This window comes from Bos mutus, chromosome 15 (genome assembly GCF_027580195.1).
Source record: "Bos mutus isolate GX-2022 chromosome 15, NWIPB_WYAK_1.1, whole genome shotgun sequence".
In the NCBI taxonomy this organism is placed as follows: domain Eukaryota; kingdom Metazoa; phylum Chordata; class Mammalia; order Artiodactyla; family Bovidae; genus Bos; species Bos mutus.
In genome coordinates, this window is record NC_091631.1 from 63,837,184 (window position 1) to 63,909,272 (window position 72,089).

Below are 72,089 nucleotides of genomic sequence, written 5' to 3' on the forward strand. Positions count from 1 at the left end.
AATTAGATTATTTAACCAGCTAGACACTCACATTAGTAAAGAATAAAGACACTTCTACACCTGGACATTTTATTTCCCATACACCACTTCTGAAAAAAATCTCCTGGAGGTAGGCTCCACCAAGTAAGCAAGTAAACTAGGAAAGTGAGGAAGAGGGCTCTACAAATCAGGGATTCAATGCAAGAGAGAGGTATGATGGTGAAGGGAAATCCTTACACAGCAGCTGTGCACCCACAGGTCTGGAGAGCGACCAGTGCAGACTGGAGCAGATCACAGGTCTCTCTGGAAGGGATCTTTTTTTCAAAAAGATGAAATTGATACAATTCTTCATGTGTTTAAACATACTAAGAGCTTTACACAAAGAGAATTTGGGAATTAATCAGTGATAAGCACATGAAAAATCTAACAAATTAGCAAGTCACCTAGAGATTATCATATTAAGTTAAGCAAGTCAGAAGAAACATAAATATCATATATCACTTATATGTGGAATCTAAAATAAATGATACAAGTGAACTTGCTTATGAAACAGAAATAGACTCACGAAAAAAAAAAAAAGAAAGAAATAGACTCACGGACATAGAAAACAAACATGGTTAACAAAGGGGATGGAGGGGAGCTAAATTAAGAGTTTGGGATTACAGAGGCATACTGACTGTATATAAAATAGGTAAACAACAAGGACCTACTGTGTAGCATAGGGAACTGTACCGTATATCTTGCAATAATCTATAATGGAAAGAATCTGGAAAACAATATATATGTATATATATTATAATATATGTAGTGTTATACACTACATATACACATATACATAAACCAAGTCACTTTGCTGTACCCTTGAAACTATCAAAACACTGTAAATTAACTATCAGTTCAGTTCAGTCGCTCCGTCGTGTCTGACTCTTTGTGACCCCATGATTCACAGCACGCCAGGCCTCCCTGTCCATCACCAACTCCCGGAGTTCACTCAAACTCACGTCCATCAAGTCGGCAATGCCATCCAACCATCTCATCCTCTGTCATCCCCTTCTCCTCCTGCCCCCAATCCCTCCCAGCATCAGAGTCTTTTCCAATGAGTCAACTCTTCACATGAGGTGGCCAGAATACTGGAGTTTCAGCTTTAGCATCATTCCTTCCAGTGAACACCCAGGACTGATCTCCTTTAGAATGGACTGGTTGGATCTCTTTGCAGTCCAAGGGACTCTCAAGAGTCTTCTCCAACACCACAGTTCAAAAGCATCAATTCTTCGGCGCTCAGCTTTCTTCACAGTCCAACTCTCACATCCATACATGACTACTGGAAAAACCATAGCCTTGACTAGACAGACCTTTGTTGGCCAAGTAGAAGGAAGTGAAAAAAAGAACAAGGCAACTATTAACTCCAAGTAATTCAAAGGTTATGCAAATGAAAAAAGTGACCCTAGGGTATTAGGTGATGGATAAACTTGTCTGCAATTAGAGTTTACATAGCCATAGTAATGAAAAAACTCTAGGAAAAATTTCAGTTTATCTACATTCAGAGTCTTGAGGTGTAGTAAGTACATGTGAGGTGGGAAGCATGGAAGAGAGCTAAATTCTCATCTCCTATACTAGGAAATCAAGATATGATACCTAAAACTGAAAAATATAAAAAGCGGCAAAGTAAGCATTTGGTTATGTGTTGTAGATACTAAATTATCAGCCCAAAGATGTGAAAAGTGGAGTAAAATGGAGGTAAGATGGAGGCAGTTGCATTGGACTACATTCCTTGTAGAACTTTTTAATTCTGCACATTTAGCTTTCATAAAAGTAAAACCACAACATTGTTTTAAATAACTGCAAAAACAAAAGCAACCTCATACTCCAAAAACCCTAGAGTTTCCCATTTGCTATTCAAATTGAACTTTGAGTTTGACTTCATCTGTAAAATCCCTTATTATATGGATTGAAATAGATTGTGAATACAAAAGTGCTTGGACACTACAAGAGTTGTTTAACAACAAGAATTTACAATCCAAAAGTTAGGAATCCTTAATATTGATTTATTCCATCATGTTGTGTGTGTAGCAAGGAGCCGGGACACAACAAACATTATCACTGCGTGAAACCAGTGACCTTGCCTGAACTCACGTGTCCAGTCCCTGCTCCCGCTCTTACCTGTTCCAGGTGGCTATCTACTCTTTGGCCTCTGGGACCAAACTTTTCTGAATTCGGATTCCAGCTTGTGCCACTTCTGGTTGCCTAACTTCAGACAATGTTCTTAGCTTTTTGAATCTCAGCTTCCCTACGAGGCAATAGTAAAGCCTCTCTTGCGAAACTGCTGTGACAAACACACGAGAAATTAACAGAAAGTCCTTTGCTTTGGTGGGTAAGTAATCACAGCTCCCCAACTCCAGCGCCTGTCTTCCTGGGCGCGCGGAACACAGGAGACACCGGCATAATAGAGCTGCTAGGCGGTGGCTGGGGAGAGGGGAGGATCCTGTCACCATGGCAACCAGAGACGCCTTGCGTTCCCTGGCTGCCCGCGGCAGAGCAGAGAAGGCCAGCCGGCTGCCGGCCACGAAGACCCCGGCGCCATGAGGGAGGAGGAGGCCGCGGCAGTCGTGACGGTGCCTCAGGCTGGCCGCGATGGCGAGCAGCCCGGGCCTCCCGCAGGCCTGGGGTGCGCGGCGGTGCGCGGAGAACCGGGCGGCGGTGGTCCCCAGGAGTCCCGCAAGCAGTGTGAGTTCCCTTCCAGCCGTCGACACGGTGGGAGGGACGTGGGCGAGGGGAAGCCGTGAAAGGCGAACGGGGAAACTGCGGTGGGACTAGCTGAAGCCGCAAAGGTTTTGGAGGGAGGGGTTGGAGTTGCTGTTTTGGCAAAGGTAAGGGCCAAAGGCATCTGGTCCATTTCCCCAAGCCCTCCTTCATAAAAGGTTATCTGAGCCCAGGTAGCCTCCAACTTAATGGGCAGTGGCATTGGCCTGGAAGGTATTGAAAAAAATTGTGTACGTATGAATACACATACATATAGTATTCAAAATATTAAATTACAAAATATATTTTAATTAAAATTGTGTAAAATATAAAAATTTGTTTTACATATAAAATATGAAATTAATTTTTAAATACATAAATTATATACACACGCATGGAAATACACGTATCATTTTTGTCAATTCCTTCATTTTACAAACCGGGAAACTAAAGTCTAAACTAGCGGAAAGGATGTACCTTGCCCAGCATCACTCAGTGCAGGAGAACGCCTTCAAACACTTAAACTCCCATCTCTTGGATTCTCCGTTCATAAATTATGATTACCTGACCCTTTTAGAGTCTCACAATTATGGGTCACATGTTAACACACTGCTGCTGTTTCCTCCTGCCCTGCCAAACATACAAACAACCTTGCAAGAAGTAAAAAGCAATTCTGGTTCACAACCAACATAGTTGAAAGTTGAGTCCGCGCCAGGTCAAAGCGCTTATCCATCTTGTTCCATAAATTTACAGATATTTCCCAGCCCCGTGTGCCCCACATGTCTTCAGTAGGTGCTAAGGAATGATGAAGATGAAAATAATAGTCTGAAGAAGGTGAGCAATTCCAGCCATTCTGCAGAGCCTTGCTGATTACCCCTCTAGAGAGCAAGGGTTGGGCTGAAGCAGCTCGACTTCCGCTCCCCCAGGGACCACACACCCCCTCTTGAGAGCCCCGCACCTCCCTAGGAGCCTCAGAACTGCTGTTGCCTGCCTCTTTCCTCAGCATCAGTCACAATATACTTGATTATGATGCCTCATTCTTGTTCTTGTCAACAGCAGGCAGAGACCTTATTTAGAGCAACTAAGTTCAGGGTATATGTAAGTATTCAGTATATTTAAGGAATTCCTTACTCTGACTTGAAATTCTACCTGGAAATTTTCTCATAAGCGATACTAGAATTTAGAGGTTCTTTATTCCTTTTGGCTGTAGGAGTAAAAGGTGGAATTAGCCATTTGCTTGTCAGTTGAACAAATATTGAGTCCTGATTGCGTGCCTTCCATTGGGCAGTTGCTGGGAAATGAGTAATGAATTAAGGCTGGTGTCCAAACACTCAGGGGCTGACAGAGTCAGGGTAGAAACATATGAAGAGTGCCTGCCTCAACCTTCCTGAGCTCATTGTTTAGGGCCTCAGCTCAAGTAGAGACAGATTATTCATACCTGTTAAATTAAATGGGCACAAGTACCCATTTAATTTTCAAAAAAAAATTTTTTTAAGTCTTCAGTCTCTATTTTCTGGAAAGGTCCTCAGTGTCTGTACAGCTTCTACTCCCTAATCACACATCTGCTCCCAAATATACACAGATAAAATGTGGCCCTTTCCCACTGAAACATCTTTGAATTATATAACGGTGGCCATTTGAGCCCCACCAAATCTTTTATCGCCTCAGTGTTACCTTTATTTATTCATTTTAGTGTTATCTTTAAAATAATTTGTAGTGCTCTCACCATGCTGGCTGAACTATCCCAATATTCTCCGTTTTATTAAATCACTGAATCCGGTATTCTAGGTACCATCAGATTAGGGTAGTGTGGTAGGACCATAACTTTGCTTGATCTGAACATTATACTTCTATTAGGTGAATCTATATAAATTCACAATAGCTGTTTAGGCAGACACATTAGATTCTTAACACACAACAAATGCAATCTATGACATCCTTAGTTTCTCTTTTCCCATCTGTCCAATTGAAAACATTTGACCAAGGCCTTTTCTGTCCTATACTTACGGAGTTCCTCTGTTTAGTTCTAAATGCAGGTCGTTATATTATCCCCATCAATACCATCCTATGGATATGAACACTTCATTCCAAGTATGGAAGGCCCTTTGAGTCCTGAGTTTGCCATTCAGCCCGTAAACCATAAATCAATAAATCAAATGAAAGCAAAGAGGAGAATGCTATGAGAAAAAGTAACCAGGGACATTGTGGAGCCAAGGAAAATTTCCTTAAAGAACTGACATCTCAGCCTAGACCTGACATTCAGGTAGAAGTTACCCAGGCAAAAATAATTATGAGAAGGACAGTTCAGGCAGAGAAAATAGAATGTACAAAAGAGACAATGTATGGGGATGGACAGAAAGGCCACGTGGCCGGAGCTCAGAGAGCAAGAGAGAGAAGGGCTGACAGGAGAGTCTGGAGAGACATATGGGCTCAGATGACTCCCTGGGCTGAGCAGAAGAAATGTAGCTAAAGAGCTTAGAAAAAACAGTCCATCCTCAACTGTAACAGTGAAGTCTTGTGGGGCCAGGTTTGGAGGTCAGGAAGAGGTCATATGTCCATTAGTGACACTCCACTACAATTCAGGTTTATTCTTTTAAAAAGCTGATGAAATACTACTAGACTGTTCTGTATCATGTATCTGGATTGTAGGCTCTATGCATGAAAGTGAAAGTTGCTCAGTCGTGTCCAACTCTTGCGACCCCATGGACTATACAGTCCATGGAATTCTCCAGAATACTGGAGTGGGTAGCCTTTCCCTTCTCCAGGGGATCTTCCCAACCCAGGGATCAAACCCAGGTCTCCCACATTCCAGGCAGATTCTTTACCGTCTGAGCCGCCATATATCTTTATTATTCACTGCTGTGTCCTCTGCCCCAAATGCCTGGCACAGAGTATGTCTTTAATAAGAATTTATTGAATAAATGAAAGTTTTCTTCAAGTTAATGAAGAAAACTTCATATATTACTTCATAATACTTAAAATAAGTTATCTGAAATTTAACCACAAAATATAAAGTTCTCCCCGGCAAAGCTAAAAGTTACACTGGAAGGGATCTTTCCAAAATAGAGTCTGCAGGATGAAATACCTGTTATTTGTATGGAAAGATTTGTCTCTTTAAAAAATAGTTATTTATGTAAATAATGGCTAGAAGGTTGGGCAGAATTTATGATAAGTAACCAATTTTGTTAATACCTTTACAGGGAAGAAGTTTTTATATTGTGAACCACATAAAAGAATTAAGGAAGTACTCGAAGAAGAACTTTATATTAAAAGAGATGAATGCCACATTAAACATCCACCTGCAGGTAATCTCAGCGACAAATTAAGTATATTTGCAAAATGGATATAAAATTACCTGTTTGATGGCAGTGATTATTTTATTTATTGTAAAACCATGAGTATTAAAAGAAAAACAGCCCCCTGAGAGGTTCTTGGATAATTTTATAATTATTTTGCCTTTGCCCAAATAAATTAATGTATTTACATTGCTGTCCCACATTTTTGGTGGATTTATTTCTACTTAATGATAAGTAGAATTTTTTCCAAGTGTCTGGAAAGCACAATAACATCCTCAATTTTTATCAATATGCTGCTCCTGCTGCTAAGTCACTTCAGTCATGTCCGACTCTGTGCGACCCCATAGACGGCAGCCCACCAGGCCCCCTGTCCCTGGGATTCTCCAAGCAAGAACACTGGAATGGATTGCCATTTCCTTCTCCAATGCATGCAAGTGAAAAGTGAAATTGAAGTCGCTCAGTCGTGCCTGACTCTTAGCAACCCCATGGACTGCAGCCTACCAGGCTCCTCTGCCCATTGGATTTTCCAGGCAAGAGTACTAGAGTAGGGTGCCATTGCCTTCTCCATAAGTAGTACCAATAACCGTGATGCTCAAAGTATTGACTGCATCAGAATTATCTAGGAATTACAGGTTAAAAGCAGACAGCTGAGCCCCATCTATAGAGTAACTGGCTTAGAAAGTCTGGGATGGGGCCCAAGAATTTGTATTTCTACCAAGTCCCAAGTTGATGATGGTCCAGAGACCCCACTTTGCAAATCACTGACTCAGAAGAATCTAAGTCATTTAAATAGGTGAATTCATCCCAGGATTTTATCTCACATACACATAGTATATGGGTTACATGGTCTGGGCATTGATAGCTCACACTGATGATTCATTTGAAAAAAGATATGCTCTAAAGAGGGTTTCCCTGAGAGCTCAGAGGTAAAGAATCTGCCTATCCATGCAGGAGATGTGGGTTCGATCCCTGGGTCAGGAAGATTCCCTGGAGGAGGGCATGGCAACCCACTACAGTATTCTTAACCTGGAGAATCCCATGGACAGAGGAGCCTGGCAGGTTAGGGTCGCACAGAGTTGGATATGACTAAAGCAACTGAGCACACACACATGCATGCTCTAAGGAATCCCTTATAGACATTATTTTGAAACTGCTAGAGCCCCTTATTTTTTATAGTTCCTTCTCAGTGATTACTAGGTGCATATTTCATGTTTTTATTGAAACCCTCTTGGATACCAGCAGTTGCTTGAAGATATAAAAGAAATGAGATATGACTCCTGTATGTAGAGAACTTGACGTTTTCTGAGGAGAATTGTTGAAAAATGGGCTGTGCTGTGCTAAGTTGCTTCAGTCGTGTCCAACTCTTTGCAACCCTATGGACTGCAGCCCACCAGGCTCCTCTGTCTGTGGAATTCTCCAGGCAAGAAAACTGGAGTGGGTAGTCATTTCCTCCTCCAGGGGATCTTCCTGACCCAGGGATCGAACATGTCTCAGATTTCCTGCACTGGCAGGCATGTTCTTTACCATAGGTGCCACCTGGGAAGCCCAGGCTAGTGGGACCCAAATTAGAACAGAGGCTGCAGGCCCAGAGGTACAACTTTCAGACTCTGTGACATAGTTTCACACTTTATGGGGTTTTCCTATTTCTTCACTCCCTGTTCTGTCCCATTGATCTATTTCAATGCCACATTGATACTACAGCTTTTAATAATGTCTTCTTTTTCCTTTAAGAATTGTTTTCCCTCCACTTTACATTTTAAAACCAGCATAGAAACGCCTTTTAAGGTCTTCTTGCCTCACCCATTCTTATGGAAAGAGAGGTCAAAGGAATGGCTAATTTTGTTCATACAGTGTCTTGAAGGAAAGTTTAAAGTCTTAGAGTTTGAACTCTACAGATGGATGCAGAATGACCAACTAAATTGTTTCTCTGAAACCCAATCTGCAATTGTATTTGGGTCCCCTTCATTTCAGAGATTACATAAAAGCTCATTTATACACTATTTGGATGGTGTATTGATTCTTAATGGATAAATTTATTTATGTCAGTCTGAATAATTAGGAAAAATCATTTGGTTTATAAAAATTTATTTTTCTAGGCAATCTTAAATATTGAAAGTGAAAGTGGCTCAGTCATGTCCACCTCTTTGCTACCCCATGGACTATACAGTCCATGGAATTCTCCAGGCCAGAATTCTGGAGTGGGTAGTCTTTTCCTTCTCCAGGGGATCTTCCCAACCCAGGTACTGAACCCAGGTCTTCTGCATTGCGGATGGATTCTTTACCAGCTGAGCCACAAGGGAAGCTCAAGAATGCTGGAATGGGTAGCCTATCCCTTCTGCAGAGGATCTTCCAGACCCAGGAATCCAACTGGGGTCTCCTGCCTTGCAGGTGGATTCTTTACAAACTGAGCTATCAGGGAAGACTTCTTAAATATTTTTCATATAAAATGAAGACCGCATGGGGTGCTGCATTTTTTGTAGCATCCACCAGAGGTCGCACAGAGGTGCTATTTTAGCCTAGAAAAAATATTTCAAAGCTGAGAATTGCTTCTGTAATGTTAAGTTTTAAAGGGCTCTAATGGATAAAAAACGGAAGCCTACTAAATTTTTTCTTTTTCGTTTCTTCTCCTTTTCACGGCTGGAAGCCCCATGTGGACCAGAACAGGAAACTAGCACATAGGGAGAGTTCCACACTCTTCCAGCCTAGCCCCGAGAGCTAAGGCTGGCAGTGTTCATCAGCTACTGTAAACTGCAAGGTTTACAGTGACAAACTCTTTTAAATATCAGAAGAAAGATACGGCCTCTCTTGCTGGAGGACACACCTTGCCACACACACCCAGAATTCTGCATAAAACTCTTAGGGATTTTTAGGACCTTGAATGTAGTCTTCTAAGGTAGTGCAGTAGTAAAGAATCTGCCTGTGAATGAGGGAGATGCAGGAGAAAGGGGTTTGATCCCTGGGTTGAGAAGATCCCTTAGAGAAAGGCATGACAACCCACTAGAGGAAGGCATGGCAACCCACTCCAGTGTTCTTGCCTGGGAAATCTCATGGAAAGAGGAGCCTGGTGGGCTACAGTCCATGGGGTTGCAAAAGAGTCAGATACAACAGCAACTGAGCACGCACGCACATGACTTATAAGCAGCCATCCCTAGATGTTAGAAGTTAGACCCATTATTTCTACGTTTTCACTTATTGGCTCTGTCACCCATCCCAATTAGGCCTTTGCTTCCACGCATACAAGGAAATTGTTCCTTTCCAGATTGCAAATGACCTTTGTTGTTAAGGTCAAAGGTAGTGATCTTCAAGGTCAAATCCAATCCACAAACTCAACTTCTCCACAGCATATGACATAACCATTTACTCCTTCCCCGGAAACACTTTCTCAGCTCAGCCTCCAGGTCACCATGCTCCAGTCTCCTGGTTTGAGTTGTACCATCCGTTCTCTATCCTCCTTTCTGACTCTGCTTCTTCTATGCTCTAAAATGTGTAAAATTCAGTCATAGACCTTTTTCTGTATCCATACTCCCTCCCTGCAGATCACACTTGGCCCTCTTGTGCTGACAACTCCAAAATTTATATCTCTGCCCTCTGATTTTCAAATTCCCAGAAGCCTACTTGGCTTGGATATCTAAAGGCCTCTCAAACTTAGCATGACCAGAACAGAACTGAATAAAAATCTTTGAAAAATTTTAATATGGACCATTTTAAGTCTTTATTAAATCTTTTATAATATTGTTTTTGTTCTATGTTTGGGGTTTTTGGCCACGAGGCATGCAGGATCTTCGTTCCCTGGTGGTAGTGTTTTAGTTTCTAAGTCGTGTCCGACTTTTGCGACCCTGTGAACTGTAGCCTGCCAGGCTCCTCTGTCCATGGGATTCTCCAGGCAAGAATACTGGAGTTGGGGTGCCATTCCCTTCTCCAGGGGATCTTCCAACCCAGGGATTGAACCCAGGTCTCCTGTATTGCAGGCAGATTCTTTACCCATTTAGCTACGAGGGAAGCCCAAATTCCCTGACCAGGGATCAAACCTGCACCCTCTGCATTGGAAGGTGAAATCTTAACCACTGGACCACCAAGGACATCCCTAAATCCCAGCTTTTAAATCCCACTCTTCAGTGGGTCTTCCCCATCTCAAGAAATGGTACCACCATTCACTCAGTTGATTAGGCCTAGAAGGCAAATCCTCTCTCCATGGTCAGTCCATCAGTGAATCCTGTGAAATCTACATTTGAAAGATATTTGAAATCTCCCCACCTTGCCCAAAACATCTACTTCTGCTTCATTGACTATGCTAAAGCCTTTGACTGTGTGGATCACAACAAACTATGGAAAATTCTGAAAGAGATAGGAATACCAGACCACCCTAACTTCCTCCTGAAAAACCTGTATGCCAGTCAAGAAACAACAGGTAGAACCAGACATGGAACAACAGACTGGTTCCAAACTGGGGAAAGAGTACATTAAGGCTGCATATTGTCACCCTGCTTATTTAACTCACATGCAGAGTACATCATGCAAAATGCTGGGCTGGAGGAAGCACAAGCTGGAATCAAGATTGCAGGGAGAAATATCAATAACCTCAGATATGCAGATGACACCACCATTATGGCAGAAGATGAAGAACTAAAGAGCCTCTTGATGAAAGTGAAAGAGGAGAGTGAAAAAGTTGGCTTAAAACTCAACATTCAAAAAATGAAGATCATGGCATCTGGTCCCATCACTTCATGGCAAATAGGGAAACAGTGGAAACAGTGAGAGACTTTATTTTGGGGGGCTCCAAAATCACTGCAGATGGTGACTGCACCCATGAAACTAAAAGACACTTACTCCTTGGAAGAAAAGCTATGACCAAACTAGACAGCATATTGCCAACAAAGGTCAGTCTAGTCAAAAGTGTGGTTTTTCCAGTAGTCGTGTATGGATGTGAGAGTTGGAGCATAAAGAAGGCTAAGCACTGAAAAACTGATGCTTTTGAACTGTGATGCTGGAGAAGACTCTTGAGAGTCCCTTGGACTGCAAGGAAATCAAAGCAGTCAGTCCTAAAGGAAATCAGTCCTGAATATTCATTGGAAAGACTGATGCTGAAACTGAAGCTCCAGTACTTTGGCCACCTGATGGGAAGGGCTGACTCATTAGAAAAGACCCTGATGCTGGGAAAGATTGAAGGCAGGAGAAGGGGACAACAGACGATGAGATGGTTGGATCGCATCACTGACTCAATAGACATGAGTTTGAACAAGCTCCAGGAGATGGTGATGGACAGGGAAGCCTGGTGTGCTGCAGTCCATGGGATCACAAAGAGTCAGACATGACTAAGCAGCTGAACAATAGCGACCACTTTGCCCACAATCACCTGCTCCAAACCCCACTCGTCTCTTGCAGGCTCAGCAATAGCCCCCACTGACAATTTCTACTCCTTCCCCCTGCAGTCTATTCTCTTCTCAGAAACCAGAGGCATCTCTGACAAACATAAATCTTTGCCCATCACCACCATGCTTAAAGCTCTCCAATGCCTTCTTATTTTCCTTAGGCTAAATTTCAACTTTGTCGTGTGGCCTGCTCACCTCTGTGAACTCATCTCCCATACTCTCTGACTCCACTTTAGCCACACAGTTATTCTTGAAATTCCCTTGAGAGTCTTCTCCAGGACCACAGTTCAAAAGCATCATTTATTCAGCACTCAGCCTTATGTATGGTCCAACTCTCACATCTGTACATGACTACTGGCAAAACCAAAGCTTTGACTATACAGACCTTTGTCAGCAAAGTGATGTCTCTGTTTTTTTAATATGATGTCTAGGTTTGTTGTTCTTCCATGCAGCAAGTGGTAGAAATAAGAAAAAAAGTATTTCTGTGGTATCCATGCCTCCAATAAATGTGGAAAAAGAAAAAACTGGGAGAGCCAATTATTTCTTACCTCTAGCCTCCTCTACTTACTTATATTATTTGCCTGGCCCTTTCTCTCTCTCTTTTCTATGTGTATATACACATATGAATATATATTTTTATTTGAATTTAAGCAATATATACTGTTCTTTATATACACCCAGTTCAGTTCAGTTCAGTCACTCAGTCGTGTCCAGCTCTTTGCGACCCCATGAATTGCAGCACGCCAGGCCTCCCTGTCCATCATCAACTCCCGGAGTACACCGAAGCCTATCTAAATCCTGGGAATCGTTAACTTATTGACCTCACTGGGCCTCACTTCTAGCATTGTTTTAGTGTTTGGGGGCATGTCTCTTGCTCTTGTTACATGTTGTTGTTGCTAAACAAGCCTACTTGGTTTTGTTGTTAAGCAAGTCTGCTTCCTTGAGTTATCATTAACTTACAGGAGTCTCCTATACCTTTTGCTTCACTTACAGTCCCCCAGTGGGATTAGCTATTTAATCTCCTACTTTGTCCCTTTACTCTTTCCGTATCACTGTTCTTCCCATTTTGTAGCTCTAGAAGCTGAGACTAGGGGAAGGTACAGTAACTGTTGCCACTCAGTGGAATAACTGATACATGAATGTAGGTTCATCTGAAGCTGATATCTTTGCTCTTTGTCACTGGGTTATACTTTATAAGATTATATTTTCTTAGAGGGAAAAAAGATTTGAAACTGCATTGGTAGCAAATAGTATTATTTTCGGTTAACACAAGATTGTCATGATCTTATCCAGGTTCAGGTTCAAACCTGAGATAGAACAGGTTTCAGAGGCTTTACACGTTCTGTCAGATAAGCCATTGGGCCTGGATCTACAGAATCTCATCATCCTGAGGAAAAGAAATGCGGTTTTCTGATCAGCAGTGCAGGAGACCAGCTGTAGTACAGAAGTGTGTGTGTGCTCAGTGCTCAGTTGTGTCCGACTCTTTGCGACTCCATAGACTGTAGACCACCAGGCCCCTCTGTCCATGGGATTCTCCAGGCAAGAATACTGGACTGGGTTACCATTTCCTTCTCCAAGGGATCTTCCCAACCCAGGGACCAAACTCAAATCTCTTACATCTCCTACATTGGCAGCCAGGTTCTTTAGCACTAACACCACCTGGGAAGCCCTGTAATATAGGAGATGTGGGTCAATCCCTGGGTCAGAAGATGCCCTGGAGAAGGAAATGGCAGCCTACTCCAGTGTTCTTGCCTGGGAAATCTAATAGACAGAGGAACCTGGTGGGCTACAGTCCATGAGGGTCTGAGCTTCCCTGATGGCTCAGACGGTTAAGTGTCTGAGTGCAATGCGGGAGACCAGGGTTCAATCCCTGGGTCGGGAATACCCCCTGGAGGAAGAAATGGCAACCCACTCCAGTACTCTTGCCTGGAGAATTCTATGGACAGAGGAGCCTGGTGGGCTACAGTCCATGGGGTCGCAAAGAGTCGGACACGACTTGAGCGACTTCACTTTACTTTCACTTAGCAACTAAATGGCTGACCACCACCATGTAACTTTCTGGATAAGTAAAGAATTTAGCTAACACAGAAGCAGAAGATATTAAGAAGAGGTGGCAAGAATACACAGAAGAACTGTACAAACAAGATCTTCATGACCCAGATAATCACGATGGTGTGATCACTGACCTAGAGCTAGACATCCTGGAATGTGAAGTCAAGTGGGCCTTAGAAAGCATCACTATGAACAAAGCTAGTGGAGGTGATGGAATTCCAGTTGAGCTATTTCAAATCCTGAAAGATGATGCTGTGAAAGTGCTTCACTCAATATGCCAGCAAATTTGGAAAACTCAGCAGTGGCCATGGGACTAGAAAAGGTCAGTTTTCATTCTAATCCCAAAGAAAGGCAATGCCAAAGAATGCTCAAACTACCGCACAATTGCACTCATCTCACACGCTATTAAAGTAATACTCAAAATTCTCCAAGCCAGGCTTTAGCAATACGTGAACTGTGAACTTCCTGATCTTCAAGCTTGTTTTAGAAAAGGCAGAGGAACCAGAGATCAAATTGCCAACATCTTCTGGATCATCAAAAAACCAAGAGAGTTCCAAAAAAACATCTATTTCTGCTTTATTGACTATGCCAAAGCCTTTGTGTGGATCACAATAAACTGTGGAAAATTCTTCATGAGATGGGAATACCAGACCACCTGACCTGCCTCTTGATAAATCTATATACAGGTCAGGAAGCAACAGTTAGAACTGGACATGGAACAACAGACTGGTTCCAAATAGGAAAAGGAGAACGTCAAGGCTGTACATTATCACCCTGCTTATTTAACTTATATGCAGAGTACATCATGAGAAACGCTGGACTGGAAGAAGCACAAGCTGGAATCAAGATTGCAGGGAGAAATATAAATAACCTCAGATATGCAGATGACACCACCCTTATGGCAGAAAGTGAAGAGGAACTCAAAAGCCTCTTGATAAAAGTGAAAGTGGAGAGTGAAAAAGTTGGCTTAAAGCTCAACATTCAGAAAACGAAGATCATGGCATCCAGTCCCATCACTTCATGGGAAATAGATGGGGAAACAGTGGAAACAGTGTCAGACTTTATTTTTCTGGGCTCCAAAATCACTGCAGATGGTGACTGCAGCCATGAAATTAAAAGACACTTACTCCTTGGAAGGAAAGTTATGACCAACCTAGATAGCATATTCAAAAGCAGAGACATTACTTTGCCAACAAAGGTCCATCTAGTCAAGGCTATAGTTTTTCCAGTGGTCATGTATGGATGTGAGAGTTGGACTGTGAAGAAGGCTGAGCACCGAAGAATTGATGCTTTTGAACTGTGGTGTTGGAGAAGACTCTTGAGAGTCCCTTGGACTGCAAAGAGATCCAACCAGTCCATTCTGAAGGAGATCAGCCCTGGGAGTTCTTTAGAGGGAATGATGCTAAAGCTGAAACTCCAGTGCTTGGCCACCTCATGTGAAGAGTTGACTCATTGGAAAAGACTGATGCTGGGAGAGATTGGGGGCAGGAGGAGAAGGGGGCAACAGAGGATGAGATGGCTGGATGGCATCACTGACTCGATGGACGTGAGTCTGAGTGAACTCCGGGAGTTGGTGATGGACAGGGAGGCCTGGCGTGCTGCGATTCATGGGGTCGCGAAGAGTCGTCAGACTGAGCGACTGAACTGAACTGAACTGATAATTCATGTATTTTTAGTGGTTCCCTGAAATTTTTCCCCTCCTTCCAAGTTTTTTAAAAGAAGAGGTAGGTTTATGAGGCATGCATTACAGGACTATTGCATTCATTTTGCCATTGATTTTAAAACAATATCTACATTTCAAAAAATTCTGTAAGAGAACCACACAGAAGTAAATTAATGTACTAATTTAATGTTTTTAAGTTGCTAGGGTTTTTTGTATTTTTCTGGCTAAAACTAGCAGAGTTTATGGTAGTCGTGAAAAATTTGATGAATGAAGCTTACTAGTTTTCTCTTACACAACATTCTATTTCCTGATTAATTTTGGGAGTGTGCTACCAGACACATTCATTTGTGTCTATATGTGCCTGAATGCATGCAAACTTACTTTGAGTCTGGTTTATTATGTTTAGTATAAATTTAAGAAATGTAAAACGTTACCCAGCAATTGCGGATATTTTTGCTATTCATTAACACATTCAACAAAAATGTTTTTGTACCTGCAATATACAAGGAACTTACTAGACACCAAAAGCATGTTAAAATAATTACCAAAAAAAAAAGAGATAATTACAGAGCTCAGAAGTCACCAAACAAAAGTTTAAATGACTTGAAATTTTCTTCCTCTGACCACGTTTACACAAAGGAAGCATGGACAGTATGTTTCTAAGCTGGCTTCTCAAGGTCTAATGTTCATTATTCACAGTCTGGAGACAGCTGAAGGAAACAAAAATGTTTTTAAAGGGCAGCTTTCTCTGTCAGACCAGGTCAGATCCCATCGGCCAAAATTTTCAGCATAAAGACTTTGCTCTGTAACTTTCAAATTCAGGATAAAAACACACCTAAAAAGATTTCTGAGTAGAATAGGCTTGGAGGCAAGAAAAGAGAAGAAAGAAAAGAATCTCTATAATATTTCTACCTTCCAGAAAGGACTTAATTCTTTTCTCCTGGCTTCTCTCTGTGCCTGCTTCTCTTTTCAGGTTAAGCTGCCAGCAGAGGTCTCTCTGGCCAGCTCCACCCCTCCCCGTCCTTGTCTTCCTGTCTCCACCTGGAAAGCGTTTGCCCAGAGCTTAGAGGCTGAAGCTCCCTTTAAAGATGCCGCTGCTTCAACGGGTATTCATACTTCTTATTGGTCCTCTTTTCCTCCAGGAGAATGTATCACTTTCCGTAACATTTTCATCCAAAAATATCCTATCTGCTCAAAATCACGCTATTTATCCCAGCAGCCTCTATCCCCAAGTACAATAAATGCTTGTGACTAACAGTATTCTGCTTTGAGAGTTTTCTTTTCTCACCCAGGTGTTTCTGGGCATATGCATTCGTGTTTCAGGTACTTTCTCTGTTAGGGCTTCCCTGTTGGCTCAGCAGTAAAGCATCCTCCTGCCGATTCAGGAGACTCGGCTTTGATCCCTGTGTCAGGAAGATCCCCTGGAGAAGAAAATGGCAACCCACGCCAGTATTCTTGCCTGGGAAATCCCAAGGACAGAGGAGCCTGGTGGGTTACAGTCCAAGGGGTTGCAAAAAATTGGACGTGACTTAGGGAATAAACAACAACAGCAACAGATTGTTTCTATCAAGTTGTGCTTGCATCTGAAAGAGCAAACGAAATTAGATTGGTACAATCTTTGCATCTAATTTGAGATGGGTTTTCTACAGAGTTTTGCCCCGGATCTTTTTTTTTTTTTTTCATATTTATTTATTTAGCTGTACTGGGTCTTAGTTGCTGTATATGAACTCTTAGTTGTGGCATGTGAGATCTAGTTCCCTGACCGGGGATAGAACTCAGCCAACTGCATTGGGAGCACGGAGTCTTATCCACAGGACCACCAGGGAAGTCCCTGCCTCTGGATTTTTAACTGTTTTCTATTTACCAGACCTTCCCACAATATGGAATAAATCGAAACGTATTTCCTTAGTGTCACATAGGGTGTCACAGAGAGTACTGAATAAATGTTTGTGGACTCCTTCATCTAAGAGTTTATTACCCTTTTCTATGTCTACACAGGGCAAAAGAGGAAACTGCCTTGATCAGTCAAGAGAAGATTTGGGTTAGATATTAGAAACAGCTTGAATTTTGTAAGGTCTTGGCAGAAGGAGGTTGTGGAGGCTTCCTTGAAGGTCTTTAGAAAGGAGCGGGGAACTAATCTTGACAGATAGCTTCAGCCACTCCATTCAGGAGCAGAGAAGGAGTCAGTTCAGTGAGTCAGTTCAATGACTATGCCTCTGGAAACAGAGTCTCTTGGACAGGAAAATCATTGTCTCTGTAAAAAAAAAAAAAAAAAAGCTACTATCTATTGGGTACAAAGCACTTATGTCCATTTCATCCAAATGCAACAACAATCCTTCAAGGTAGATATCACTGTCATCCCCGTGAGAGGACTGACACATACTGGATTAAATGATTTGCCCAAAGTCATAAAACTGGTAGGTGGTAGGGAAGGGACTGAAACCCAGATCGCCTCGGATCCCAAAGGCTGTGCCCCCAGTCATTACCTGCTATAGACTCCGTTCAGGAGGGGTCATGTCACTGTGTTTGCCATGGGAAACCTTACGTCTATGGAGAATATTGGATATTAACATTTGTAGCTTCAGAAATGGGAAAACCAACTTAATGGCACTTACCTGAATTCACTTCTTTGTTTAACTTGGGTCACAGTTTTCTACACAGTAAATTCTCACTAAATACTTGTTAACTGACTCCCCAAATGTAAACATGTGATTTTAAGATACATAGAAAAGCCCAGTGCAAATCATTACTAAGCCAACACTTATTGACAGTATCAGGATTTAGGACTATAACTTGCCTTTTGCAATGAGTAGACATTCAGTTCAGTTCAGTCCCTCAGCCGTGTCAGACTCTTTGTGACCCCATGAACCGCAGCATGCCAGGCCTCCCTGTCCATCACCAACTCCTGGAGTCCACCCAAACCCATGTCCGTTGTGTCGGTGATGCCATCCAGCCATCTCATCCTCTGTCGTCCCCTTCTCCTCCTGCCCTCAATCTTTCCCAGCATCAGGGTCTTTTCAAATGACTCAGCTCTTCGCATCAGGTGGCCAAAGTATTGGAGTTTCAGCTTCAACATCAGTCCTTCCAATGAACACCCAGGACTGGTCTCCTTTAGGATGGACTGGTTGGATCTCCTTGCAGTCCAAGGGACTCTCAAGAGACTTCTCCAACACCACAGTTCAAAAGCATCAATTCTTCAGCGCTCAGCTTTCTTTATAGTCCAACTCTCACATCCATATATGACTACTGGAAAAACCATAGCCTTGACTAGACGGACCTTTGTTGGCAAAGTAATGTCTCTGCTTTTGAATATGCTATCTAGGTTGGTCATAACTTTCCTTCCAAGGAGTAAGCGTCTTTTAATTTCATGGCTGCAGTCACCATCTGCAGTGATTTTGGAGCCCAGAAAAATAAAGTCTGACACTGTTTCCACTGTTTCCCCATCTATTTCCCATGAAGTGATGGGACCAGAAGCCATGATCTTAGTTTTCTGAATGTTGAGCTTTAAGCCAACTTTTTCACACTCCTCTTTCACTTTCATCAAGAGGCTCGTTAGTTCTTCTTCACTTTCTGCCACAAGGGTGGTGTCTTCTGCATATCTGAGGTTATTGATATTTCTCCTGGCAATCTTGATTCCAGCTTGTGCTTCTTCTAGCCCAGCATTTCTCATGATGTACTCTGCATATAAGTTAAATAAACAGGGTGACAATATACAGCCTTGATGAACTCCTTTTCCTATTTGGAACCAGTCTATTGTTCCATGTCCAGTTCTAACTGTTGCTTCCTGACCTGTATACAGGTTTCTCAGGAGGCAGGTCAGGTGGTCTGGTATTCCCATCTCCTTCAGAATTTTCTACAGTTTATTGTGATCCACATAGTCAAAGGCTTTGGCATAGTCAATAAAGCAGAAATAGATGTTTTTCTGGAACTCTCTTGGTTTTTCAATGATCCAGCAGATGTTGTCAATTTGATCTCTGGTTCCTCTGCCTTTTCTAAAACCGGCTTGAACACCTGGAAGTTCATGGTTTACATATTGCTGAAGCCTGGCTTGGAGAATCCTGAGCATTACTTTACTAGCGTGTGAGATGAGTGCACTTGTGTGGTAGTTTGAACATTCTTTGGTATTACCTTTCTTTGGGACTAGAATGAAAACTGACCTTTTCCAGTCCTGTGGCCACTGCTGAGTTTCCCACATTTGCTGGCATATTGAATGCAGCACTTTCACAGCATCATCTTTTAGGATTTGAAATAGCTCAACTGGAATTCCATCACCTCTACTAGCTTTGTTCGTAGTGATGCTTCCTAAGGCCCACCTGACTTCACATTCCAGGATGTCAGGCTCTAGGTGAGGGTGGGTGATCACACCTTCATGATTATCTGGTTCATGAAGATCTTTCTTGTACAGTTCTTCTGTGTATTCTTGCCACCTCCTCTTAGTAGACATTACGTTACAAATATTTTGCAGTGATGTTTTCCAGTTAGTTTACTGTTTCAAGGGGAAGATTAACCAGCATCTAGTTTAAAGGATTGTAGGATCTACTGGAGGAGTTAATCTGGTAACTTTAGGTTATGTTATCTTTGGAAATATTTTGTGCTTCTAGAAGTTAAATCAGAATCAGATAAGACTGACCAATGAAGTCCACATTTTACCTATTACGTATTCCTAATTTCTCTGTGTTTTGCTGTTGGTTTCTTTATTGACTTTTCAGCTCTTTCTTTAGGGGAAGTTAAATTAGTAGCACTGTAGATGTTTAACTGCATAGGAAATAATTGAACAAATGAACTGGAATTACACATTAAACAAATGCTAAAGTCTTTGGGTAGTGTAATTAACTCAAGTAAGTCTCCACCCAAATCTGAGAAAAATAATCACCAGGTAAATAGTTTAAAAACACTCTGTGCTAAAAACAGTAGAAACTAATAATCATTATCTTGCTTTTGAAAATATTGACAGTGGCCCTGGAAGGGATTTGGAGCATTAAAAGGAACCTTCCTGTGGGAGGCTTGAAGCCAGGACTGCAGATCAGGAACAGCTTACTGCCACAAGCCAAATACTATTCAAGGCACGGAGGCCTGAGAAGTAAGATCCTGATACCCTTGATTTCCCCCTGCTCCCTGGTGGCTCAGATAGTAAAGAATCTGTCTTCAGTGAGGGAGATCTGGGTTTGATCCCAGAGTCGGGAAGATCCCCTGGAGAAGGTCATGGCAACCCACTCCAGTATTCTTGCCTGGGGAATCCCATGGACAGAGAATCTTGGTGGGCTACAGTCCATGGGATCACAAAGAGTTGGACATACTGAGCGACTAACTCTTTCTTTCATACTTGATTTCCAAGCCCAGTGTGGAGGGTGCTATTGCTATGCTGTCCTAAGTCACTTCCATTATGTCCGACTGTTGGCAACCCCATGGATTGTAGCCCACCAGATGCCTCTATCCAAAGGGTTCTCCAGACAAGAATACTGGAGTGGGTTGCCATTCCCTTCTCTAGGGGATCTTCCCAACCCAGGGATCAAACCTGCATCTTACGACTCCTGCATTGGCAGGCAGGTTCTTTACCACTAGCGCTGAGCAGTTTATAAACCAGTGATGTGTTTTATTTATAGTTCTCAGTCAAAATCCAATCTTTTTTTGACTTGTTTCTCTCAGGTTACTTGTAGTTCAGCAGTTCAATTCATTGCTTTATTGTGGAACTTGAACAGTTATAGTTCAGGTAACCAATTTACCCCATGGATACAATAGAAGTTCACACTCCTGAGTTACACCCCTGACTCTTTTTATCCGTGGCACACTTTGCAGCCCACAGACTCAGCGGGTAGGAATCTTGCACTGTCCTTTTCTTGTAGATGGTTGATCTGTGTTTACTAGTGGCAATGAAGAAAGAGAGATGACGAAATTCAGGAAGAATAAGGTAACTGTTTTACTTGGTTCTATGAGTTTTATCCTATTTTAGGTAGGAGGCCAACAGGGTGGCCCCAGTACACTGTTCCTCACAGACAGTATGTTTGGGGAAAAAAGTATTACTCATTCCTCACTCTCCTGCCAGCGTCTGCCAGCAATATTTGTGGCAGGATGTGGAGAAGGCAGGGATTCTCACATGGGGGTACAAGCAGTGTCCAGATAGTGGAGGGACATGCAGTTAGGTCCTGAAAACAGCTCTACGTTGAGAGGGAACCCTGGGCTGAGAAGAGAGAAGTGGGTAAGTGCCAAGCTTGGGTACTCTTTACCTAAATGTGAGTCATACTGAGTGCTATGGAGCGCTTTGTATTCTAGACCCTTTTAATGTAATTATCTATTAAATCTTCACAACAATCATATGAAGCAGGTACAGTTCTTTTCACAGATGAGAAAACTGAGACCTAGAAAGCTTGAAATAATTTACTCAAGCCAGTCAGCTAGCGAGAAGAAGTGACTAGACACCAGCAGCTCTGTGAGTCAGCAGTGCATAGGAGCTGGGCTGTCCGCTGGGCCTGGAGGCAGGTGAGGCTCAGCCCAAGTGCCACAAAAGAAGGGGCTCCCAGGGAGGCGGCCTCTGGAATATGGATTCAGTAGGAGGAAAATATGGAGAAGGCACTGGCAACCCACTCTGGTACTCTTGCCTGGAAAATCCCATGGACAGAGGGGCCTGGTGGGCTGCAGTCCATGGGGTCGCTAAGAGTCGGACACGACTGAACAACTTCCCTTTCACTTTTCACTTTCATGCATTGGAGAAGGAAATGGCAACCCACTCCAGTGTTCTTGCCTGGAGAATCCCAGGGACGGGGGAGCCTGGTGGGCTGCTGTCTATGGGGTCGCACAGAGTCGGACACGACTGAAGCGACTTAGCAGCAGCAGCAGCAGGAGGAAAATACAGCCACTAAAGACTGACACACAAAGTAAAAAGATAAAAACTTGTTACCTAAGGGATTCACGTAGCAAAAAGGAACCAGTAATGGACACCTGGGTTTAATAATAATAACGTAGTCATAATCACCATTTACAGTGTGCCAGGCATGGCAGTGGGAGTTTTATAGTTATGTAATCTGCAGAGTCACACAAGATGACGGTTTTAGTCTCCATTTTCCAGGTGAGAAAATTGAGGCTTGGAGACTTTTTGCATTACCCAACTTCCTATGTCTAGGGAGTAGTGAGGCCAGAACTATAAGCCGATGTCTGTCTCACTTCCAACACTATGCTTCAACCTCTGTGAAACCACGGCAGAGAAATTCACACATCGGACAACAAGGGCTGAATAGCAGTGGTTAAACAGGCTCAAATGCCAGGGCCAAGGAATGCAGGGTTAGGGACCTGGGAGGCAACTGAATGAAAACCCACAGATGTGCATGTCCTAAAGTACTGCTTGTTCAACCCAAGTCTGGGACACTTGCCCAGCGGGGACTGTTTATTTTAACTTTCCACCCAGTTAGTCAGGTCCCAACTCTAGAGGGTAAATCTAGCATTCCAATAAAACTCACAAAGCAATTTATTTTAAAGGTGATTTTCTAAGGTCATATTATAAGACCGGTTTGAAGAACAAGTTACCTTCAGCTTAAGACATAGAAGTGCAACAGATTCCCCGACTTATCAATTAAGGGCATATAATAAAAAACATATGTTTGATTTGGACTATAATTACAATACTTTCACCCATACAGTTTAGGAGAAACTTGTTCACAGCTCCCACTCATTGATACTCTTCCACATTACCTTCCTAGCAGCCCTCAGCCCTCTATCTCCAGCCCACTGTCAAGCTCTTACAGTGATCATGTTACAGTAACTGTTATTGTTGAATGTTTTAGCTACAACTCTGTAAGTTACCAGCTGCATTTTGCCATCTAAAATGCTTCTGTCTGCTATACAAATCATAGCTGATGAATCCATAAGAATCGGTTGATAATTGATAGGAAGAATCACTGTCTGCAGTGTAGTGATCACTGGAGTTGTGACTCCTCCAACATTTAACACACGCCATTTAAAATTAGAATCCTTTTTAATTCTAGAATCAATTGTAGTTCTAAATTCTAAAACACTTAGGTTAGACAAGAATACTCAACCCAGCAAGACTCCTGTTCAGATTTGTTGGAGAAATCAAAAGCTTTCCAGACAAGCAAAAGTTAAGAGAATTCAGCACCACCAAACCAGCTTTACAACAAATGCTAAAGGAACTTCTCTAGGCAGGAAACACAAGAGAAGAAAAAGACCTAAAAAAAAAAAGTAATTAATAGTAATAGGATCATACATATCGAAAATTACCTTAAATATAAATGAATTAGATGCACCAACCAAAAGTCATAGACTGGCTGAGTGGATGAAAATGTGTACATGTATGCACTTCCACCTACGACATCACTGTATTTAACTCCCCAAATTGTACATAATTACGTTAAATTGTTAGGTTAATCATGTTTCTATTATGGCTTGCAATTGAAATTATCTTTTATTTTTTTGTCTGGCTATTGATTGTGAAAACTGATAAACATTTTTTTACTACTGTGATTATGTAACTATTACTCATTTTAATACCATTGTATCATGATTGGTCAACAGAAAATAATAGAATTCTATATCACTAAAACTACCATTTAATTTAAAAAAAAACCTGTAATCACTTTTTAAAATCCAAAAGTACATTAGAATTATCTTGGAATTTTTTGAAAAATACAAATGCCCAAGTACTGGTTTTTTCTCCAAAATTGCAGATGTAATTCTAATGAGCAGCCATGTTTAGAAACAACTGGACTCTATGATGATGTTTTGCTAATGCTAACGCTAAGTCACTTCAGTCGTGTCCGACTCTGTGTGACCCCATAGACATCAGCCCACCAGGCTCCGCCGTCCCTGGGATTCTCCAGGCAAGAACACTGGAGTGGGTTCCCATTGCCTTCTCCAATGCATGAAAGAGAAAAGTGAAAGTGAAGTCGCTCAGTCATGTCCGACTCTTAGCGACCCCATGGACTGCAGCCTACCAGGCTCCCCTGTCCATGGATTTTCCAGGCAAGAGTACTGGAGTGGGGTGCCATTGCCTTCTCCGATGATGATGTTTTACTTTTATCTAATTTGTTTTACTCTTTGTATTTCAATTCAGTGCTTTCATTTAGTTTATGTTTTCCAATTTGTGTCTTTGTTGTTGTTGTTGTTCTTTCTCAAGCCTTTATCAAGTGTAGTAGAAAAGCTTTTGCATACATATGTATATAAATGGAGTTTCCCGGGTAGCTCAAACAGTAAGTAATCTGTCTGTAATGCAGAAGACCTGGGTTTGATCCCCGGGTTGGGAAAATCCCTGGGAGAAGGGCATGGCAACCCACTCCAGTATTCTTGCCTGGAGAATCCCATGGACAGAGGAGCCTGGTGGGCTACAGTCCATGGGGTCTCAAAGAGTCGGACACAACTGAGCGACTTACACACACACATACATATATAAGTAATATGCATAATATAATATATATATTTTAAAAGATATAAACTTTTATATGCTTAAAATAACTCAAGAAGGACGTAGAAACTGGTTATAGAAGTTGTCTCTAGGGAGGAGAAAGACACTAGAGGAGAGACCTAAAAACTGAAGCATAATATACATACAAATAAGTTCACATATTGTAGGTGTACAGCTCAGTTTTCACAAACTGAGCACATCTGAGTAACCAGCACTTAGAATAGGAATCAGAGTCTTATCAGCATCCCCAAAGCAAAAAGGGTAACCCTTTACCTTTTAGTTTTTGGCTGTGCTGTCTTCATTGCCATGTGGGCTTTCTCTAGCTGCGGAGAGTAAGGGCCACTCACTGGTTGCCGTGCTCGGGCCTCTTGTGGCCGTGGCCTGCCTTGTTGCGGAGCATGGTTTCCAGGGCTCACGGGCTTCAGGAGTTGCTGCTCTCGGGCTCAGTAGTTGTGGCCCACAGGCTTAGTTGCTTCACGGCAACTAAGGGATCAGGGATCCCTTCCTGGACCAGGGACCAAATCCATGTATCCTGCATTGGCAGGTGGATTCTTCACCACTGAACCACCAGGAAACCCACTTCTGTTGTTTATGTTCTGGGTTTTTTTTTTTTTTTTTTGGCCATGAGGCCTGTGGGATAGTTTGACATTTTAATTATGTGTCTTAGTGGGGGTCTCTTTGGGTACATCTTGTTTGGGACTCAGGGCTTCTTGGACTTGGTTGTCTGATTCCTTTGCCCCAGATTAGGGAAGCTTTCAGCCATTATCTCTTCAAATAAGTTTTCTGTCCCTTTCTCTTTCTTGTTCTGGGACCTCTTTTATGTGACTGTTCCTCCCCTTGACGTTCTCTCAGTGGTCCCTTTACTATCCTCACTTTTGTTTTCTTTTCTTTCATGACTGAGATTTTACTGGTTGTTTTGAGGATCAGGACACAGACATTTCAATTTGTACACAATTCTTAATATACATACCAAAAAATCTAAAAAATCATGTAGATGTGATTCTTTCTGAATAGTTATTCCAGTGACTTTCCAGCTGAAAAGGTCGAGGCAAATTTTCCTTAACAGGATACAAGTACCAATATCTTCAAATGTTGATGTGCTGTTATGTCATAAGCTAAGCTAAGTCACTTCAGTCGTGTCTGACTCTGTGCGACCCCATAGACGGCAGCCCACCAGGCTCCCCCGTCCCTGGGATTCTCCAGGCAAGAACACTGGAGTGGGTCTGTTATGTCATAAGTCCCACTAATTCACAATTTGATATTATGTACAAAATCTACTCAAGTTTTTCAAGTTTTTGATGAATTCACAGCACATTAACAAAGTTACCAGGAAAATTGGACTACCATGACCAAAGAAAGATGGTACAGAGTGCACAAAATTCTGACCAGGATAGCCAAGATCAAGGAGTGGTTTGTTTTAGGAAATAATTCTACCCAAAATCAACATGGGAAGAGAAGTAAAGTGTTCAGTGAGACTTCCCTGGTGGTCCTGTAGTTAAGACTCTACGCTCCCCATGCAGGGAGCATGGGTTCGATCCCTGCTCGGGGAACTAAGATCCTGCATGCCATGTGGCACAGCCGAAAAAAAAAAAAAGTATTCAAGACATTAAATGCACAACTGACTCCAAACTGTCATTTGGTATTCTTTGTATCATAGGATATAAAAGCTACCCCATCTATGGAATATTAAGCTGACACCTAACACAATCAAAATTTCCCATATTCAATATCCCACTATTTCTGATTGGACCAAAAAAAGAAACAAACAAAGCAACCAGCAAATTGTTTACAACAGCAACATGGATGGACCTAGAGATTGTCATACTGAGTAACGTCAGACGGAGAAAGACAAATACCATATGATATCACTTATGTGTGGAATCTTTAAAAATGGTACAAATAAGCTTATTTACAAAACAGAAATAGAGTCACAGATGTAGAAAACAAACTTACGGTTACCAGCGGGGAAGGGGGGAGCATACTGGGGTTGACAAAGACACATACTTTATATAAAATAGATGACTAATGAGGACCTACTCTATAGTACAGGGAGCTCTACTCAGTGCTCTGTAATGGCCTATATAGGAAAAGAATCTAGAAAAGAGTGGATCTATGTATATGTATACATGCATATACACTGATTCACTTCGCTATACACGTGAAACTAACACAACAGTGTAAGTCAACTATACTCCAATTTAAAAAGAAACAAGCACTTACACTTTAAAAATGAAGTGGGATTCCCTTTCTTAAAAATACTACTAGAACTGCTAAAAAAACTTGCATTTACAAACTAATTAATAAAAATATTCATCTGGATTGAACGAGAAGGTAGACAGGGACCACCGATAGGACCCGGTGTGTGATGTTAACCACACATAGCTTCTTTCTTTCCTGCTTCCTCAGAGTCTGGGCTGTCCTCATTTTCAGTTTCTCCATTTTATGCAGGCAAACCTCCAACCAGAGGTTTAGTCACTTCTGCCTGTTTTCCCTTCGCTCCCCCTTTCCGTTTTGTTTGCACTTTTCTGTCCGAAGATGTATCCCATCCTGCTGCCTTTTTTGGCTCTGTTTGCACTTTTGGAGGAGCAGGTTTAGATGGCAACCTCCAAGCTCTCCTCTTGGAGTCTTCCTTTGCTGTCCTCTATGCGGAGCTGCCCTTGTCGGGCATGCTGGCGGTGGGCCGGGCGCACACTGTGGGGGCTGACAGAAATCCAGAAGCTGGGCTGCCTGTCCACTGCTGCTCCTCCTGCTGCCAGAGGAGCTGGGACCCCTCATGAGCCCTCTTCTTATTTATTTTGTTTTATTTTCTTTCCCTTTTGCTATTCTGATTGAGTGACTTCTACTATCCTTATCTTCCAGATCACTGGTCTGTATTTTTATTTTTGTATTATCTGATCTCCTGCTGGTTTCTGCTAGTGTATTTTTTACTTCAGTTAATGAATTCAAAACTGTAAAAACTTTCTTTTTTTATATCTTCTAGCCCTTTGGTGAAAGAGGCTTACAATCCTTTTAGCCTTTTGTTGATTCTCTCCCTAAATGCATCCAGTTTTCTACTGAGTCTGATAAGCATCTTATGATTGTTACTTTGAATTCTTTATCTGATAAACTGTATCTCCTTTTCCTTTAGTTCTTTTCCCCGCCCACCCCCCCTCCCCCCACCCCACCACCGATGTTTTATCTTATTCTTCCCTTTGAAAGATATTCTGTAGTTTTTTCATTTTGCCTAATTCCATTTCTAACCAGACCGGACATGGAAAAACAGACTGGTTCCAAACTGGGAAAGGAGTACGTCAAGGCTGTATATCATCACCCAGCTTATTTAACTTATATGCAGAGTACATCATGCAAAATGCTGGACTGGATGAAGTACAAGCTGGAATCAAGATTGCCAGGAGAAATATTAATAACCTCAGATACGCGGATGACACCACCCTTATGGCAGAAAGTGAAGAACTACAGAGCCTCTTGATGAGAGTGAAAGAGGAGAGTGAAAAAGCTGGCTTAAAACTCAACATTCAAAAAATGAATATCATGACATCTGGTCCCATCACTTCATGGCAAATAGATGGGGAAACAATGGACACAGTGACAGACTTATTTTGGGAGGCTCCAAAATCACTGCAGATGGTGACTGCAGCCATGAAATTAAAAGACACTTGCTTCTTGGAAGAAAAGCTATGACAAACCTAGACAGCATATTAAAAAGCAAAGACATTACTTTGCCAACAGAGGTCCATATAGTCAAAGCTATGGTTTTTCCAGTGGTCATGTATGGATGTGAGAGTTGGACTAAAAAGAAAACTGGGCACTGAAGAATTGATGCTTTTGAACTGTGGTGTTGCAGAAGACTCTTGAGAGTCCCTTGGACTGCAAAGAGATCCAACCAGTCCATCCTAAAGGAAATAAGTCCTGAATATTCATTGGAAGGACTGATGCTGAAGCTGAAACTCCAATTCTTGGGCCACCTGATGCAAAGAACTGACTCATTGGAAAAGACCCTGATGCTGGGAAAGATTGAAGGCTGGAGGAGAAGGGGATGACAGAGTATGAGATCTGGTTGGATGCCATCACCAACTCGATGGACATGAGTTTGAACAGGCTCCGGGAGTTGGTGATGGACAAGGAAGCCTTGTGTGCTGAAGTCCATGGGGTTGCAAAGAGTCAGACACTGCTGAACTGACTGACTCCTGAACTCTGTTTCTGCATATATCAGCTTCATCGCCCAGTCTTGAAAGGGTGACCTTATGTAGGAGGTGTCCTATAGGGCCCAGCGGTACAATCTCCCCTGGTCAACACAGCCAGGTGCCCCAGAGGTATCCCCAGTGTAGGCTGCATGTGCCCTCCTGTGATGGGTGGACAACAGTTGTGGGTATGATGGTGGGTGAGGTTGGTCCCCAGGCAGGCTTCCCTGTGATTGCAGCAGACATCCTAGTAGGTGGAGTCGGTTCCTGGTCCAAATGTCCACAGACCTGGCTGTGACCGCTGTAGGGAGCGGGTGCTGGTGTGTAGGCCTGGCCTCTTGGGTTCTCAGGAGAAAGCAGGGCCAGAGCAGGTAGTGTTAGTTAGTCTTATGGAGACTGATAGAAACGGTGCTCACTAGCACCAGGCCAGCTACGTGGGAAGAATGTGAAAACGAATGATGCTCTGCAGGCACTTCCGCCCCCAGAGGAAGTTCCACTGGACGCCTGTCAGGGGACGTTCAGCTTTAAGGGATCCAATATGTTATTCTTTTGTTTTGTGTTCCGTTTCTCAAGGATTCTCTATTCCTTATCAGTTCCTGGAAAACAGGAACGAGTAGAGATGCACGCAGTTCTCAGGACTGAGATCATGAGAAGAGGCACCTGCTTGGATTCCTTTCAGTGACTCCCATCAGTGACTCCCTTCAGTGACCTTCAGTTCAGTTCAGTTCAGTTCAGTCGCTCAGTCGTGTCCAACTCTTCGAGACCCCATGAATTGCAGCATGCCAGGCCTCCCTGTCCATCACCAACTCCCGGAGTTCACTCAGACTCACGTCCATCGATGATGAATGATGGATGCCATCCAGCCATCTCATCCTCTGTCGTCCCCTTCTCCTCCTGCCCCCAATCCCTCCCAGCATCAGAGTCTTTTCCAATGAGTCAACTCTTCGCATGAGGTGGCCAAAGTACTGGAGTTTCAGCTTTAGCATCATTCCTTCCAAAGAAATCCCAGGGCTGATCTCCTTCAGAATGGACTGGTTGGATCTCCTTGCAGTCCAAGGGACTCTCAAGAGTCTTCTCCAACACCACAGTTCAAAAGCATCAATTCTTTGGCACTCAGCTTTCTTCACAGTCCAATTCTCACATCCATACATGACCACAGGAAAAACCATAGCCTTGACTAGACAAACCTTTGTTGGCAAAGTAATGTCTCAGCTTTTCAATATGCTATCTAGGTTGGTCATAACTTTTCTTCCAAGGAGTAAGCGTCTTTTAATTTCATGGCTGCAGTCACCACCTGCAGTGATTTTGGAGCCCCCAAAAAATAAAGTCAGCCACTGTTTCCACTGTTTCCCCATCTATTTCCCATGAAGTGATGGCACCAGATGCCATGATCTTTGTTTTCTGAATGGTGAGTTTTAAGCCAACTTTTTCACTCTCCTCTTTCACCTTCATCAAGAGGCTTTTTAGTTCCTCTTCACCTTCTGCCATAAGGGTGGTGTCATCTGCATATCTGAGGTTATTGATATTTCTCCTGGCAATCTTGATTCCAGCTTGTGCTTCTTCCAGCCCAGCATTTCTCATGATGTACTGACTCTGCATTTAAGTTAAATAAGCAGGGTGACAATATACAGCTTTGATGTACTCCTTTTCCTATTTGGAACCAGTCTGTTGTTCCATGTCCAGTTCTAACTGTTGCTTCCTGACCTGCATACAAATTTCTCAAGAGGCAGATAGGGTGGTCTGATATTCCCATCTCTTTCAGGATTTTCCACAGTTTATTGTGAGCCACACAGTCAAAGGCTTTGGCGTAGTCAATAAAGCAGAAATAGATATTTTTTCTGGAACTCTCAGTGACCTTACTTAAATGTAATCTATTCAGTTATGCCCCTCTTACTCAGGATATGGAATGCTTTCTGGCCCTTTGAAGACTGTTATTTGCTTGGCTTTGTTTTTGCTCAGTTTTTTTTTACTGTCTAAAGCTGCCTTGTATGAAGATATATAAACGTGTGTTTCTGCAAATAAAGCACCCTTGTTTCACTTGAGACTTGGGTCCCCTGCATCCCTCTTCTCATCAACTCCAGTCCCCAGGTCCCAGTCTACAAAGACTGTGACAAACCCCACCCACTCTGGGCCCCGAAATGAGTCAAGGACTCCCCATCTTGTATGGCCCAGGAGCTTTTCAAGCTGTTGCCTCTGCACTGGGTTTGGAGTGAGTGAGTTTCTGCGAGGAGTTCTTTAAGAGTGAAGTCTCCCCCCTTTCCCAGGGCACGCCCCCATCCTCGTCCCCCCACTGCCACGCCCCCAGATTTAATCCTTGCTGGTTTTCAGAACCAGCTCTTTTGGGGACTCAGCTTCCCAGTTAGGTCCTGGTGCTGGGGAGCATGATATGGGACTTGGCCCCCTGGCTCCTCAGGGGGTACCTCTGTGGTTGTGATGTCTCTTGGGGTTGTGGGTTGCCGCACAGAAGTAAAACCAAGGTTTGGTTCTCACAGACCAGGACTCTGCACGTCCTGCCTTTCTCATCGTGGCCTTTTCCTTATACCCTTAGTTGTAGAAAGTCTGTTGTGCTAGTCTTCAGGTCAGTCCTGAGAGACAGTTGTTCTTTATGAGGTCGTAGTTTTGGTGTGTCCCTGGGAGGAGGTGAGCCCAGGATCGTCCTACTCCACTAACTTGACCTGGAATTTGTGCAAGGCACTACCCTAAGCACTTGGCCCAACCCGGCTCTGCTGCTAAGTGAGCAGTTCCCTGCCCCAACGCTCAGTTTCTGTATCTCCAATTCCCAGATATAGGGACCTGCCCCTAAAAGATCTCAAGAGAGTAGCAGAAAGGAGTACCTTTACTCTGTCAGAAACTCTGTCTCAGATGCCAAACCCAGAAAAGCCAGTTGAAGAGTGACCCTGCTGCCCCTCACTGCCAGCCACCTTCAGATCTGACATAATATTTATAGCTTAGGAAACTTATGAATTTTTGCTTCACTAAAAAATTTATGACATTTTGGTTCCACTTCTTTGACTAAGTATGAATTGAATGCTAGATTTCTAATTTATGTTCACTCAAAACTTTGATATCGTCCCATTTATTCTGGCATCTAGTATTACTGCAAAAAGTCTAGACAGCTTATTATCTTAATAATTTTTTTTTAAACTTTGAAGCTTGAAACTTTTAATCCAATTCTGAGGATACAAAGAAATGCTAAACTGTAAAAATAAAGAAAAGAAAAACAAGAAATTAAGGCAATGGCAACCCACTCCAGTGTTCTTGCCTGGAGAATCCCAGGGACGGGGAAGCCTGGTGGGCTGCCATCTATGGGGTCGCACAGAGTCGGACACGACTGAAGCGACTTAGCAGCAACAGTAGCACAGTATTATTAACTAAAGTACAGCTTTGTTCAAATTTCACAAAATTTTATGCTAGTTTCCATTATTTGTTTTCATACCTGTTCAAGATTCTACATTGTGTTTAGTTGCATTGAGCAACTTCAGCTGCATACAACAAATTCTGATAAATTATTTTCACTTTTATTCTCTTACAATTATTTTCTAATTTTTCTTGTTATGGCTTCTTCAATACACCCATCATTTAAAAGTGGACATTTAATTTCCAAATATATGGTATTTAAAAAATATCTTTGATATCAATTTCTCATTTAAGTGCTTTCTTCTCTGCAATCTGTGTTTTTTCAGTCTTTTAACTTTATTGAGGCTTTCAATGACTAAGTCAAATGTCTGTCTTGGAAAATGTCACATTGCACTTGAAAATATGTGGGTTATTTTCAAATATCTTTTGATATTGATTTCTAACATAATGTCTCAGTGATAGGAGAACAGACTCTGTATGAGTTCAACGCCTTTAGACCATGAAATTTTTGCACCTTGTTTTATGTCCCTGGATATGTTCCAGTGTCTTACAGTTGTCCATGGGAACTTGAATAGAGTTTGTATCCTGCTGTTGTGTGAAAATTGTATAAATCTTAGTTATGTTGAATCAGTTCATAGTGCTTTTCAGGTTTACTATTGCCTTCTACTTTTCTGTCTATTCATTCTATTAATTTTTGAGAGCTTGATGTTGAAACTCCAGCTAAAAATCTTTATTTTTTTAAGGTGAAGTTTTTGGTTGGAGTTTCAATATCAAACTCTCAAAAATTACTAGAATGAATAGACAGCAAAGTAGAAGGATATAGTAGACCTGAAAAGCACTGACACATGTTGAGGTATGGCAGAAATCAACACAATATTGTAAAGCAATTATTCTCCAATAAAAAATAATAAAATAATTGTAATATATAGTGGGACTATATGTAACTTTGTTCTGTATTTTCCAAATCTCCTCTCAATGTGTTATCATACTTTTATAATTAAAAAAATTTTTAAAAACCACTTTAGTTAGAGACTGTGAAGTATCTCCTGCTTTCATTATACTAATAAGATTGAGTTATTTACTTGTATCATTTCCTTCGTATTCTGTGGCATATAACTGAACAACAAAACAATAATAATAAACTTATCTAGCCCAGCTCTTCTCAGGCTTTAATGTGCCTGTAAATTACATGGGTATGTTATTAAAAAGCAGTTTCTGATATAGTCAGTCTAGGGTAGGGTCTGAGGTTTTGCATTTCTAACCAGCACCCAGGTGATGATGCTGGTGCCAGTCCAGACACTATGCTCTGAGATAGGGGGATCTAGAAGACTGAGGTTTCTCCAGTTACTTGAATCTCTTGGGTGATTTACATGCTTTTACATGGTGCTCTGCCCAATGAAACACTGTTGAGAACATTAAATCAATTTTAGATTAAAATGGGGTTGGGACTAAAAAACATTTCCCCCAAAGGACAAACTTGCTTATTTGTCCACTTATTTCTTTACTCTAGGATAAGATGAACAACTTTTCCATTGAGAAGAAACTGCTTTCTCCTGATGTCTGAAAAACAGAAGAAACCCAAGCTTGTTTCACAGTTTAGATGTGTACAAGAAGCATATATTAGCCTGTAATTCCTATTATCGGTATTATTTCCTATCTGTAAATTAATCCAAAGCAACGAAAGACTATTGGTAAAGTTCGCTAAGTACCTGAAAACAATGAAGGAAAATATTATATTTATTTTTAGTTGTCACAGAATACATTGGATGTCTAATTCAGCTTATTTTATTAAACATGCCAAAAACGATAAGAAACAAAGGCATTTTATTGAGTCCTCAAGGTAAATGTGTTAACCTTTCACTGTAGCATGATTATGGTCATCCATTAAGAAGAATATCCAGGTAAAAGTTTTATCCATGTAGGTATAAGTTAGTAAATGAATGGCAAAGATGAAAAGCCTCTGACTCAGAGACAACCATTTTAATGTTAGCCTTGGTAGAACTCATCACTTCTCTAGAATTTTGTCCACTAAAAAGTAAGGAAGTGGGAAATTTATGAAGTGATCTTGAAAACAGGAGTGGGGGTGAGAGGTTTTACAAATACTCAATATAATACTACTGGGCTAAAAAGAGGTTGAAAAGGAGAAAAACAAAAACAAAAACCCCTAACCTTCCTTTCCCCCACAATTGTCAAAAATAATATATATACCATATAGAAAACTGGAAAATAAAGGGAAAAAAACCCATCTGTATTTCATTTCTAGAAATAACCACTGCAAACATGCTTATATAGTTTTATTCTTTTTTCCTATGCATGTTTTATTTCACGTTTGAAATCACATTGTATGGTATATATGTTATCCCTTTTTAACATATCATTCCTATTCATTAAAATATAACTGAATAATTATATTAAAAATCTGTATATGTTTGTACTAATTTTTTTTTTTGCATTTATTACTCTACTTTTTGGATATTTGGGTTTTTCGGATAGCATCTCCTGCATCTCCCGCATTGCAGGTGGATTCTTTATTGCTGAGCCACCAGGGAAGCCCAGTTTACTTACAGCCTTCCCCTCAAATTTAAAAAACTTTTTTTTCCTAGTCTTGTGATTACACAACTTTCATTCACCTTCCACTCTAAAGCTCATCTTAAAATTTTCTCCAGTTTATAGTTCTCGAGTTCATTTCTCAGAGTTAATGAAATAAATCAACTGAGGTCAACAAAGATTTGTTGACTGCGTATGTCCCTTCCCTACTTAAAAATATTTACGCTATGAAACAGTCAACAATCTTGAGTCAAAATCCAAACTTTTCCAGATTTAATATAAAAATTTCCACTTAGTTAATACACATTAAGAGATCCTACATGTAAGCCAATTCCAGCCACCACCATGTTTATGGAACTCTCTCATCACTGGATACTTAAAAAACAGTGTTGTGAGCCAGTGGCTAAAATTGGAGAGATTATATCTTCAATGAGCCAAGAAATATAACACCAAAAACTACCTGGAGTTGGGGTAAAGCATTTACTATTCTTATGAATCTAAAATCTTAACCTTATCAAAATTCATATCATCAACCTTTCTGCAACCTTTCAACATTTCTGTGTGTGTATATATACTACTTTTACTAATGTGCTCCAAGGCATAAAACATAGATTGCTATCGTTAGTATTCAGAAAATGAATGATGAATGTGACTTTATTCCTACTTATCATCACTGGCATCATTGTTTTGTCAGTTACCTTTTATTCATTATTTACTAGGCTCCAGGCACTGGGGCGGAGAAGGAAATGGCAACCCACTCCAGTGTTCTTGCCTGGAGAATCCCAGGGACGGCAGAGCCTGGTGGGCTGCCATCTCTGGGGTCCCACAGAGTTGGACACGACTGAAGCGACTTAGCAGCAGCAGCAGCAGCAGCAGTGACTGTATACGGAGAAGGCAATGGCACCCCACTCCAGTACTCTTGCCTGTAAAATTCCATGGATAGAGGAGCCTGGTGGGCTGCAATCCATGGGGTCGCTAAGAGTCAGACATGATTTCACTTTCACTTTTCATTTTCATGCATTGGAGAAGGAAATGGCAACCCACTCCAGTGTTCTTGCTTGGAGAATCCCAGGGATGGGGAAGCCTGGTGGGCTGCAGTCTATGGGGTTGCACAGAGTCGGACACGACTGAAACGACTTAGCAGCAGTAGCAGGCATTGGGGCAAGTCTTATTTTCTTGAATAAAGGAAAGGAAAGGAAAATGAAGGCGCTCAGTCAGTTCCGCCTCTTTGCAACCCCATGGACTGTAGCCTACCAGGCTTCTCCGTCAATGGGATTTTCCAGGCAAGGGTACTGGAGTGGATTGCCATTTCCTTCTTTTCTTGAATAGCAAGATCCTATTTAACAATAAATACATTGCTAATCTCATGTTACAAATCACATATACATATGACAAGACAGCCAAGACTGAGTATTTAGGTAATTTGCCCCAGATCCCAAAACTTGCCCTAATTCATAAGGTGACATAAATGCCAGATGATTAGACTATTCTCTATAAATACTGGCTGAATAGATTTGAACTTTCATGACAAAAGAGGCAGCATCCTTTTATTTCTGATTAATAAACATGTTATGTAAGGAAAGATTAGAAAAGAACTTTGAAAACTGTTTTCCTACTGTAAAAGAAAAAATGGTTATTAGGTACTCAAGTACAGATACAACACCAAACAGTAATACTCAGAGAAGATTTCTGGGCTCATATACCTTTCCACGTGGCCACAGGCAAAAGGGACCTGGAATGATGTCCCCAAGGGAGCTGGCTGGTAGTTCCATCTAGGCAGCAGCAAGGCTGCTGTCAATGCCAGAAGTCTGAATCTTGTTTCACTACAAGAAAGATAGCTCGGTTTCTATTGATTCTACCTGCAGAGCAGATTCAAGCCTTGCTGTTAGCTCACAGACCCCAAGTGGGACTCTGTAGGTGACTGACTTTTATTTGCACATGCTGCTCAGTCATGTCCAACTCTTTGGAACCCCATGGACTATAGCCAGTCAGACTCCTCTGTCCATGGGATTCTCTAGGCAAGAATACTGGAGTGGGTTGCCATTTCCTCCTCCAGGGGATCTTCCCCACCCAGAGATCAAACCCACGTTTCCTAAGTCCCCTGCATTGGCAGGCAAATTCTTTACCACTGAGCCACCTGTTTTCAGAAATGATGTCCCCTTTGACTAGAAATGACTTTAGAAATATCCTTCCCCACGTCTGCTCTACTCCTGCCCCCAAACAAGTTCCCCCCAGTTCATCCTCAGCTTTGCAGTCCGGGCCGGGGGCTTCCCAGCAGCCTCTAGCACACACGGCAGCCTTCCCCCTAGGGACTGATGTCACAGCACTATTTCCTTGCTAGGACTCCTCTCTCTTTTCCACTTTGGGGCCTTGGTCCTTTTGGGGTTAAATTCTGTTCTTCACTGCCCCACTGCACATCTTCCAAACCGGTTTCATGTAGAGGGTTTTTCATGTCAGGATTATTTATAATAATGAATAATGTAGAGGATGATTTTTAAAATTACTATATAATAGGATGCCTCTTGTTATTTTTTCTTTTTTAAATTTTAAAAGCACTTTTAAATGAAACCTCCTCGAAAGCCAGGGTTACAAGGACATTCTTTCAAATGAAAAAATCTATAGCAATCTTAAACCAATGGCTCTTTTTATTCTTGATGAAATGCAACAGAAGCATTCTTTCATGTCCGACTCTTCGCAACCCCATGGACTGCAGCCTACCAGGCTCCTCCATCCATGGGATTTTCTAGGCAAAAGTACTGGAGTGGGGTGCCACTGCCTTCTCTGATTCTTTTTGAGGAGAGGACAAAAGAAAACTGCTTTTTTCCTAAAGATGCTTGGATCTTGCCCACTTTCCTCCTTCATCTTATCTGCTCCCGGGTCTGGAATTCCCTTGCTTCCTGGGTTCAAGCCAGGGACAGCTGCCATGGGGTGCTGGGTCACTTGAGTCATAGGGCTTCAACCCACTTCCTAATTTGGCCAAAGAATCTGTCTCTCTCTGTTTCTCTCATTTCTCCCCTGTTATACTCCCTCTCTTTTTCCTTTCTTCTTTCTCACCTTTCTTTCCTTCCTTTGTTTTTTTCTTTCTGACTGTCTGTCTGCCTTCCTTTGTTCCTTCCCCATCTAGCCTTTATTTCTTTATGCTCTGGCCAATTTCAAAAGGAGATTTGTCACTTCAGTTTCCTGTACAATGAGATTTAGTCTCCCTACTGGAAGTGTGCATGGATCATTAAAAGCTATGTCTTTTTCCTCCTGATCCTGATCTTTACTTCACTATATTCTTTCATTTAAATTCTAATTTAAAGTTTACCAAGTTTGATCCTGGTAGCCAATATTGAAAGGAAATCCTGATAAGTAAAATAATATTGTTCATAACATTTGTAAAAACTCCCCGGTTTGAATATAAGTTGGATTGTGTCTCCACAAAAATTTTATGTTGAAAACCTAACTCCTAATACCTCAATAAAGTTGATTTTTAAAAAATACTTAGATTAAAAAAGAAACCAGAGCTCCTTGGAAACTGTCTGATTCTAGACCCAAGGCAGGAAATCTCCAATGTGAATTTAGGACATCTTGTTGTACCAGAAAACAGGGAAGTTTCCAAAATTAATAGGTCACATCCAAAGCACTTGGGAGTCACCATAAAGCAGTCCTCTGTCCAAAGATGGAGAAATTTGAGCACAAAATAAATGACACACACAGAAAATATAAAGAGCCATGAGTTCATATGGATATTTTTTTAAATGAAAGAGAATGAAGGCAAATGGCAACAACAGAAACAAAACCCAGTTTCACTAAATACCAACTAAGATTGCAAAGGCATTAATTCTTATTTACAAAGGTAGTAACTGAAAAGAAAGAATCATCTATTATCTTACCTTTTCTGAACAATTTGGTAATTTAGGTACCTAAGAGCCCTCGTAGATTAAGGGAAATCCTCTTTACAGAATTTCAGTTAATAAATGTGGAAAGAATGAGAGATTAATGAAACCATCATTTTATAATCCACAAAGCGTTGACTGACTGTGCTCATCAGTGGATGAAACCATTAGACGAGTGTTGATGGGAGGTTCCTCATTGGGAGGGAAGGCTGGGCACCACCAGAATCTGTAGTTTATCTTCAAATGACACAAGGGCGACAATGGAACACTGAGTGCCACCTGGTGTCAAGTTACCAGGTGGCTTGATTAGATTCATGTAATCCCTTTTGAGTAAGTAGATTTTGTAGGTGGCACAGTCATGAAGGAAGGAAATGATATGATAAATGAGATTTACTTGAAAACATAAAAAGAAATAAAGGGAAAGTGGTTAAGTGGAGCATATGTGGGTAATCAATAATTGCTGAATCTTGATGAAGGGAACTGAGGGGCTCATCACCCTTTTCTTCCTATGTTTGTATGTGTTTATAGTTTTTCATAATAAGTTGTTTTACAGTAGATATAAGGAAGCATTTGTTTATGGAAATAATAGACTGAGAAAGTTTCTTCCTTGGTCATCTGTTTAAAATAAAAAGGAAAACAAGAGTCAGACACCTCTTCAGAACTGTTCAGCTCACAAAGGTGTTCATTTCTCTGGAAACTACCATCCCCACTCCCTTCCCCAGCCCACCCGCTGACCACCACACCTTTGGACCCTATGCCAGACCATAGCTAATTTCACTAGGTGAACACCACACCCAAGATAGTCCAGTCAGATTCTTGCTGCCAAAGACTTAGTTGCTTGTCAGACACTGCTGTTGGAGAATCATGGAGCTATGGAGGATTATGTTCTGCCCAGCGAACAGGAGAAACAGAGAGCTGATGGGGGTGGTGGGGTGGAGGGAAAGAAGCAGATGTAGAATTCTGACAGCGTTCTCTGTCCCACAGTCCTCCTTTTGGACTTTGAAACCCTTCTCACAAGAGAGTAACTTTTGTTCAAGCGAGCCCTCTGTCACAGATTCGCTTTGGGTGCAGGACACCAAGGCCTTAGCTACCCATGAGTGTCAGGTGAGAGTGTCCCTCAGTGGAGGGGCCTTTGGCCTCACAGATGGCTTAAATCTTTGATCATTTAAGGAAGTTTCTGCTGAGTGACTCTATAACTTAATTACACTAGCTTTCTTGCTATCTTTAATAAAACTCTTCAACTCTTAAAAAAATTAAAAAAAAAGAGGGTCACTATGAGACTCAACAGTTAGAACTGGACATGGAACAACAGACTGGTTCCAAATAGGAAAAGGAGTATGTCAAGGCTGTATATTGTCACTCTGCTTATTTAACTTATATGCAGAGAACATCATGAGAAACGCTGGGCTGGAGGAAACACAATCTGGAATCAAGATTGTTGGGAGAAATATCAATAACCTCAGATATATGCAGATGACACCACCCTTATGGCAGAAAGTGAAGAGGAACTCAAAAGCCTCTTGATGAAAGTGAAAGTGGAGAGTGGAAAGGTTGGCTTAAAGCTCAACATTCAGAAAACAAAGATCATGGAATCCAGTCCCATCACTTCATAGGAAATAGATGGGGAAACAGTGGAAACAGTGGCTGACTTTATTTTTTGGGGCTCCAAAATCACTGCAGATGGTGACTGTAGCCATGAAATTAAAAGACGCTTACTCCTTGGAAGGAAAGTTATGACCAACCTAGATAGCATATTCAAAAGCAGAGACATTACTTTGCCAACAAAGGTCCGCCTAGTCAAGGCTATGGTTTTTCCTGTGGTCATGTATGGATGTGAGAGTTGGACTGTGAAGAAAGCTGAGCGCCAAAGAATTGATGCTTTTGAACTGTGGTGTTGGAGAAGACTCTTGAGAGTCCCTTGGACTGCAAGGAGATCCAACCAGTCCATTCTGAAGGAGATCAGCCCTGGGATTTCTTTGGAAGGAATGATGCTAAAGCTGAAACTCCAGTACTTTGGCCACCTCATGCGAAGAGTTGACTCATTGGAAAAGACTCTGATGCTGGGAGGGACTGGGGGCAAGAGGAGAAGGGGACGACAGAGGATGAGATGGCTGGATGGCATCGCTGACTCGATGGACGTGAGTCTGGGTGAACTCCGGGAGTTGGTTATGGACAGGGAGGCCTGGCGTGCTGCGATTCATGGGGTCGCAGAGTCGGACACGACTGAGCGACTGAACTGAGCTGAACTGATGAGACCTACTTCTTACATAATAGTAAATTTTGTCCCCTACCCTTTTCCTTTTTGTCAAAAGCTGCCTCTGGCAGGCCACTGTAATTGCAACCAAAAGAATCCTTTGTAGTACTGTTAGGGGAAGCACACTGATTGAAATCGCCCACCCTGGCCAGGCACCATAGTAACTATTTGCATTAGTTGTTTTATGACAGGAGATCCTGATAAGGAATACGGAACTGATAAGCCACCACCAACCGGAAGAGTTCGGGAAAGGTCGAAAGGAGACATGGCAAGTCTGTCCACTTCCCAGAATCCCTCTCACTAGCATCCATCTTGGCTGAGTGATGCGTGCGCCACCAGGAAAGACTCTGAATTAGAATGATTGGCCAAAGACCACCCAGAAACTAATCCCCTCACCACAAAACCCAAGACTGCAAGCCACGTGGCAGAGCAGTTCTCCTGGGTTCCCTTACCCTGCTGCTCTCCACCCGGGTGCCCTTTCCCAATAAAATCTCTTGCTTTGTCAGCACATGTGTCTCCTTAGACAATTCATTTCTGAGTGTTAGACAAGAGCCCAGTTTTGGGCCCTGGAAGGGGTCCCCCTTCTTGCAACAGTACAACTGCCTTTAGTTTTATCTGTCTTAATTATAGTGCTTCCTTGGAGCACACCTATGGGCTAAATAGCTTCCTTCTAGTTTTATTTCCACATCTCTATAACTAAAGGAGAGAGAGTAGAAACTTTGGGTGGAGAGACCCACTGTCTACACCCCGCCCCTCACAAATCCTAGCTTCCCTTTAACCTGAAAAATTTATGTGACAGTATGAAAAAATCTTGCTTAACTAATTATAATTGTATATGAAAGAGTTGCAGAGATAGGTGTCTAAAAAAACTTTCCACTCTGATGGTGACACTTGATTAATTCAAAATGACAAAGGACAAAGTGACAAGGCGATCAAGGAAATGTTGCTTCAAGAGGCAAATGGGCAAGGTTACTAAAAGCCTAACACATCACAGCTTTTTTTTTTTTTTTTACAGTTCTGTCTTACAACCTCCAGGTGTGAGGGCAAGCGGACTCCAAAGGAGAGGCCTCAGTGGGTTTTGAAAGTGAAAGTGAAAGCCGACTCTTTGCGACCCGGTTGGACTATGACCCTCTCCAGGCAAGAATACTGGCGTGGGTTGCCATTTCCTTCTCCAGGGGATCTGCCCCAGGTCTCCTGCATTGCAGACAGACGCTTTAACCTCTGAGCCACCAAGGAAGCCCAATGCGTTTTGGCTCCCTCTTTTTATAAGTTTTTGTCTCCTCCCCAGTGAGCCTGCCCTATGCAAATTAGGGCTAGCCAGGGAAGAGGCGCGTTTTTTCACCTCACATCACAGCTTTTAAAGTCTACTTTTGGATTCTTCAAGTCTGAAATTTCTCTAAAGCTACAATTCACAGTATGGGTTGAATGTGACAGTTAGCATGTCCCACAGGGGTAGAAATGTTCGTTTGTTTGTTTGTTCAGATATACCTCACGCCTGGCACACACTTGACATCCAATAAGTATTACTACATGAAGTTATAGCTTTTGCAAATTTTTAAACCCAAACAAGTTCTGACCCTAATGTAGCCCTGCAAATATGGAGTTGGCCAAAAAGTTTGTTTGGTTTTAAACCAACCCAATATCAATACAGAATGATTCTCAGTGCCATATGGCTTGGAAAACACTTTAGGAATAGCTCTGCAAGCTGATAATGTCAAAATATATCAAAATAGAGAAAAATCACAGCATTTTATATTTTAAAGGAACACAGGCAATCCTGAGGTCATCATACCAAAATCTAACAACAATCCCTAAAGTTCTTTCTCAAACTGTGGACAGGGAAATGGGTCCTTGAGAGCCTGGAGGGAACCCAAGAGGCAAAGCAGCTTTGCAGTGATGAAAAGCGGGCTCTATAAATGGTGGTCGGACAGCATCTCCAGTCTTCAATCACATCGAATTTCTCTTCTCTGACTTTAAGAGGAGCTGCACTCCTCCTACTGTCTTAGATGCTCCTGGAAATTGCCTTTGAACAGTGACTCATGCAAAGAAGTTTCCGGGGTTTTTTTGTGTGTGTGCAGCGTTGTGTGGTGCTGCGAGGCCAGAAGTAGTTCCGGCAATGCAATCAGACAGTTGGCGCAGTGTTTAGTCACCTGTAGATTCTCTTCCTCCTGAGATCAAATGTTTGTTGAATCCGGTTAAACATTGTTATGGCTTCCCAGGTGCAGTTGTAAAGAATCCGCCTGCCAATACAGGAGACTCAACAGATGCAGGTTTGGTCCCTGGGTCCGGAAGATCCCTTGGAGTAGGAAATAGCAACCCACTCCTGTATTCTTGCCTAGAAAATTCCATGGACAAAGGAGCCTCGCAGTCTCTAGTCCGTGGGGTCACAAAGATTATACACGACTGAGCATACAGAAATATTGCTAAGGGTAAATTCAGACCCAAAGGTTCTTTTTGGAGTGATTGAAAATAATATAACGAGCATTTTTATTGTGATTTCACCGCAGTGAATTGTGCAAGATTTCTGGACTGTGGTTTACCCCACTCCAGTACTCTCGCCTGGAGAATCCCATGGACGGAGGAGCCTGGTAGGCTACAGTCCATGGAGTCACGAAGAGTCGGACACAACTTCACTTTCACTTTCAAGCTGGTCATAAAAAATGTTCTCTTGGTATCTCTAATTTTCTTGAAGAGATCTCTAGTCTTTACCATTCTATTGTTTTCTTCTATCTCTTTGCATTGATTGCTGAGGAAGGCTTTCTTATCTCTCCTTGTTATACTTTGGAACTCTGCATTCAAATGGGTATATCTTTCTCCTTTGCTTTTTGCTTTCCTTCTTTTCACAGCTATTTGTAAGCTATTTGTGATGTCCTCAGAGACTCATTTTGCTTTTTTGCATTTCTTTTTCTTGGGGATGGTCTTGATTCCTGTCTCCTGTACAATGTCATGAACCTCCGTCCGTAGTTCATCAGGCACTCTGTCTATTAGATCTAGTCCCTTAAAACTATTTCTCACTTCCACTGTGTAGTCATAAGGGATTTTATTTAGGTCATACCTGACAGAAATGGTAGGGACTTAACAGAAGCAGAAGATATTAACAAGAGGTGGCAAGAATACACAGAAGAACTCTACAAAAAAGATCTTCATGACCCAGATAATCACGATGGTGTGATCACTCATCTAGAGCCAGACATCCTGGAATGTGAAGTCAAGTGGGCCTTAGAAAGCATCACTACAAACATAGCTAGTGGAGGTGATGGAATTCCAGTTGAGCTATTTCAAATCCTAAAAGATGATGCTGTGAAAGTGCTGCACTCAATATGCCAGCAAATGTGGGAAACTCAGCAGTGGCCACAGGACTGGAAAAGGTCAGCTTTCATTCCAATCCCAAAGAAAGGTAATACCAAAGAATGTTCAAACTACCACACAATTTCACTCATCTCACATGCTAGTAAAGTACTGCTCAAAATTTTCCAAGCCAGGCTTCAGCAATACGTGAATTGTGAACTTCCAGATGTTCAAGCTGGTTTTAGAAAAGGCAGAGAAACCAGAGATCAAATTGCCAACATCCTCTGGATCATGGAAAAAGCAAGAGAGTTCCAGAAAAACATCTATTTCTGCTTTGTTGACTATGCCAAAGCCTTTGACTATGTGGATCACAATAAACTGTGGAAAATTCTGAAAGAGATGGGAATACCAGACCACCTGACCTGCCTCTTGAGCAATCTGTATGCAGGTCAGGAAGCAACAGTTAGAACTGGACATGGAACAACAGACTGGTTCCAAATAGGAAAAGGAGTACATCAAGACTGTATATTGTTACCCTGCTTATTTAACTTATATGCAGAGTACATCATGAGAAACGCTGGGCTGGAGGAAGCACAAGCTGGAATCAAGATTGCCAGGAGAAATATCAATAATCTCAGATATGCAGATGACACCACCCTTATGGCAGAAAGTGAAGAGAAACTAAAAAGCCTCTTGATGAAAGTTAAAGAGGAGAGTGAAAAAGTTGGCTTAAAGCTCAACATTCAGAAAATGAAGATCATGGCATCTGGTCCCATCACTTCATGGGAAATAGATGGGGAAACTGTGGCTGACTTTCTTTTTGGGGGCTCCAAAATCACTGCAGATGGTGATTGCAGCCATGAAATTAAAAGACGCTTACTCCTTGGGAGGAAAGTTATGACCAACCTAGACAGCATATTAAAAAGCAAAGACATTACTTTGCCAACAAAGGTCCATCTCGTCAAGGCTATGGTTTTTCCTGTGGTCATGTATGGATGTGAGAGTTAGACTGTGAAGAAGGCTGAGCACCAAAGAATTGATGCTTTTGAACTGTGGTATTGGAGAAGACTCTTGAGAGTTCCTTGGACTGCAAGGAGATCCAACCAGTCCATTCTGAAGGAGATCAGTCCTGGGTGTTCATTGGAAGGTCTGATGTTGAAGCTGAAACTCCAATACTTTGGCCACCTGATACGAAGAGTTGACTCATTTGAAAAGACCCTGATGCTGGAAAAGATTGAGGGCAGGAGGAGAAGGGCACGACAGAGAATGAGATGGTTGGATGGCATCACCAACTCGATGGACATGGGTTTGGGTGGACTCCGGGAGTTGGTGATGGACAGGGAGGCCTGTCGTGCTGTGATTCATGGGATCACAAAGAGTTGGACACAACTGAGTTACTGAACTGAACTGAAACTGAAGCTGGTCATGAAACTATAAAATGTGGCTGCCCCACTTCTTTGGCAATAATTCTCCCTTGCCATGCATGAGCAACATGGATTTACCCTTCCATTCCGATATACTTTCAAAATCATTCATATGTCACTAGTTTTGTTGACTTTAATCCAGCAAGTATTTCCTAATATTTCAAGTTCCTCAGACTCCTTTTAGAAGAAGAATCACAGGAACAAGCGTGATGGAATCTGATCTGACTACTTTTGTGTTCTCAATGGTTGCTCAAGGGAAATTTGCTGGTCGAGGCGGACTTCCCTGATTTCTATGGAAAATGCATCTCCTCTCCATTTTCTGTAGTGAGGTGTGCCCTGGGTCTGTGTGAGAAGTGGGGTCAGGACAGGGGAAAGGTGAGGGGATTCACCATCCCTTCCTCCAATTGTAAAGAGTTGGGCTGCCTTCCTGAGTTCAGGTCTTGTCTTGAGTTAGGGTCCGATTGCCTTGAGTATGGCCACACGTAAGCTCTGATGTGGAGCCGGTACCATAGTAAACCCAGATCAGACCTGTTTGCGATCCTGAGACCGTACAGGATTTGTGCTAACTCATTTGACCAAGGACCCAAATAGACTTCAGGTGAGCTATGAAGATCGTGCTGGTGAACATGAAGAGGACTTGGGGAAGCCAGTATGACACTCCACGTGTTTACCCTACACTTGTGCTATATTATTTACCTTAGTCATTATTTTTCAGTCCAGTCTTTTCCATACTCTTCATGAATGAACAAAGTGAACTGTTTCATAAGTGCTTCATGAAATGTAAAATTAAAAGTGGGCATTTCCCTGGTGATCCAGTGATTAAGATTCTGTACTTCCACCTCAGGGGGTGTGGGTTCAATCCCTGGTCAGGGAACTAAGATCCCACATAATGAGTGATGCGGCCAAAAAAAAAAAAAAAAAAAAAAATTATAAGTGTTGTTCACTCATTCACTCATCTATTCGCTTATGTAACAAATATTTATTATACACCTTACATGTGCCAGGCACTACACTATGTGATAGTAACATGTTCATTGCAATGTCAATGTAATTTTCTATTTCTTTTTTTGGGAGGTAAGAAGTGGGTTTATATAGAGAGAAACACATTCCACAGACAGATTGTGGGTCACCTCAGAAGGCCAAAATAATTTTCTTTCATGTAAGTCTTGTATTCCATAACTTGTACACGTGATTGCAAATACACTCTAAGAAAGAGTAGTTTAACAAGGAGAATGCAGATGTAAGCCCTACAAACATTGTGAATATGATACAAATATTTCTGACTGTAAACCAGAATTTCACAATGTACCTTTTCCTGAACATCCAAAATTCTTGCATTACCTGTTCAGTCAAGTAAGAATATAGAAAGGACTTGAGTGCATAAGAGTTAAAATCCTAAAGTAAGTGTAATACATTATCATATTGACTATTCATGACAATCTTTTAGGGGCAGTAAAATTTTGCACTGGGATAAAGACAAACAACCTTAGAAGTTGGTGCTAGTTTTATTTTTCTATCAAGGGTTTAATAGGGCAATGAACAATAACTTGTGGATTGTTATGGAACTTACACAATCCTTAACAGTTATTAACTAAGTAACTCCATAATCGTCAGCCCAATTATGCACAGGAAAAAAATCATATCTGAGAAAAGAAATAATCACCTTTCTGCATAGGAGTTAGCTTTTGCAGTTATATCTGCTCACTGGTTGCTCCCCATTTCCTAATAAGCATGTCATCCTGGGAGGAACTTTGCCCTTTTCTGTCTTCAATGGAAAAAAAAAAAAAATTGAAGTATACTTAGCAGGTCAATGTTCAGTTGCAGAAATCTCAGATCTAATAAAAAATAGCAACCCATTTGAGGACAGTCTGGTTCTCACGGACCCAGGCTGACCGTGAATTTGGTGCTGGTGGGCAGACCCAGGGCAGTCACAACACATTCTGAGGCATCTCTGGAAAATAGCATCTGTCTCTGGGAAGGAGCAGTGTGTGTGTGTGCTCAGTCACTTAGTTACATCTGACTCTTTATGACTGTAGCCTGCCAGGCTCCTCTGTTCATCGAATTTTCCAGGCAAGAATACAGGAGTGTGTTGCCATTTCCTATTCCATGGGATCTTCCCCACCCAGGGATGGAACTCATGTTTCTTGCATCTCCTCCTTTGGCAGGCAGATTCTTTACCACTGCACCACTTGGTAAGTCCTGAGGAGCAGCAGGACAGGCTTAAAATGAACTCTTTCCATGGAGAAGAACAAAGCATGAGTTGAATTTTTAGGAACCACAGTTGGCCTGGTTCTTGCCCCCAGAGAATCCAGTCCCTATATCAAATTTTGGAACTGAATACACCATCCTCGGTCCCATTGTGCATGGATCCCTCAATCATCTTGATAAAGTGAGCCTTGAATTTTGGAGCTCTCCTCTAGTTTGTACAAACCTTTAGTCAAAATTCCTTATTGATACCTGACATTGTCATCATGCTTATGACTGAAATCCAGTTCTTCTTGTGTAATATTTTGTGGAAACTAGGAGGTCTTTAAATACATACAAAAGAAGCATTTGCTTATTGTTATAAAGTCAAAAAGAATCATAGAATATTTAAAGTTCTAACGTGATTTAGAATTTATTTAGAATTGCATAAGGCTGGTAGACACATGATTTTGGTCTCTGCCACTGTCCCTTCTCTCTTCTTCAGGTAAGAGCACTTCACTTTTTCCTTTGGGGAATTACTTTTCCCCCATCGTTAGTCCACAGTCTTTATATGAGATTGATTCTACCCCCTAGACCCAGAAGAAGGTCTAAAGGGAGTCCTCATGCCCTCACCACAGTGATTCTTCAAGCATAAGTGCCTAGTCCAGGTTGTGCCAATGAGACCCAGCCTAATTTGATGGAGTTTCTGATGACTGTCCCCAGGGTCCTGATTAATATATGTATAGCATTTACCACTGAAAGCCTAAGGAACTTCTTAAAGTCACAACAAGTCATTCGAATAGCCAGCTTCTCCTGATACTTGCCCACTTTCTAGTTGGGGATCAGTGATATTAACAGAGCATTTTAATAATACAATTAGAGCATTTATTCATTCAACAAGTATTCATTGAGATGATGAATACAACTAACTAGATGCCTGGTTCTGTGCTAGGGATAGAGGTTGACAGAAACAGCCATGATCACTGCCCAATCATGTTCTGAAAGATGTATATAGAGGCACACAGGAGGGGCATGTGACCTACCCCAGATGTATGCATATGGATGTCCAGGAGGGCTTCCTGGAAAAAGAGACTGGCCTGCTACACATCTCTGAATTGATTCTCCTTTAAGTTTAATTTAATCTCATTCTCACAGCTACTATCTTAGTTCAGGCTCTCTTGTTTCACATCTGAATTATAGCAAGAGTTTTCTAACTGGACTAGATACTTCTACTCTTATACTGGTCCCTAATATCCAACTTCCCAGGTGGCTCAGATGGAAAAGAATCTGCCTGCAATGCGGGAGACCTGGGTTCAATCCTTGGGTTGGGAAGATCCCCTGGAGAAGGGCATGGCAACCCACTCCAGTGTTCTTGTCTGGAGAATCCCCATGGACAGAGGAGCCTGGGGGGCTACAGTCCAAACGGTCAGACACGACTGAGAAACTAAGCACAATACCCAGTTCATTCTTCACTGATGACAGAATGATTTGTTTCTTAGCAACATTTTATTGACATACTATACATACATAAAATTACATATGTAAGCATACAGTCTGATGAATTTCCTCAAGCAAATACACCCATTAACCAGTGCCCACATCAATAAACATGGCCAGCATGCCAGAAGCCCATCTCATGTGTATACACATCTCCTTTCACAAGTGAGCTTTTAAAAATACTAATCTTGATGGACATGTACACACAGCTATATTTAAAATGGATAACTAACAAGGTCCTATTGTATAGCACATGGAACTCTGCTCAATATTATGTGGCAGCCTGGATGAGAAGGGAGTTTCGGGGAGAATGGATACATGTATATGTATGGTTGAGTCCCTTGCTGTTCACCTGAAACTATCACAGCATTGTTAATTGGTTATGTTGTTGTTGTTTTTCAGTTGCTAAATCATGTCCAACTCTGTGACCCCATGGACTGTAGTCCAACAGGCTTCTCTGTCCACAGGGATTTTCCAGGCAAGAATACTGGAGTGGGTTGCCATTTCCACTTGCTCCTTGGAAAAAAAGCAATGACAAACCTAGACAGCGTATTTTAAAAACCTAGACATCACTTTGCCTACAAAGGTTCATCTAGTCAAAGCTATGATTTTTCCAGTAGTCATGTCTAGATGTGAGAGTTGGACCATAAAGAAGACTGAGCTCTGAAGAACTGATGCTTTCAAACTGTTATGCTGGAGAGACTCTTGAGAATCCCTCGGACAGCAAGCTTAAACCAGTCAGTCTAAAGGAAATCAACTCTGAATATTCACTGAAAGGACTGATGCTGAAGCTGAAGCTTCATTGCTTTGGTCACTTGATGCAAAGAGCTGACTCACTGGAAAAGACCCTGATGCTATGAAAAGATTGAGGGCAGGAGGAAAAGGGGGCGACAGACGATGAGATGGTTGGATGGTATCACCAACCCAACAGACATGAGTTTGAGCAAATTCAGGGAGATAGTGAAGGACAGGGAAGCCTGGTGTGCTGCAAGTCCATGGGGTTGCAAAGAGTCAGACATGACTGAGCAACTGAACAACAACAAGGGAAAACTGAATAAATAAGCAAGCAGATTAACATTTACCAAATGCCAAACACAGTGTTAGGCTCTGTCTATGATGTCTCATTTTACTGAAGTGGGGGAGAGAGGATGGGCATAAAGGTATAGATTTCCAAATCGTTATAAAAAGAAAACCCAACATGTGCTTTCCTTCCTTTGATTGAAAGGAAGTTATTCATTCATTTATAGTTTTTTCTTTCTAATTAAAAATAAATTGAAGAATCACTGAGATATCTTATTTCAAAGCCCATTTGCTTAACTATTAATATCTTGAAAAGTGATTCTATGGAAAGAAAAACATTATAAAAAGTTTTGGTGTAGGAGAAAGTATCACTAGGTTGATGGGTATAGCCAGAGCACCTAACACTGTTCTTTCAGCTTCCAAGCTGTCAGTGTAGCCAGGCAGCAAGTGCCACCTGAAACCATTTTTATGGAAGCTTTTACAATCTGTACTTGGTTTACAATGAAAAAGTTCTTCACAATAAATCCATACGGCATAACATCAAAAACACCTGTCAGGTTGGCCCCTTCCCAGCAAGTCTATTTCTTCCCTAACATCTTGTAACTTACCTGGCAGTGGGCTGGGACACCACCCACGCACCGCTGGGCTCTAAAAATTCTCTCAAAACAGCCTGCTCTTCTCAGGTCAGCAGCCCACCCATGCCCTATTTAGAAATTTGCTGAAGAAAAGTTTAGTTACATAAATGAAGGTCAAAATCCAGAAATTCAAAATCAAGCCATAGGGAAAAAACTCCTTAAGTCACTGTGGAGGTAGATGCCTCGGTTGCTTCGTTGATCAACCAGAAGGTACCACTGTGATGATACTTATCCTTTATATCCTAAACTTGGATGCTATGATATTTATCTTAGTCATCATTTTATAGTCCTGTGTTTTGAATGATCTTCCTATTCCTAAGTGCAGATAAGCCGTTTCTTAAGCGCTTAGAAAAAAAAAAAAAAGGTGGCGTTCATTCATCCATCTCATTGAATAGGCAGGGATTTCCCTGAGGACAATGGCCACAAGGGCCACATTTTTACGTTTGGTTTATGAGTTCTCCTAGCCCTGGTACAAAGAAAGTTTTGAGCCAGCAGGCAGAAGCGTTCATTCAGTGGCGGAGGGAAGAAACAGAACAATTCCATTGTTCAGAAACAATTCTCTCTCCACTGCTGGAGCATAGGCAAAGCGAAGGTCTTTTTGACAGTAGGCTTTCCTGGAAAACTTGGTTTCACAAAATGCACCACCTCTGTGGCCGCGCCGAGGAGGCCGAGTGCACGACCTGCGGGGGTCGGCGGCAGGTCACGAGGTCAAGGCTGCGCCTCCCTCCGCTCAGCACCTCGGCCTCGCGGGCTCCCTCCCTCCCGCAGGCGTAACCGACCCCGGACAGCAAAAGAGGAAGGAAGCGGTTCCCCGGTCCCACCCCCGGGCCGCCTTTCTCCGGTGCCCGCCTCCTCTCGCGCCGCCACCGAGGCTTCGGGAGGGTCTCACGCCGCCTGCCCGCGCCAGGGGGTGAGCCCGGCCCTCACCCTGGAAGGCAAGCGTCTGGGCCACCGCGATTGAGGGCTGGGGCGTAGCTGGGAGGGAATATTTCGGGCCGAGACGTGGGGTGTGCGGAGAGAAGCATCCGGAGCCGCGGGGTGGGCCGCGGAGGGGAAATCCAGGAACCCTGGAGGGGCGCAGGAGCGGACGGAGGTGCCGCAGGAGGCGCCCGGGGCCTGGCCGGGCCGGTCGGGCCGGCGACACGGTGGAGGGGAGGGACCCAGCGGCGCCAGGTTGGGTCGTCGGGTCCGCCCTCCTCACCCTGGAACCTCGCCGGGAGGGGAGCGGCGGGGAGGAGAGCAGGACCCGCGCGTCCTCAGATCCCGGGACCGCCCTCTCGCGCTCCAGGGCGGGGGGCAAGCGCCTAAGAAGGCTGGAGCCGCTGCAGCAGCATGAGAGCGGGCGCCGGCGCTCCACGCTCGCGGCCGCGCGGCGGGCGGCGGCGGCGGCGGCGGCTCTGCCCGCGCTCGCCATGCGCGCGCGCTGGGGCCGGCGGGGCTCCCGGCGCGGAGGTCCGGGGCTGCCCGGCACCCACTTGGCGCTGCTGGCCGCCAGCCTGCTGTCCACCGCCGTGGCCATCTACGTTTGCTGGAAGCAGCTGCCGCCTCTGCCGTGGGCCTCCCCCAGCCCGCCGCGGCCGGTGAACGTGCTGCTGTGGTGGGAGCCCTTCAGGGGCCGACACAACCCCCGCAGGCCGCCCCCCGACTGCCAGCGGCGCTTCAACATCAGCGGCTGCGTCCTGCACACGGATCGCGCGGCCTACGAGGAGGCCCAGGCGGTGCTCTTCCACCACCGAGACCTGGTGAAGGGACCCCCGGACTGGCCTCCGCCCTGGGGCGTCCAGATGCCCCCGGTGGAGGAGCGGGAAGGGCTGGTGATGGACGACGAGGGGCAAGAGGCTGAGGCCGAAACCTCGGCCGCCTTGGGCCCCCGGCCCCCGGGCCAGCGCTGGGTGTGGATGAACTTCGAGTCGCCCTCCCATTCCCCAGGGTTGCAGGGCCTGGCAGGTAACATCTTCAACTGGACGCTCTCCTACAGGGCCGACTCGGACATCTTCGTGCCTTACGGCTACCTCTACCCCAGGACCCATCCCAGCGAGCAGCCGCCAGGGCTGGTCCCACCGCTGGCCCGGAAGCAGGGGCTGGTGGCCTGGGTGGTGAGCAACTGGGATGAGCGCCAGGCGCGCGTGCGCTACTACCGCCAGCTGAGTCAGTACGTGACCGTGGACGTGTTCGGCAAGGGCGGGCCCGGGCAGCCGCTGCCCGACGCAGAGCTCGTGCACACGGTGGCCCGCTACAAGTTCTACCTGGCCTTCGAGAACTCGCAGCACCTGGATTATATCACCGAGAAGCTGTGGCGCAACGCCTTCCTGGCCGGGGCCGTGCCGGTCGTGCTGGGCCCCAACCGTACCAATTACGAGCGCTTCGTGCCCTCCAATGCCTTCATCCACGTGGACGACTTCCCTTCTGCCTCCTCCCTGGCCGCCCACCTGCAGTTCCTGGACCGCAACCCGACTGTCTATCGCGGCTACTTCAGGTGGCGCCGGAGCCATGCCGTGCATGTCACCTCCTTCTGGGACGAGCCCTGGTGCCTGGCCTGCCAGGCTGTGCAGAAGGCTGGGAACCAACGCAAGAGCGTCCCCAACTTGGCTGGCTGGTTTCAACAGTGAGGTCATTGTCCCCCTGGGTGTGACCCTGGAAGCCATGTCTGGATGCTCTGCGGTGCCTCTCCTTGACTGCCAAGTCGTGGGACTGCATTTCCTAAATACCCGTTTTTAATCTATGGGAACAAATTGATTTACCAATTAATGTCATTCAACACAAAGACTGGGTGGGAAGGATCCTGGGTGCTCATGGCTTTTGCATAACTCTCGGTTGTCCGAGGGCATCCGAGCTCAGGGATGAAGAAGGGGACGTTTCCTCCTCATTTTAAGGTGAGGAAACAGCTTACCTACAAGAAACCATGGTCTGTGGCTCTGAATTTCCTCATCAGCCACAGGCTATATTTGTGACCTGTGCTGAGTCCAAATTTCACAGACTCCTCCACTCACATGTCCCTGGGCCAAATGCTGCAAAACCCTGGTTTTAGAAAGAGCCTTGTTGCAGGATAGTGAAGGGACTGTGGCCACCAGGGTCTTACTCTTTGTACCTGGATTCCTCAAAGCCTCATCGCCTAAGAAAGGTGAGGAGGGTGATCCAAGACTCCATTGACTTCAGTAACAACTACTGTTGTTTGTTCCCCTGCTTTATGAATGGAAACAAGATGCTGGATTGTCCTTGGAGAAGAGGGAGAGTGAATATTTGGTGTACCTCGCTTTATACAAATGTATTCCTGAAAGGCCGCTTTTTAATCAAATCCACTGTTATAAGAGAGCGCAGTGTTTATGGAACCCTGTGGAGAATCCCTTTACAATGTGAATAATCATCTCCTGATTTCTTCTGTATCCGTTTTTCTATAACCTGGGTTTTTAAAAAAGCATAATTATAGATGTGAAAATAAAGCAGAAGCAACCTTCTTCTCCCTTCATCCCAGAAATCCAGCCTGTGTTTACATAGAAAAGGAAGCCATACTGTCATTTTCCACAGAATTATTTATTTTTGTGTCTTTACGGGAGCTGAAATTTAAACCCAGAAAGTCAGTCCTCCAGGGGTGCTGGCATTACCCCTCTGCAGAACAGAGTGAGATTGCACTGTATTATGGAATCATGCAAAAGGAAAAAAGTCTGGTGGCTGTTAATGGCAGTTTTTGACTCTTGTCAGTTTGAAGTTAAATGGTTGCTAGGGAATAGAACTAAATCTGTGCCTGCAGTAAAACTTTATCTTTTGTTACAAAAATCTGCAATTCTGCCTGGGGCCACCGGATTTCTGGTCTGCCCAGTAGTACGTTCGTGGACGTGCTTAGTTGCTCCGTCATGTCTGACTCTTTGTGACCCTATGGACTGTAGCCTGCCAGGCTTTTCTGTCCATGGGATTCTCCAGGCAAGAATACTGGAATGGGTTGCTATTCCCTTCTCCAGGGGATCTTTCTGACCCAGGAATCAAACCCAGGTCTCCTGCATTGCAGGCAGATTCTTTACCATCCAGATACAAACATTTCTATGGCCCTTGAGACTGTGCTGTGGGACCAACTTTGAAACTATATTCATTGACTAAAAACTGTCGAATGAACAGCATGTTAGGTGTCACCATGTACCTGCACTGTGTGAGACCCTGAGTGTGAGAAAGACAAAAATATGTAAGACAAGGTCCCTATCATTAAGGCTGTTGAAATCTACTTTTGTCAGAAAGCAATTGGCAGAACTTATTTGTTAAAGTAACATTCTTTTTTTTTAATTAACATTGTTGATTTACAATGTGATGTTAGTTTCAGGTATACACCCAAGTGATTGAGTTGTGTATATATATGTAATATATAATACATATATTATCTATGCATGCTAAGTAGCTTCAGTTGTGTCCAGCTCTTTGTAACCCTATGGACTGTAGTCCTACAGGCTTCTCTGTCCATGGGTTTCTCCAGACAAGAATACTGGAGTGGGTAAACATTCTTTCTGACCCACAGATTGAACCCGAGTCTCTTATGTCTCCTGCATTGACAGGCCAGTTCTTTACCACTAAGGCCACCTGGGAAGCCCTACATTCTCTATAACATATATTATAGGTATATATATTCTTTTTCAGATTCTTCTCCATTATAGCTTATTACAAGATATTGAATATAGTTCTCTGTGATATACAGTAGGTCCTTGTTATCTGTTTTACATATAGTAGTATGTATCTGTTAATCCCAAACTCCTAATTTGAAGAGGAAGAATAAATTAGTGACATTAATAATAAATTAATAATAATTATTATTAATGTATTAAATTAATAATAAATAATAAAGTGACATTAATAGTACCATAAATCAATTATTAGAAAGCCAGTTGATTTAAAGCCTAAAATAATGGGCTCTTTTTTTCCTCTTTGATTTATTATAATAAGCACCCTCAGTGACTATTATGGATGAGGTCCAACATTAATTAGGTTTATACAGAATTCTGCTGTAAACAGTCATTTTGCATTTGATTAGTACAATGAGCTGATTCATGAAGTAACTTGTCTGTGAGTATTTGTTGCAGACTTGAAAAACTCACTAAAATCTAGGTGCTTCAATTCTTCCTTTTCCTTAAAAAGAGAAATTGAAATCCCTGGATAAAATTTCTCATTGAAATATTATAGCATGGGCAGAACTACAGTATCAAAGTAGAGTCATTCAGTAAAGAAGGAAAAATTCTACTCTTTAAATAACTATTTATGACTTATTGGCCAATGATCTTGGGGTTATTGGAAATCTACATGGGACAGTTGGGAGATAGTTTGGATTTTGAAGGTACTCTGGCTTAGATTTGAATTCCAGCCATGTGACCTCAGGCAAATTGGTAATAACCCTGGGCCTCAGTTTTCTCATCTGTAAAATGGTGCAGGAATTGGCTTCATAGCAGCTTATGAGCTGTTCAGAGAATAAATAAAAAGGTGTCTAACACGTAGTGGTGACTCAATTGGTGACAGAAAAATAGGGTTTTTTCCCCTTCTTGGAGTGATTTCAGGTTACCTCCATAGCCGCTTATATGGATTATGAAATTAAATCTCAAGATATGTTACAGAATATATCTGAAATAAAAAGCAAGTGACCTCATATCATGTATTTCAAATGAATCCCTAAAGCTAGCCATACTTGCTATTCAAGATGCATCATTGCTATTTAGATTGAGCTTGAATTTGCAGGGTAGGAAGAAGCACCTGTGCTTTCTTTGAAAAAAAATTTTTTTTAAATTTGTTTTGTTATATTAAGTTTTTATTAAGTTATATTAAGTATTATTTTACTACTACTCTCTTTAGTATTAAGTCTGTTTAAAACTAACCATGTATTTTTTTATTGCTAAGCATGAGGAAGGTATAATTGCAGTTTTATTCATGAGAAAATCCTAGGTAAGGAAAAAAACAATTTATTTTAAGGCTAATCTCATCAAATAGCAAGAGAAATGGGCAATTGTTCATTTTATGTAATTTCATTTTTCAAGTCATTCTAAGTTGAGCAGTTTAAAATTTCATATATGTTAGTACAAAAATACACAGAAATACATCACATGTTCCAAAATGGCTTTCTTAAACTTTTCTTTCCAATTTATTACAAATTTAATTTACTAGTTTTAGTGCTTGATGACTTTAATTACCAGTGCACCTGGAATGATATTGACAACAGGAAGACAGTCTGACTCACCTTCAGTATTCACAGGTCTTTTCCAGTTTCCAAACCCTTCCTTAGCAGTAATTTAGAAGAGACAGGGTAGCTTCATGGAAACAGCTCACAATCTGGAGTCCAAACCTGGGTATGTGGTTCTGCCACTGCCTCTGTGACCCTGATTAGGCAAGTTACTTAAATTAACTTCCTCCTTTATAGTGAGTGAATGCCCCTTGCAAAACAAGGATTAAATGTGTTGACATTTGCCAAGGTGCTTTGTACATTGTAAAATGCTGTACAGTTTCAACATACTCTAAATTTTCAAAGCTCTAAAGCAGGTGTCAGCATACATTTTTTCTGTAAAGAACCAGAGAGTAAATATTTCAGGTTTTACTGACAATACAATCTCTATTGCCTCTACTAATCTCTGCTGTTGGTGGTGCAAAGGCAGCCACTGCCTATCTGTAAACAAAGGCGTTACCATAGTTTGTTAACTCTGCCGTAGACTTTCAGAGCTAGAGGAATTTGAGAAGCTTCCTAATGGAGTTTTCTTAGAAGGGATTTAAGAATTGGCATCTGAGAATCTTGGAGCTAGTTATTCCTAGATTACTAGGCCAGCTTTGCAACATTTCCCAATTGTCTTATCGGGGGCAAATTATTTAAGCTTTCTGTGTTTTGATAGTCTCATCTCTAATTGAAGGTAATTATATATAATTTATGAAGGTGTTGGGAGAATTAGACACTTAAAGTACTCAGGATAGTGTGGGAAACATAGGAAGCACCTGAGAGATGTTAGCTGTGATGATCACCTGTCCATTTTACAGAGAAGGGAGTGGAAGTCCAGATGTAGTTAAGGACTTGTCTAAGATTACAGTAATAGTTGGGGCTTCCCTGGTGGCTCACATGGTAAAGAATCTGCCTGCAATGCAGGAGACCCGAGTTCGGGTGGAATGGAAAAGATCCCCTGGAGAAGGGCATGGCAACCCACTCCAGTATTCTTGCCTAGAGAATTCCATGGACAGAGGAGCCTGGCAGGCTAAAGTCCATGGTGTCACAGAGTTGAACACAACTGGAGCTACTAACACTTCCAGTTTTACTTCACAGTAATAGTGGCAGAACCAGACATGCTTGTGCAAGTCACAACCCCTTTGAGCCTTTGTCACTTGAACTGAAAAATGAGGGAGTTGGACAACATCATCTCTCACAACCTTCTAGTTCCATTGCCCTTACTCTACTAACTGACACCCTAGGACTTAAAGAATGAATTTACCTCGCTAAGTGCCTTCCAGTCTGGAAATTATTTACTATGCAGCATCAGTAAATTGTCAAAAAAAAAAAAAAAAAAAATGCAGGCACCAAAGAGGGATACTCTGATGTGGCATTAATATAAAATAAATATATTTATATAGAATATGTAATTATAAATATTATACATTATATATGTGAACATATTGTTGTTCAGTCGCTAAGTCATGTCTGACTCTTTGCAACCCCTTTGACTGCAGCTCATCCAGCTCCCCTGTCTCCCACTATCTCCTGGAGTTTGTCAAATTCAATGTCTGTAGAGTCAGTGATACTATCTAACTATCTCATCCTCCACCACTCCCTTTTCCTTTTGCCTTCAGTCTTTCTCACCATCAGGGTCTTTTCCAGTGAGTCGATTCTTCGCATCAGGTGGCTAAAGTATTGGAGCTTCAGCTTCAGCACCAGTCATCCCAATGAGAATATTCAGGGTTGTTTCCTTTAGGATTGACTGGTTTGATCTCCTTGCTGTCCAAAGGACTCAAGAATCTTCTCCAGGAGTACAATTCAAAAGCATCGATTCTTCAGTGCTCAACCTTCTTTATAGTCCAACTGTCACATCTATATATGACTGCTGGAGAAACCATAGCTTTGACTATTCGGACCTTTGTCAGCAAAGTGATGTCTCTGCTTTTTAATATGCTGTCTAGGTTTTTCATGTCTTTCCTTCCAAGGAGCAAGTATCTTTTAATTTCATGGCTGCAGTCACTGTCCACAGTGATTTGGGAGACCAAGAAAATAAAATCTGTTACTGCATCCACTTTTTCCCCGTCTCCTTGCCATAAAGTGATGGGACTGGATGCCGTGACCTTAAGCTTTTTGATGTTGTGTGTATATACATGTATGATACATCACATGCCTTAAGTATCAGAGAAGGGAGCCAAGTCCTTGGCAATTAGTATGGTAAATAATTGCATTGAATACATTTCAATCATTTTTAACTGTTTCTCAGGGACTTTTAAGGTGCACATTCTAATACAAATTGAGCATTTATGTACCCAAGTTCAGATTATTTTGACAAAATGATTAAAGTAATGAGATGAAAAATGACTTTTTTTTTTTATAATGTATATTCTCCAGGAACTAGTGAATTCAACAGTGATACATTGGGTGTTTCTTGGTCAAGGGGTTTCTGTAAGGTCACTGGTAAACTGAAATGTGATGACTTTGATTTTTCTGAACCACACAAGGTCTCATTCATCTTGCCCTCTGCTCTTTCTTGCCTGGCTTCTTCACTTTAACCCAGTGATTCATCTCCAAGGGTGTAAGTAGCATACTCTTTTCTCTTATTCCAGTTTATTTTGCTAAGTGCTCAGATGTCCTCTGTACTGTCTCTAGCTTCTGTGCTCTAAATTAAATAATACCATTTTTAAAAGAGGTGGAATAATGGGAATTATTCCACCTGGTTAACCACCAGTTAACCCTGGCCATCCAGTGGTTAGAATTTTGCACATTTACTGCCAAGAGCTAGGTTTGAGTCCTGGTCAGGGAACTAAGACCCCACAGGCTGTGCATCATGGCCAAAAAACTAAAAAATAAAAGAGATGAACTAAAGTCTAGGAATGTGATGGTGGGCAGAAGTATCTCTTTTCTTAACTGCTGATGCTCAAATTATTAAAAGGGGAAAAGAGGAACTTGGACTGTCCAAGGGGCAGCCCCTAGTTTCCCTTCTCCAATAGACGCACACTGATGTGCTCATTTAAGTACTGAAAACTGATGATGGCCAGTGAGGGTAGGAGCAGGTGTGACAGGAAAAGAGGACTCCATAATGAAAGAGTTACAAGAAATGCATTATAAAGCAGAACTGGTGGTAAATATATGTGAGGTGGGAAGAGAAAAAAAAGATGTTGGGGTAAATGAGTACGAAGTGCTTGAAGAGAAAGTGAGAAGGTAGCAAAAGAGGAGAGGGAAGATACAGTGAGATGACAAAGAAAATAGGATAAAGGAGGAACATGTGTCCGGAGAATGAAGGGACAGTGTAAGATCTGCCATTAAATACCCCTGTCCTCCAGAGAAACCTTCGTTCCCATGTGAAATGCAGCATCCTTTGGCAAATGGGGAGCGAAATCATGAAGTTTAAAATCACTGACACAGAGTCAGGAACTTAACAAGGAATAAACTAACATTTCAGCAGAAATATAGAAGTGCCCCATAATTGATTACAACAGCTTCTTGAACTCTTGTGAATGCTTCTTTCTCATCTTGTAAAAAATCACATTGTGACAGATTATTTTATTTTTTTTAATTTCCAGTCAGCATGCTTCAACTGTACTCAGAATCTATTTTTAGAGAAATTTATTGTTTTTTAAAATAGCCATAATCACCAACTGACTCCACTGAGGAAGAGTCAGAGGAAAACATAGAAGGGGTAAAGAACATTTAGTACATTGTTAGTGTCATGGGGAACCAACCCTATTGGAAAACTATTTCAAGTAACTTGTAAAGAATTGTATTTCTGAGATCTTCAATTTAATGTTTTTGAAAATTACTGAATCTTCCCTAAATATGCTAAAAATGAATGCTCTGTTAGATCATGAGAATTACAAGTCTTATCTGAATTATTTTATAGGGAAATGGATTTCAACAACATTTTGCAAACATTTCTTGGGTGTCTGCTTTGTGCAGATACTGTGCTAGGACTTGGGGTTGTAAATGAAACTAAGGCAAGGACTCTGCACTCAAAAAATATATATTCAGCACTCTCTGACATAAATCACAGCAACATCTTTTTTTGGATCCATCTCCAGCAATAATGGAAATAACAAAAATAAATAGGACCTACTTAAACTCAAAAACTTTTGCAGAGCAAAGAAAACAGTAAGCAAAATGAAAAGACAACCCACACATTTGGAGAAAATATTTGCAAATGAAGTGACTGATAAGGGGTTAGTCTCCAAAATTCACAAGCAGCCAATGATGCTTAACAGCATCAAAACAACCCACTCCAAAATGGGCAGAAGACCTGAATAGACATTTCTCCAAAGAGGACATCAGTTCAGTTCAGTTCAGTCCAGTCGCTCAGTCGTGTCCTAATCTTTTCAACCCCATGAATTGCAGCATGCCAGGCCTCCCTGTCCATCACCAACTCCCGAAGTTCACTCAAACTCATGTCCATCGAGTCAATGATGCCATTCAGCCATCTCATCCTCGGTCGTCCCCTTCTCCTCCTGCCCCCAATCCCTCCCAGCATCAGAGTCTTTTCCAATGAGTCAACTCTTCGCATGAGGTGGCCAAAGTACTGGAGTTTCAGCTTTAACATCATTCCTTCCAAAGAACACCCAGGACCGATCTCCTTTAAAATGGACTGGTTGGATCTCCTTGCAGTCCAAGGGACCCTCAAGAGTCTTCTCCAACACCACAGTTCAAAAGCATCAATTCTTTGGCACTCAGCTTTCTTCACAGTCCAACTCTCACATCCATACATGACCACAGGAAAAACCATAGCCTTGACTAGACGGACCTTTGTGGGCTTAACAGCATCAAAATAACCCACTCCAAAATGGGCAGAAGATCTGAATAGACATATCTCCAAAGAGGACATACACATGGCCAATAGACACATGAAAAGATGTTCAATATCACTATCAGATTAATGCAAATCAAAACCACAATGAGATATCACTTCACACCAGCTAGAATTACTATCATAAAAAAATCCACAAACAATAAGCACTGTAGAGGGTGTAGAGAGAAGGGAACCCCTTACAGTGTTGGTGGGAATGTAAGTTGGTACAGCCACTATGGAGAATAGTATGGAGGTTCCTTAAAAAACAAATAGAGCTACCTTACGACACTTCAGTCCCACTCCTGGGCATATATCCAGAGAAAAACGTGGTCTGAAAAGAAACATGCACCTCAGTGTTCATTGCAGCACTGCTTATAATAGCCAAGACAGGGAACTAACCTAAATGTCCAGTCTCTATAGGGATTTTGCTCTCCTAGCAACTAGGCACACCCCTCATACCCTGTGATTTCCTCCTTCTCATAGTGTTAGATAAACACTTTAGAAATTTCTGTTCTACTTCCTGAAACTTAATCTGAAATACAATGAGGCACCACCATCACACTGATCAAACAAAAACATGTTTAGATAAAAATGAGTCACATCTAAGGATTTGTCAAGCCTCCTTCTTTGGGAGATATATATATACACACACATACACATATGTATATACGTACACATTTGTTACTTTTACACAAGGATTTTTGGCTAGACATTGTAGCTCACTAATAATGTGTCATTTATTAAGCTCCTAGTATATGCAGGATGCTTTACATATTTCTTTTTCTGTTTTTTAACTCTTACATTTTAGGCATTGTGGTAGTCAGTCTTTAAGATAACCCCCATTGACCTGCAGTCCACACCTTTGTGTAATTATCTCCTTTTGAGTTTGGTCTGGATTTAGTGACTCATCGCTAATGAAGAGATGAATATGGTAGAAGTGAAAAGCTGACACTTCCGAGATTAGATCATGAAAAGCCTGGTTTTCTGTTCTGGGGGCCTTTCCTGCTTTATAGCTTGCTTGCTCTGACGGGATGTGAGCTACCCTGGGACAGGAAACGGGGAGGCCCTCTGGCCAACCCAGTGAGGAACTGCATCCTGCCCGCCAGATGCGGAACCTCCAGAGGAGACCCAGGCCTGGCTGACATCTTAACTGCAACCTCTTAAGAGACCTGGAGTCAGAGGCCCCAAGGTGAGGCAAGCCCAGATTCCTGGTCCACAGGATCTGTAAGATAATATATGTCTCTTGTTTTAGGGTTTGTGTAGGGGTATTTGTTATATAACAATAGATCACTAACGCTGGTATTTTTCCCATTATAGAGATAAGAAAAATGAGAAACAGGTTAAGCGTGTACAGTCCTACAGATAGTACCTGATCCAGGATTCTAATATAACTCCATTTGATTCCAAATCTTTCATTATAGTACCCTGTCTTTAGTTTTGCAGTAACTGTGGGTATGCTCCTCTGTCCTAATTTACATAACTTTCCCTAATCTTTTGCTGCTTAAATGGGCAATCTTCTCAACTCCTCTAAATTTGAATTTTTCTCATCTGTAAAATATGGAGGCACATGTCTTGCACTGGCTTACCAGGAAGCTTGCTGGGACCTCAGTGTCTGACATTTGGAAAGAAGCAGGAGTCGGGACTGGAAGGGGCTTAAGTTAGTTGCTAAGTCATGTCCGACTCCTTGCGACACCATGGACTGTAGTTTGCCAGTCTCCTCTTGTCCATGTGATTCTCCAGGCAAGAATACTAGAATGGGTTGCACTTTCCTCCTCCACGGGCTCTTTCTGACCAAGGGATCAAACCCAGGTCTCCCACATCGACGGGTTTCAGTTCAGTTCAGTTCAGTCGCTCAGTTGTGTCCAACTCTTTGCGACCTCATGAATCACAGCACGCCGGGCCTCCCTGTCCATCACCAACTCCCGGAGTTCACTCAAACTCATGCCCATCGAGTCAGTGATGCCATCCAGCCATCTTTGTCATCCCCTTCTTCTCCTGCCCCCAATCCCTCCCAGCATCAGGGGCTTTTCCAATGAGTCAACTTTTCTCATGAGGTGGCCAAAGTATTGGAGTTTCAGTTTTAACATCAGTCCTTCCAATGAACACTCAGGACTGATCTTTAAGATGGACTGGTTGGATCTCCTTGCAGTCCAAGGAACTCTCAAGAGTCTTCTCCAACACCACAGTTCAAAAGCATCAATTCTTCAGCACTCAGCCTTCTTCACAGTCCAACTCTCACATCCATACATGACCACTGGAAAAACCATAGCTTTGACTAGACGGACCTTTGTTGGCAAAGTAATATCTCTGCTTTTCAATATGCTATCTAGGTTGGTCATAACTTTCCTTTCAGGAAGTAAGCAACAAGGGTAATTGACTCACTAGAGGCAATGTCTTTGGGTGGCAGCCAGTAGCTCTTACCATGGTATCAACGAAAGCCCAGAGACCTTGTGGTGAGGGACAGATTCAAGTTAATAGCAGTTTTGATCTTGTGGATTGACTACAAGAGTGTCTGTGTGGCCAGATGGGTAGTGGTAACCTTGCTGTTTCAGGCAGTCAATCCACGTGGTTTAAAGCAGGATCACAACAATGGGCTGGGAGTGCAGAAGTGGGTTTCAGTCCCTAAGTGGGTAAGGTTGGCAAGAGCTAGAGAAGATTCCAAGTCTTCTGAGCAGAGCTCGGGAAGGAAACTAGAAAGCATAACTGCTCTTCTTGATGGGTCCATCTGGTGCCAGGTTCCTCATCCTGTCACTAGCTTCTAATTCTTTGCATTCCCAGTGAAGGAACAACAGGGGATGCGGTAACATGAAAGAGTGCTGACTTGTGGACAATATGGAGCCCTGGCCATTGATTTCAGCTCTTGACTTCTTGTAGCCATGGCCCTGAATTTTCTTAGATGACTCAGTTTATAGCATTTTGTAATGTATGCGTGGGACTTCCCTTGTGGCTTAGTGGTAAAGAATTTGCCTGCCAATGCAGGAGATGTGGATTCAGTCCCTGGGTCAGAAAGATCCCCTGGAGAAGGAAATGGCAATCCAAGTCAGTCTTCTTGCCTAGGAAATCCCACGGAGAGAGGGGCCTGGCAGGCTACAGTCCATGGGGTCGCAAAAGAGTCGGCCACAATTTAGCAACTAAACAACAACAAATTATTTAGTTTTGAAAATCAGTGTAATAATTTTGAGTTGTGGTCACTGAAATAACTATTGAAGGACTTTCCTAATGGTCCAGTGTTTAAGACTCCGTGCTTCCATTGCAGGGGGCAAGGATTCAATCCCTGGTGGGGGAACTAAGATCCTGCATGCCACACGGTATTTCTCAGATTTTATCATAGCTTCTAGCTATTTCCGTTTGTCTGTAGCTTAAGTAATATATGTCTATTAGTAACAGAAACATAATTCTAGAACAAAGATGCCTTTGATATGAACATAATTTCAGAGTAATGACATTATAGCAAGAAGGGAAATGGCTGATATTTAAGAGGGGGTAGATAATTCTAGTTTTAGAGAAATTCTTGTAGAAGAAATCCACAAATCCACATTATATCAATAACACTTAGATCAAAATGTTTTACTTAGCTACCAAACTCCTCTGCAAAGTGCCTTTTTATAGTGTTATTTAAAATTTTCAGCTTCAATCCAAGAGAGCATCTTTTGAATAAACTTTTTCCATCTTGAAACTTCTGATTCTCTAAAAGCAAAGAAATAATCAGGAGCCTCCAGTGCACAGCTCAGCATATCTCCCTGGTCTCCCACTATGCACGACCCTCCCCTCCCAAAAAGGAGTTTATCCAGATTGGACTGGGGAATCCACCACAGCTGTCAAAAACTTAATCACCATGAGCAGGAAGGCTGTCCTCCAAAGTTATGATACCCCATTTTTAAATGCAAACTTGAGAAATAAGGATAAATATGCATACATTGCTGTTGCTGTTGTTTAGTTGCTAAGTCGTGTCCAGCTCTTTTGTGACCGCATAGACTGTAGCCTGCCAGGCCCCTCTCCCCATGGGATTTCCCAGGCAAGAATATTGGAGTATATTGCCATTTCCTCTGACCAGAGGATCTTCCTGACCCAGGGAACAAATTTGCATTGGTAGGCAGATTCTTTACCACTGAGCCACCAGGGAAGCCCAGTTTTAACAATAATAGCCAAACAATATGTTGCATATTTATAGCTATCATTTATATTACTTGGATTCTATATTGGAACCACCTTACTAAATTGAAAAGAGATTTGAAAGAAACCATTGTTATGCCAAAATTACATATGAAAATCACCTTGAAATTTTTAGGTTTTTCCCTTGTGAATAGTTAATTGATTTATTTATTCATTTTGGTCTCATTCATCTAAACCTAGCTCCATCCCCAATAATTATCTAAGCGAACTATATTGTCTTCTTTCCCCCATCTCTGTCACTTCTTCTTTTCCTCAAAGCAGAGTAAGAAGTATTTCAGTCATATTCCAGTTGTTTGTTATTATACTTGAGATTAAATCTGGGCCTATAGAACCATGATCAAATTGGAAGAGTACGTAGGAACATTGGATAGTCTGATTTGCCTGTCATCTTGATATTGTGTAAGCCGTGACACTAGAATTTCCTGAATGGTGCTGCCGTATGGGTGATCTATAGCCAATCAATGGTCAAGTATGACCCCTCCAACCTGGTATGTAGTATCTTCTCCCACTATTATAGTCTACCTTAATCTGTATAAATTTTGTATCTGAAAACAAAGTGGTGGTGGGAAAACTAGAAATCCAAAGTCAGACAGTCAATCGGATTTATTAACGCACACGAAACACATGTATACCTGTGGCGGATTCATTTTGATATTTGGCAAAACTAATACAATTATGTAAAGTTTAAAAATAAAATAAAATTAGGGAAAAAAAAAAAGAAATACAGGCACACGTTTCTGGGTCCCAGAGTGGATAGCAGTCTTAGGTGTTCAGTTCACCCTGTTCATCTGCATGCCTGAAGCCTGATGACATTTAGTCAGTTCAGTCCAGTGATTTTGGTGGAATGGCACTGCCAAGGCCACTCCAGGATCTAGAAACCAGGTCTTGTGGTCAAGTACATCACTCCCCAGATTTTCCTCCTACTTCTTCAGACACAACTCCTGCCACTCCAAGCTCTTGACAACCACTAATCTGCTTTCTATTGCTATAGTTTGCTTTTCTAAAATATCATAAATGAAATGGAGCGGTATGTAGCCTTTCTATACGGCTCCTTTTTTCTTAACATAATGCTTTTGAGACTCTTCAATATTATTGTATCTGTCAGTAATTCCTTCCTTTTAATTGCTGAATGCAGGTTTTTATGTCCTAAGAAATAAGAAGAAACTATTGATATTATTATTATTATTTTACTGTCTTTCTTACTTGGTTAAAGGCCTGGCAATTCTACATAATGTACTGGAAAGGAAATGGTTTGATATTCTTACCCAGGAGACTAAAATGGCAAACGTGCCAGCTGTATGTGGTTCCGTCTTTGGTTTTAAGTCAGTACTACTGTTTGAGTCAGAACACGTAGGAAGCCTGAAATGAAACCATCCCATACAAGTAAACAGGCAAGTCCTGTTATTCATTGATTGAGAAGGATTCATGTGATATTATGGTGATTAATTTATAGTAGCACCTGCAGCTTTGCTTTCTAGTTTTGTCTGTAAAGCAAATAAGTAAGACTGACCACAAAGATTCCTCTTTATTTCCACTTAGCTATGAATCTCTTTGAGTTTTCAGGCATAGACACTTTGTCTGTAAGAATTTCTGAGTTACAGTTTTAAATGAGCAACTATTTATCATACTCCATCCATAACTGACCAGAAAAGTCTAATTTAGAGGCCATTTTGAAAGTTTCCTCTATTCAAATTTATTTGCTCCTTTGTTTTAGTACTTTCCTGTATTATATTTATTCTTTCTACCAGTCTGAACAGATAGGCTCCCCTTGAGGTGAAAGGAAATGAATGTCTCTACTCCTTCAGTTCAGTTCAGTTCAGTCGCTCAGTTGTGTCCGAATCTTTGCGACCCCATGAATCACAGCACACCAGGCCTCCCTGTCCATCACCAACTCCCGGAGTTCACTCAGACTCACGTCCATCGAGTCAGTGATACCATCCAGCCATCTCATCCTCTGTTGTCCCCTTCTCCTCCTGCCCCCAATCCCTCCCAGCATCAGAGTCTTTTCCAAAGAGTCAACTCTTCACATGAGGTGACCAAAGTACTGGAGTTTCAGCTTTAGCATCATTCCTTCCAAAGAAATCCCAGGGCTGATCTCCTTCAGAATGGACTGGTTGGATCTTCTTGCAGTCAAGGGACTCTCAAAGTCTTCTCCAACACCACAGTTCAAAAGCATCAATTCTTCGGCGCTCAGCCTTCTTCACAGTCCAACTCTCACATCCGTACATGACCACAGGAAAAACCATAGCCTTGACTAGACGAACCTTTGTTGGCAAAGTAATGTCTCTGCTTTTGAATATGCTATCTAGGTTGGTCATAACTTTCCTTCCAAGGAGTAAGCGTCTTTTAATTTCATGGCTGCAGTCACCATCTGCAGTGATTTTGGATCCCAAACAAATAAAGTCTGACACTGTTTCCACTGTTTCCCCATCTATTTCCCATGAAGTGATGGGACTGGATGCCATGATCTTCGTTTTCTGAATGTTGAGCTTTAAGCCAACTTTTCCACTCTCCACTTTCACTTTCATCAAGAGGCTTTTTAGTTCCTCTTCACTTTCTGCCATAACTGACCAGAGAAGTCTAATTTAGATGCCATTTTGAAAGTTTCCCCTATTCAAATTTATTTGCTCCTTTGTTTTAGTACTTTTCTGTATTATATTTATTCTTTCTACCAGTCTGAACAGATAGGCTCCCCTTGAGGCCAAAAGAAATGAATGTCTCTACTCCTTACATATGCCTTATTCTATCTGAGAGCACTTAGTTGCCAGCAGTCCTCCAGAATGACTAATAAAATTCTAAACTTTTTTCATTATTTCATAATAAAATAATTGAGAGTATTATGTAGCACTCAGAAATAGTCATACTCTGTCTTTTCCTTCTTTAAAGATTTACCAAGTCTTTTATTGCCTAGTAAGTCTGTAAAGTGAGAAAAGCTGGGCTGGAAGAAGCACAAGCTGGAATCAAGATTGCCGAGAGAAATATCAATAACCTCAGATATGCAGATGACATCACTCTGATGGCAGAAAGTGAAGAAGAACTAAAAAGCCTCTTGATGAAAGTGAAAGAGGAGAGTGAAAAAGTTGGCTTAAAGCTCAACATTCAGAAAACGAAGATCATGGCATCCAGTCCCATCACTTCATGGGAAATAGATGGGGAAACAGTGGAAACAGTGTCAGACTTTATTTGTTTGGGATCCAAAATCACTACAGTTGGTGACTGCAGCCATGAAATTAAAAGACGCTTACTCCTTGGAAGGAAAGTTATGACCAACCTAGATAGCATATTAAAAAGCAAAGACATTACTTTGCCAACAAAGGTCTGTCTAGTCAAGGTTACGGTTTTTCCAATGGTCATGTATGGGTGTTAGAGTTGGACTGTGAAGAAAGCTGAGTGCCAAAGAATTGATGCTTTTGAACTGTGGTGTTGGAGAAGACTCTTGAGAGTCCCTTGGACTGCAAAGAGAGCCAACCGGTCCATTCTAAAGGAGATCAGTCCTGGGTGTTCATTGGAAGGACTGATGCTAAAGCTGAAACTCCAGTACTTTGGCCACCTCATGCGAAGAGTTGACTCATTGGAAAAGACTCTGATGCTGGGAGGGATTGGGGGCAGGAGGAGAAGGGGACGACAGAGTATGAGATGGCTGGATGGCATCACCGACTCAATGGACATGAGTTTGAGTGAACTCCGGGAGTTGGTGATGGAGAGGGAGGCCTGGTGTGCTGTGATTCATGGGGTCGCAAAGAGTCAGACACAACTTAGCGACTGAAGTGAAGTCTGTAAAGCATATAGCATATACCATAAACCACAATTATTTAGACATCAGCTTTTGCAACCCTGCCGTTCTTCTTGAAATTCTGTTTACATTCCTTTGGGATTATGAATATAATATCTTGCTTTATTTATTGAGCATACTAGTCTAGGACCTAGACTCCAGACAGTGAGCCAGTTGAACTAAGATTTAAGTTTACTTCTGTGTGTTATAATGCGTGAGAATAAATGATTTTGTCTTATGTTAGTATTCTGCTTTCATAACTGCCAAAATCACAGAGCCATTTGGAAAACATAATTAAAGAGTTGGAATAAAACTGCTTTGTGGAAAAGTGTGAAGTGATGGGACAAAATAAACCAGAGAACAAAAAGCGAAGGGGAGTTTCCTCATACTCTTCAGGCATCTTCAGTCATCCAAAAAATATTCTGCCAATTACTAGGACCTGATCAGTTGCTGGGGTTAAAGATGCCAACATACAAAGTTTCATTCTTCAAGGTGGAATCATATGAAGGGAACAGAAAATAAACAGGTACTCAAACAGACAGAGTAACTTTCCATAATACATGAGGGGGGCTCATTGTTCAGAGTGATATCCCACTTTTTTTTTTTTTTAAATCTTTTCGGGGCTAGAGTAAGAGAAAGCTAGTTCTACAGCATAGGGTAAGAAAGAAGTTCCTTTCACAGGAAGAATACATGTATAGCATTGTCCTAAATGAGAAGGGGAGCACAGAGAAGGTGAACTTTATTGAACCTGCTGTATGGCCCATTAAGCTGGTTCACATACATTTCCCACACACATTATCCCATTTTGCAATCTCAGCACTCCCTGGGGGTTGTTGTTGTTCGGTTGCTAAGTCATGTCTGACTCTTTGCAACCCCATAGACTGCAGCACACCAGGCTTCCCTGTCCTTCACTATCTCCAGGAGTTTGCTGAAACTCATTTTCATTGAGTCATTGATGCCATCCAACCATCTCATCCTCTGTCACCCCGTGGGGGGTTACACATTTTTTTTTAACTACAAGTTCATATTACTTTGTTTTGTTTTTGTTTTTTAAGATTTATTTATTTATTTTATTTTTGTCTGGGCCGGGTCTTCGTGGTTGCCTGAGGACTTTCTTTAGTTTCGGCAAGTGGGGGCTACTCTTCCTTTGAGTGTGCAGGCTTCTCATTTCCGGGGCATCTCTGTCGTGGAGCGTGGGCTCTAGGTGAGCAGGCTTCAGCAGTTGCTGCTCACGGGCTCTAAGGTGCAGGCTCAGTAGTCGGGGCACACAGGCTTAGTTGCTCCACGGCATGTGTGATCTTTTTGGACCAGGGATCAAACAAGTGTGTGTTCCCTGCACTGCCAAGTGGATTCTTAACTGCTAGAAGACCAGGGAAGCCCAGGGGTTAATGTTTATGATCCTCATTATACAGATAACTAAGAGGCGAGTTGCCTGCTTAAGGTCACACCTGCTTAAGGTCACTGCCGAGCTGGGGTTGACTCCCGTGAACTCCAAGGCCACTTATGAAGGTGGACAGGATATTGCCATTTTCAATCTTTAATTTTCTGTATAGGATTGTTTAGGTAGTTTCTTACCCAAAAGTAAGGGAGACGACTGTATAGGTGGCTTTCATACCTTTTTACTTAGGAGCAGAATCCAATTTTTAAACATTTTATTTCACTTTTATTTTTATGTATTTGGTGCTTACTTATTAGGTACATACATATAGGTTTCGTCTTTTTGATCACTCTCTTTGTATCATTATAAAATGTTCCTGTTTATCCCTACTAATATTTTTTTACAGTTTCTTTTGTCCAATATTAGCATGGCCACCTCAGCTTTCTTGTGATTGCCTTTTGCCTGATGTATATTTTTCCAAGAAAAAGATATACCTCAGATTTTAGATGTTGAGTTTAATCTATTATTAATGGAATCAAGTGTGTCTACTGTAGACAAGACAGTTGAATTTTGCTTTCTGTTAACCTTATGCACTTTGACTGACTTAGTTAATAATTTACAGTTAATGTTTTTACTGGTACAGTTGGATTTATGGTGCCATTTTACTTTTTGTTTTTTATTTCTCATGTATTCCCTCCCTCTAATTTTCTTTTGCTGATTTTTTTATTAGGTAAATATATTATACTATAATTTAAAAATATTTATTTAATGATCTTTCACTATGTTTGAGTTAGTTTCTTAATAGTTGCTCTTGCTTTTATCATTTTTTCCCTGCAGGCATTTTCAATTTTGAGATTTTTTTATATCATGTGGTAGCTCAGCACTAAAGAATCTGCCTGCAATGCAGGAGACACAGGTTCAATACCTGGGTGGAGAAGATCCACTAGAAAACGAAACGGCAACCCACTCCAGTATTGTTGCCTGGGACATCCTATGGACAGAGGAGCCTGGCAGGTACAGTCCA

General features: G+C 42.1%; 2 protein-coding genes and 1 pseudogene across 3 annotated transcripts; 2 read left to right on the forward strand and 1 right to left on the reverse strand.

Moving 5' to 3' along the window:
* The first annotated feature begins 2,425 nt into the window (after positions 1–2,425).
* On the forward strand, positions 2,426–36,761 carry C15H11orf97 (chromosome 15 C11orf97 homolog). Of its 2 annotated transcripts, XM_005890044.2 has the most exons (4): positions 2,437–2,703; positions 5,919–6,023; positions 20,053–20,178; positions 33,556–36,761. In XM_005890044.2, exons 1-4 carry the CDS (start codon positions 2,559–2,561, stop codon positions 33,558–33,560), a joined length of 381 nt encoding a protein of 126 aa, XP_005890106.1. In that variant the 5' UTR covers positions 2,437–2,558; the 3' UTR covers positions 33,561–36,761. The 2 variants fall into 2 exon arrangements, with proteins under 2 accessions (XP_070240388.1, XP_005890106.1); XM_070384287.1 differs by lacking the exons at positions 20,053–20,178; positions 33,556–36,761 and adding an exon at positions 10,519–11,745 and having other exon boundaries at positions 2,426–2,703.
* Positions 26,876–27,175, reverse strand: LOC102280644 (non-histone chromosomal protein HMG-14 pseudogene; annotated as a pseudogene).
* A 14,782-nt stretch (positions 36,762–51,543) lies between the features above and the next one.
* FUT4 (fucosyltransferase 4) lies at positions 51,544–56,240 on the forward strand. The gene has a single exon (XM_005890043.3). It carries the CDS (start codon positions 52,185–52,187, stop codon positions 53,379–53,381), a length of 1,197 nt encoding a protein of 398 aa, XP_005890105.2. The 5' UTR covers positions 51,544–52,184; the 3' UTR covers positions 53,382–56,240.
* The last annotated feature ends 15,849 nt before the right edge of the window (positions 56,241–72,089 follow it).

Coding starts and splice junctions, on each gene's coding strand:
- FUT4 (XM_005890043.3), top strand. CDS start 52,185: ATGCGCGCGCGCTGGGGCCGGCGGGGCTCCCGGCGCGGAGGTCCGGGG.
- C15H11orf97 (XM_070384287.1), top strand. CDS start 2,559: ATGAGGGAGGAGGAGGCCGCGGCAGTCGTGACGGTGCCTCAGGCTGGC. Junction 2,704..5,918: donor CCAGGAGTCCCGCAAGCAGT/GTGAGTTCCCTT, acceptor ATACCTTTACAG/GGAAGAAGTTTTTATATTGT. Junction 6,024..10,518: donor CATTAAACATCCACCTGCAG/GTAATCTCAGCG, acceptor ACTCACATGCAG/AGTACATCATGCAAAATGCT.